General features: G+C 36.3%; 3 protein-coding genes, 1 long non-coding RNA gene and 1 pseudogene across 4 annotated transcripts; 3 read left to right on the top strand and 2 right to left on the bottom strand.

Moving 5' to 3' along the window:
- Positions 1–5,879: 5,879 nt before the first annotated feature.
- LOC110769779 (protein LIKE COV 2) lies at positions 5,880–14,090 on the top strand. The gene is made up of 7 exons (XM_088255198.1): positions 5,880–6,233; positions 7,552–7,604; positions 7,697–7,806; positions 8,649–8,816; positions 10,190–10,287; positions 12,587–12,713; positions 13,689–14,090. Exons 1-7 carry the CDS (start codon positions 6,117–6,119, stop codon positions 13,787–13,789), a joined length of 774 nt encoding a protein of 257 aa, XP_088111324.1. The 5' UTR covers positions 5,880–6,116; the 3' UTR covers positions 13,790–14,090.
- A 13,182-nt stretch (positions 14,091–27,272) lies between these two features.
- On the bottom strand, positions 27,273–28,213 carry LOC110747232 (uncharacterized). The gene is made up of 2 exons (XM_021947440.2): positions 27,842–28,213; positions 27,273–27,589 (listed from the first exon to the last, which is right to left on the bottom strand). Exons 1-2 carry the CDS (start codon positions 28,148–28,150, stop codon positions 27,407–27,409), a joined length of 492 nt encoding a protein of 163 aa, XP_021803132.2. The 5' UTR covers positions 28,151–28,213; the 3' UTR covers positions 27,273–27,406.
- Positions 28,214–33,661: 5,448 nt separating this feature from the next.
- Positions 33,662–34,401, top strand: LOC110745914 (egg cell-secreted protein 1.1 pseudogene; annotated as a pseudogene).
- Positions 34,402–61,901: 27,500 nt separating this feature from the next.
- On the top strand, positions 61,902–64,973 carry LOC110764198 (uncharacterized). The gene is made up of 5 exons (XR_015836398.1): positions 61,902–62,519; positions 62,772–62,835; positions 63,002–63,104; positions 63,197–63,240; positions 64,737–64,973. It is a non-coding gene; the product is annotated as an uncharacterized LOC110764198 (long non-coding RNA).
- A 2,648-nt stretch (positions 64,974–67,621) lies between these two features.
- On the bottom strand, positions 67,622–70,762 carry LOC110745517 (abscisic stress-ripening protein 3-like). Its single transcript, XM_088254232.1, has 2 exons — positions 70,476–70,762; positions 67,622–67,973 (listed from the first exon to the last, which is right to left on the bottom strand). The coding sequence occupies exons 1-2, from the start codon at positions 70,662–70,664 to the stop codon at positions 67,791–67,793; spliced, it is 372 nt and encodes a 123-aa protein (XP_088110358.1). The 5' UTR covers positions 70,665–70,762; the 3' UTR covers positions 67,622–67,790.
- Positions 70,763–72,089: the final 1,327 nt, after the last annotated feature.

The following is a 72,089-nucleotide window of genomic DNA, read 5'->3' as shown; positions in this document are numbered from 1 at the left end:
GATGAAGTGCACGACTACAAGGGAGAGTCTTAGGTACGTCGTGAAGCTCAGGTTACGAGTTTTTGGGAGAGGGCGAAACGTTAATAAGCTACTTCGACACAAGAATCTCCTAGTGAAGGTTGTGAAACCTTCGCCTCCTGCTGAATCACTTGTTAAGATTATCGATACCCCCACTAGTAGGCAGATAGTAGTACTTGATATGTTCCCTGTTAGGGAGAACATCACCTTTATGACAACGTGACGTAAGAGGGACAACTAGATAGTTATGGTTTGATTAAATTTAAATTTGTTTACTTTGTTGTGACGTGTACAAATTTAAGTTTTGAATTGGCCACTAATATTTTGTGTGTTGGAAATTGATGTTTCTTTACTCCTATGTTTCCTAATTACTTAAACTAAGACGCATCTTTTTTGTTTGAAAGGACATAGTTATGGTTGGAAGAGGTAGGGGCAGTTGTGGGGGAAGCGGCCAAGAAGGAGTCCCGAATAACTTACATGAGTTTTTCTACATGATGACTAAATGGGGGAATACCATGCAGAGAGGGATTGAAGGGTCGAGTAGAGTGGTGGAACAGTTTAGGAAGAATCGACAAGTTGGAGAGTATTTTTACCTACATTAGCTGCCCATATGCATAGAAGGTGACTTGTGTATCATTTATACTTAAGAAAGGGCCAAGGCACTGGTGGGAATCCGCTCGTCGTGCATATGACATCACTAAGAATCCCATGGGGTGGGATCGATTCAAGGAGACATTCTACGACAAATACTTCCCTACACCATTGAAAGGTGACAAGGAAGTTGAGTTTATCCAACTCCCTCAGGGATCAATGACAGTGTTAGAGTACGAGCGGAAATTTGAAGAGTTGATGATATTTGCGCCTTACTTGGTCGACACTAAAGAACATAAGGCTAGGAGGTTTGGGAGAGGCTTGAGGGCTAAAATAAGAAAAGCTATTGAAATTCCAGAGCTCCCAACTTATGGTGTTGTCCTAAGGAAGGGAAAAATTCTAGACAAGACAGAGAAGCCTGTCGTAGTTGCTGAAACGAAGGACAAGGGACAAAGCTCTGCACTGAAGAGACCATGGAACATGAAGGGGTATGATAATCGGAATAGAGGAGGCAAAAAGACAAAAGTTGGTGGCATAGAGAATTGGGGCATCCCAACCTGTGACACGTGTGGTAAGAATCATGGGGAACTTGCCATAAGAAGACTGGGGCATGCTTCAAGTGTGGAAAGACTGGACATTTCATACAAAACTGCCCAGATGCTAGAGAAGATCAAGGGGGAACACATAAGGATTGAAGGGTACAAGAATGAGTTTACACCCTAACTATGAACGAGGCGGAAGATGCAGCAACTGTGGTGGCAGGTACAATCCCAATATTTGGACAACTTGGAGCTACACATTCTTTTGTATCCTTTAGATTTGCTAGAAAAATTAGTGGTATGCCTATTAAGTTAGAATTAGAGTTTTATGTGGCCACCCCTTCCGAGGAGGTGTTGAATTGCAAGGAGGTGCTAAAAGGTTGTGCAATGACTAAAGCGAATAGGGAACTTGGAGTGGATTTGGTGATCATGGATATGTATGATTATGATGTTATTCTAGTAATGGATTGGTTGTCCCTCACAGCATCATGGTGAAGTGCTTTGAGAAGGAGGTTGTTTTCCAACCAACCAACGAAGTTGAGTTTTGTTTTGTTGGTGCTAGAGTGCAATCACTACCAAGGGTGATATCATCATTACAGGCGAAGAAGTTGTTGTCGAAAGGGTGTGTGGGCTTCTTAGCCAACGTGTTTAAGGCCAAGAAGGAAGAGAGTCAGATGCAGGATATTCCGGTGGTCAGGAACTATGCAAATGTGTTCCCAGATGACATACAAGGATTACTTGAATGAAAGTATTTTAGATATATGCATTTCACTGCCATTTATGTTATACTATAAATGAAGGCAATATCATTTTTCTGCTACTCATCATTGTTGTTGTTCATTTAATTTGATATTCATATTATTTTTGGCACAAATATCATTTTTGGCACGCAGATGCTGCAGAATTTCACCTTAAGCTGTCATATGCTGCCAAAACATCCATAACTTCCTCTAGAAGACTCAGAATCATGAACCGCAAAGTGCTCCAGAAACTAGACTTCCATATATTTCCAATGGTGTATGACGCATTAGTTGATTCTTCCTGACCATGTACAGTCCAATCCGTGAAGTTGACTGATCTGCAAACACAGTTTTAAGCTATCTTGACTCCAAAATGCATTAAATGAGTCCTAAAGCTTAATACACTAAAACAAACACAAAAGGGATTAAAAGCACAAGTTTAACTCAAAAACATAACGAAATCATAAGTTAAAAGGATACAAAATTGTATACAATTATGCACTGATCACTTGACCGTGATGGCTTTTCTTTTAAGTTTGGTAATTGATGTTTTAGTTTATTTAAGAATAGCTCTTTTGTTGGTTCTTGTATTTTAATAGATGGGTTATACAAGTTAAAGCTTGATAATCTTTTGTTGAAACACTTTTGACTTTGCGTCATAATGTAGAGGGATGTCTTGGCTCATCTTTCAGCTCCTTTGTGCCCAATATTCACGGTTAACGATCTAATTATTTAACTGAAATTACTATTATTCTTTGTTATTCCTTTCACATATGTCTATTGAAATCATCATCCTTTTTGTGTGAATTCAGGAGAACAAAGAAGGTATTGAATTGCTCAAGACATCTATTGAGAAGGCTGGATACACATGCAAAGTAGGTTTATTTTCAAACCAAAGTTTTTGTACAAAGACAATTTGATGATATTGCAAGAGTATATTGAGGGATAATTCTTGTTGTTTTGTCTACAGGTTGTCATTGGAATGGATGTTGCATCTGTTTTTTTTTATGGATCATATAAAACATACAATATGAAGATCCATTTAACCAAGATGATTGGGAAAACTACTCCAAGATGACAGCTGAATATGGAGAACAAGTACAAATTTTGTGGGAGATGATCTGTTAATATATTCGGATAAGATTTCCAATTAGGTTAATGTTATCGATGTGGTAGGAATAATGCTATGGATATGGTATTTTGTATGGATTTAGTTGGAATCAAGAATGGTAAACTATGTAATTACTATTGAATCTTCTAGTTTTATGAAAGAAATAATTTTTGAGTATATATATGTATGGTTTGGGTAATAGCTGTACAGAATCATTGAAGAAAAAAAACTAAATTGTAAAATCATGTCAGTTTTACAGATAATACACAATGGGTTTTTCAACAGAGTCGTCGCCTTTAGAGTTAATAGACGTCTGTTTTTTTCAAAAAATGTCGTCTTTAGATATAATAGATGACGGTTCTTTCAAACACACACACTGTCGTGTTTACAATTAATAGACCGCGGTTCTTTCAAACACACTGTCATGTTTATAATTAATAGACGATGATTGGTTTAACAAAATCGTCGTCTTTGCCTTTAATAAATGAAAGTTTATAGTAAAAGTGTCATCTTTACAATTAATAGACGACGGTGACGTAGTTTGACATTCGTGGTCGATTTAATGACGGTTTTCTAAGAAAAAAAACAACAGTTTTTCCCTGCCATCTATTTCAATTTTTGTAGTAGTGCTCGTTGACAAAAAGGTTGGGACCAAAGACATTTATTGAACATGTTGTAAGAATTGGTCTTAGTCGTAGTCCATAATAGTTAGTCTGTGGTTTGCACGTTGATAGTTTATTTTCTTTGACAATTTGAGCTTAATAATTGAATTCGTTTATAATATTTCATATTTTCCATTATATGTGTATGATAACAACAAGATATTATGAGACCTTTTACGATACTTCTGACTTATGGATTGTTTTAGGTGATTTGCTTGTGGTACATGGAGGGATTATGTCGCTTATTAATGTATAACCGCCATGACTCTCACATTTTTTGTTGTTGTGAAATTCTAGGATTGCATTAATAATTCAGCCAAAAAAGCCATTAACCACAAAGGGCCAATACAAACTAGCCACAAAGGGCCATTACAATAACGGAGCGGTCTAACATCAAAATTAAGACAATTTGGTGTGCCTCCACTAACAATCACGCAAGATCGAAGAAACTCTATCATAGGCATCCCAACTAAGATTGCAAACTTAGAATAATCAAAAAGAGATAAAGCTTGAACAAAACCAAGCCATAACAATACAAATAAAACTTTCACAAAGGAGAGATGAAAAGCTCTCACAAAAGGAGAGGTGAAAACTGCAAAGAGAACCCAAAGAATCTCTGTGACTTATTCCGAACATAAAGAAACCACTAAAAGGATGGTGGTGGAGATCCGATGCCGAGACACAACCTCCTATGATGGTTGAAGGAAAATCATAACAAAACGAAGACAAATAAGGAAAACGTTTTGTCTCTGAAAACAAGGGGAGAAGATAGGGAGGAAGAACAGTGGCTTCCTCCCCCCTCAAAGTGAAAACAACTCTAGAAGGGTTTTTTAGGAGAGAGGGTGAAAGTTTCTCCGCCATGACTCACATTAGACAACTGCTTAAATCGGTATTTATGTTGACCATTTGAAATTAGGGATTCTTTCAAATTTATTGTGCATTTAATTACTTATTTTTTAAAACATGAACCATATTTGTCGTATGGGCAAAGTGGGAGATTGTAAGAATATATATTCTTATAATATTCTATGTGGCCCATATGGTACGGTCAATGTGACATGAATTATTTGGGTTTAATAAATAATATTTGGAAACAATCCTATTGGTCAAATAAAGTGAAGTAGTTTTCTATTTTATTACCATGATAGGTGGTAATTTCTTATGGGTTTCACTAGAAAATGGATCCAAGGGAGATGTCAAATACTGAACATCAAATTTAAATTTGATGGTTGATGTGGCAATTTGACATCTTACGCAGTTTAACACTTCACCCGATATGTCAAATTAAATTATTATTTTATTATATTTTAGTGTTGATTTATTTATTACTTCTTAGAATATAATTTTTATATTTTTAATTAAAAAGAAAATAAAATACTAAAAGACAATCAATTAATTGAAAAAGAAAAAAATACTACAAGGCAATCAATTAATTGAAATATAAGTTCTTTTTTTTTGCTTTTTGAAGAAACTGAAATGAAAGAGGTGTATTATAAATGAAAATTAAATGTACGATAGGAGGAAAGGGTTGCGTGTTAAAAGAAAAATTGTACAACAGTAAAGGAAATAAGTTGAAGGAAAAAATTTGTAACAATCAAATCATTCAAGATAGAAGGAAAAAAGAAAAGAAAAAGGAAAATAATAATGAAAGTAACAGCTAGTTGTCTTCCAAAATTAATAAAATATTCATTTGATGTCTTGTTTTTGGGATGTCAAAAGTAACGGTTGGAGGTTTAGCCTTCATTACACATTAGCTCTGATAATTCGATTGGAGTGATGTGAGATGTTATTTCTAGCCGTTAAATATCTATGTTGCACTTTTGACACATCGAAGATGCTTTAACAGTGCGCATACTCATCTTATATGTACACTAATAAAAAAAAAATAAGGATCTCTGTACAAATTATCAAGATGCGTATTTTGTTTATTGAATTTCCTCATTAAGTTCTTATGACAATCATGAGATCCACAATCTTGTTTCTGATTGAGTATATACTAGACCAACTCAATATTATGGTCTACATGTGCCTTAAATTCTTTCAAAATGTATATAATTTTGCGGGAGAGACCAATACTTTAGGAAGGAAAAAAAATTGAAAAATGGAAAAGAGTCAATCCCACATGCCACATGGCATTTCTTCATTTGGTACTATAGAAGTTTTTTTTTGGTCGAGTACTATAGAAGTTGCTTTAACATCAAGTCTGCTCAACTACATCCAAACAAAAACAAATCCAAACCTGACCAAAAAAAAATACACAAATCCAAATATTCAAGAAAAAAATAGGGAAAAAACAAGCACACAAGCCAAATAGCCAACCAATTTCCCTCGAAATCATCATCACTCCCACCTAAATCGCATTCAATTCCTTCCCCCGAATTCTTAGCAAAATCTCTCTCTCTCTCTCTCTCTCTCTCTCTCTCTCTCTCAAGTGCCCTCAGCAAACTGAGACAAAATGGCCGAAGATAAAGAGTCATCGTCGGTTCCTCTGAGTCAGGCTGAGAATGGTATTCTGGATCCCGAAGATCCAGCCAAGTCTCCTCCAAGCTCCCCCAATTCCTCTACTCGTAAGGTCTGGCTCAATCTCCGCCCTCCATTCTTTTCCCTTTCAAATGCACGGATCTAAATATTAGATATTGCATGCGAGGTCTGGTTTAAATATGTCCGAGTTTAGGTAAATTAATGGTTGGCCAAATTAGGCAGTTAACGACTTTGTATTTCCTGTTCAGTGCTTATGCACTTTATTAGTATGATTTATTTTTATTTATAAAAAAAACATTTTCAATAGGAGTTTATGCACTTATTTTCACTTTTTTTTGTTTTGAAAAATGGCCAAAAAGCAACTTTTTTTCAATCCATGACTTTCTTTTACTGTCAATCCATGAAAACTTTTATCTAGGGTTTGGCAATGGGATTTTGGGGAGATATTTGGTTTTGCACCACATAATTGATTCTGTCAATCAAGGAATCACGAAGATTAGTGTTTATTTGGATCAGATGATTTACTTAATTGGACTTTAAAAATATCAATTTATTGGATTAATTAATTCCGCACACACATGGATTATTTAGGAGAAAGGGTGATTTGAAATGATATTTTCTCATGAGTATTTGGAGTCCTTCTATTTCTTGAATTATCAAATATAAACATTAGTTTTAGAACAAAAAATTTGTCAAACAATTTAGACTGTCCTTAGATCCATATCCTTCATTTATCCGATGGATTTTGATTTGGGTTTTATTCTTCTTTATTTTAATGAAATATATATACCTTTCATTAATTTTTATTATTATTTATTATTTTTAGGACCTTTCCTATTGAGAGGGGCGATAGTAAACTAAACTCACACACACTACACAGATGCTAGGACTCGAACCCAGGACCTTTCCTGGGGGGAGCACTTGCTCCAAACCACTACACTAGTGGGTACTTTGCTACCATTCTTTATTTAAACACTTCTGGTTTTGAGTATTTGAAATCTCTTATTTTCTTTAGTAATGAAATATATGTATGGAATGGATTTTTTCAACATAGAAATTTGTACTCATGAAGTCCAATAGGCAAGATCTTTTAAAAATTTAAATTTAGTTCTGTCATTTTGAATGATTCCATCCAAAAGGGCCATTAATTTTGTTATAGTTAGGAAGTTTAGTTCAAAAACATGTCGCATGAACCCAGCTTAAGGAACCTACTGTAGTTTCAATGTGGGATTCTCAACAATGGGCTCCACATGGGTTCCATGTCAGCTCCACTCAGATAATAGTGGAAATTTTTGCAATTCGAAGTTCCATCTATCATTTGCAGGGAATGCCCAATTTTTGTTATGTCAAATGTAACAATCTAAGTAGCATCTTGTTCTACGTTAATATTTGTGTCTGACCATTTTCAGGCTTGCTGCTTTGTTCTCCAAAGTTGGGTCTCAAAGAAGTTTATGACTGGATGGTAAAAAGTTTAGCCATAGCTTTTAAGTGCTCTATTTCTCAATCATTTTTTTATGATCTTCTAAGCCTATTGTTTTCTTCAATTGCTTGCAGTGTAGTTCTTTTTCCTGTTGCTGTTACGTTCTTTGTTACATGGTGGTTTATTCAGTTTGTTGATGGTTTCTTCAGTCCACTCTATGCTCAGCTTGGCATCGACATCTTCGGTATGATCTAAATGCATTACTAATGGCCTTTTTTGAGAACCCGCTCTTATTAAGTGAGGTAAACATGATAATAATGACTGCTTTCTTAAATATCTACAATTATTTTTTGGCATTTGTTAATAACTTTAGAGGTTGTAACTCATAAGAAATGATTAGCCAAAAAAAAGAAGAAAAGAAAAGGCTCGTAGGCAGTGCAAAATTGGGGCCTTTTTCTTTAACTGAACATGAATTTTCATTTTTAAGGTAGGAATGTTGCCCAAAGATAATGCAACAGGTTTTAGAAAGTGCGAAGAAGAATGAACATTTGCTTGTCCATTGCGATAGGAACTTTTAATCTTTGATTAACCCCATAGTTCAGGTGTCCGCATGTGCTTAATGAGGCTTAATGGTCAAGTGTTCAGTTACTGATGGAGCTTTAGTGTGGTAGGAACAATTGCAGCCGCATAAAACTGAAGGGTTTAAGTTGTAGTGCTAAGTTGGTAAGAGACCTTGGTAGTTGTGGGATTTGGAGAATGTAATGATGATGTGCTCAGTGCACTGCATTGACTTTCAACTTAGGGGAAAGGGTGGGGGTTTCTCTTGCTTATCACTCAACAGGCTTCAATTAGAAATATTAGCTTGTAATGACTGCCCTCCTAATGTGTCCAATGGTACAAAAGATTCTCTTTTTTTTCGAAAACTGTTGATTTTTTCAATGCAAGCATATGCTGCATCTTTTATTGAAACTTGCACAGTTTTTGTTTTAGCAGCCTTACTAAATGCATATTCTCTAAATTTTGATTTTGTACTGCCCATATTCTGCTTCAGTGTCTCTCTCTCAAGGTGCTTAGTTTATGATGCAGGACTTGGATTTGTCACATCCTTACTTTTTGTATTCTTTGTTGGCGTTTTTGTTTCATCGTGGATGGGTGCCACTGTTTTCTCGCTTGGAGAATGGATCATAAAGAAAATGCCTTTTGTTAAGCATATCTACTCTGCCTCCAAACAAATTAGTGCTGCAATTTCTCCAGGTAACAGTTATTTATTTTCTGTAAAACTCGGTCCCTGCATACATATTGTTGCAATAAGGGATTCAGATATGAACAAGAACTTGTGCAAACATACTAGTTGAGGAGCTGGAGGAAAACACATGTTTTAGTTGGCATGGGATGTCCAAATAAGCAATTATACTTGTTGAAACTCAAGTACACAGGGATTGTTCTTAATAAAGAATTATGATTTCTCAGAAAATCAACAAATTAGACTCAAAAAGAGGGTTACATTAAACATAAATCAATGCCAGCCTATATATATTAGATGATGATAATATTCCAGCAGAAAGTTGTGAATTGAAATGAGAATTGCAAGTCTTAAATATATACATCTAGGCTCAGATAGAAATCATTGATGAACCCCACACCTTTGACGATTGACACCACGTTGCAATTTAGGCTATAAAGTTTTTGTTGGGTTTGAATTTTAGCCTTCTGTTACACATTAACTTAACGAATTTTCCTTACACGGCATAGCTGGACCCCACACCTTTCATGATGGTTATGCCATGTGGACAAACAACCAATAAAAGAAAAAGAATCCAGTGTTTTTAATAAAAATTAAAAAATAAATAAATTTATTAACAAGAAAAAAAAACTCATGGTATCCACCTCCATCGCTCCTTCCCTCCCTTCTCCCTCATCCCTCCATCTCCACCCATGACAGACCAGGAGTCAAGAGATGTGGGCTTGGTGAGTTGGACCATTGTGAGACCATGCTCTCCAGAACGACTTCTCCATGTCAAGACCAGTCACTTGATGCTGAGGCAGTGTTATAAATAAAATTTTATTCAATGTAATACTGAATTTTAAGTGAATGAAAATTAATTGATATTAGTGTTATATAAGTTATTGCAGCTTATTGGCTTGAATTTTTTACACTGTTCAAGTGGAAAGTCTTTAATAGTTGATTACCCAAAATGACCCTTATAAAGAGAGGGGGGGGGGTTGTAAAATGTAATCTACTGTTTGTTGATAACGTAGTATATGCCCTTTGTCTACGTTTTTAGCATTTTAATTTGTAAGCATTTTAAATTGCCCTTGCAACTTGTTCCGAGCTTGGGGATTGAGGCGTATGCTAGGTTGACCTATTTTTCTTTTGTAACAGATTCAAGCAAATTACCCGAAGAGCTTGAAAAACAGTTTTTAAGAAAAAAAGAAAAGAAAAGAAAATGAGACATTAAATGTGTATGTAAACAGAACAACATTTTTAGTATATTCCATATTTTGCCAAGTCCATCTTGTGGATATTAGATACTCTTATGGTCTGATTTTGTTTGTTTCCTTTCAATGTAGTGATATAAACTCTGTAATTTTATAAATATTCTTCAAATTGGCAATTTTCCTTGCAGACCAAAATACCACAGCTTTTAAAGAGGTGGCAATTATCCGTCACCCACGTGTTGGCGAATATGCATTTGGGTTTATTACATCAACTGTCACCCTTCAGGTTCTCTCTTTTTATGTTTTTATGTATTTTTTTTTTTCTAATTGTTTGAATCAAAATGCTTATTGTCCTTGCTGTTGGTATTGTGTATTTCACATGCATGGCTTATTCCAGGAAAATAATTTGCTTCCAAATTTATTTGTTGGGCTGTCATTCCTGAGTCCTAAGTGAGTTATTGTTCTGTTTTTTCTTTTTCCCCTGAACTTTCATAGTGAAGGCCGCATTAATTACTTGTAGTGTTGGATTACTTTGTTGGCATACAAGACATTAAGCTTAATTGATGCAGGATATGAGTTAACTAGTACCAAGATCAATTTTAGAATTAACTCAAGCTTTTAAATTTTACCAGGCGTCAACACCCTCAACAAACAAGGAATTCACAGTAAGAAATAGACATGAAACTAGTCAACCTTATTGCCCGCATTATGTTCCTCAAAATCTAGAATTTAAAGTGATTTCAAGAATTGTGTAGATTCTTCGGGCGTGTTCAAAGTCTAATGCTAAGTCTTAAATTCCATAGGCTTCAATGAAAACAAGTTTAGAAACAAGGCAATGAAAGAAGAATGGGCTGGAATATCAACAAGGAAACAATTACTTGAAAGAATAATGGAAGTTAAACAACAAACCTCTTAATAATAAAGATAAGGACAAACTTGGCTTTGCACCAAAAACGTGGCTTCACACCAAAATTCCCATAGCAGGAAAGAAAACCAGAAAATTTCTGATAACTGAATTTATTCATCAAAGTTCATTGCCATTGCTCAAGGCACTTACATATATTTATACCCAAATACAAAGACTTTAAATTCATGCACCAAGACTTTATTACTGGATACATTTACCAAGACTTGATTACTAAATACACGTACTAAGACTTTATTACTAGAATTAAAAGACACTTAACTTTAATAAAGACTCTTTAAAAGACACAAATGAATTGAAGAGAACTTTTTAAAACTAAAGGTAAATATGAGGTCTTTGATGTAGCTCTTCTATAAAATGAAGAGCATTTAATCCAGCCATAAAGACATAACTGGATTATGATTAATCTTCTTCCATCTCTCTCTCATAGACTCTAAGGGCTCGTGTGGGACTGCTTCTCTAGAAAGCACTTCTACTCATAAGCACTTCTAGCAAAAGCGCTTTTATTGTAAAGATGTTGAAATCTTCATAAGAAATCCTAGTGCTTCCTAGAAAGGCACTTGGGAGTGCCTCCTGAAGAAGTACATAGCAGGTGCTTCTCCAGAAAGTGCTTCTATAAGCCAGAAGCGCTTCTATAAGCCAGGAGCGCTTCAAAACTTTTCTGCCAAACACAATCATAAGCGCTTTTGGTTGTCAGAAAGCACTTTTAGCCCTTCTAGAAGCACTCCCAAGCAGGCCCTAAGTGGTTTGACAATGATGTCCTTATCATTAATCATATTGAACTGTTTAATGCGTTTATGATGAATGCCAGAATAAACATATCGAAGCTTAAGAAATTGGTTAAAATCTTTTATAAAAGATTCTGAAGCGCTATCCATATAGAAGCTGTTTTGCATATGACAATTTGGTTGCCTCATCTTCATTAGAGAAGGTCATTGGCAATGTATTTTCATTTCAGCATCTGTACAAAATTCTTGGGGATGCGACCAATTATCTTCCTCTATAAACTCCCCAGCTTAACATCTTCGATTAGGCAGTAGTCAAAAACTTCAATTGATATAAGGAAAACAGCTGGTTGTGGGCTCTAGTTAAAACCTGAATTTACAATACAGAATCTTTCAAGTTTTGTTTGACTTGGAACATAACCAGGCAGCATTCCTCTTTTATCATTTTAAGAGAGATGATCTATTAAGAAATTCAATGAACAGCTGAACACCATAACAGTGGGAAAGATTCTAACCAGTGTTAGAGTCGAAGAGATAAGTACTCCTGCCTCTTACTAAATGAAAAATGGTATCTTTCTTCGATCTGAAACCAATAATTGGAGCAGTGAGAGCATGAGTTGCCTACACATAATAGGCCCTGTTGTGATAGGATTTCGGACAATTGACATAATGATTGAGAATAAAGATATTAAGTTTACCCAATTAGGTGGTTCTAGTTTTCTTCTGTTTTCTGTCTCATCATTTTTATCAATTGAAATCAAACAAATGCAGTCCAACATCACTCAAGTATCCTTTTACCTTGTATTTCCAACATAAAAATCACTTTTTGGCGTGCTTTGCGTGATGAACCACTGAATCATGTTAAGTGCATTGTGTTTATGTTTGATGCATCAATCGGTTGCTGATCTTTGGTTTTCTTGTTGGTTTTTCTGCAGAGAGATAATGAAGATGAGGAGTTGTGTAGTGTTTTTGTCCCAACAAATCATCTATACATAGGCGATATATTTCTTGTTAACTCCAAAGAGATCATAAGACCAAATCTGTCTATTCGAGAAGGCATAGGTAAGATTCTCCTTTTGGCCTGACATAGGTAGGGGTGGCAATCCATGTTTGTTGGTCGTGTTCTTGTTGTGTCATTTAGTGTTTGTGCCAAATATTCAACTCTAACCTGTCATGTTCGAGTTGACCCACTTGTGTTCTAATCCCAAAAATTGAAATTAAGTTTAGTAATTTGTTTTTTCTAAACAAAATATGTGACTTATACATCAATTATAAACTAAAATGTGTTTATTCATAATCAGCTCACTCGTGTTTGACATTAACTTGGTCCATTAATTATTCATGTTAGGGTCATGTCCTATTCATGTTTGTGTCAAGTAATAGTAAAACCCCAACCCTCATATCGGGTTTGAGTCGTTTCAACAATTTCAACCCAAACATACCTTTGGCCACATAGTTTCGAGTTTGTCTCTTTTCAACCACTTTGGGCCAGCTCCTCGGTAATTTTTGTTCTCGTAGCTATTAGGCAACCCTAACCATGTACTGTGATGATCTGGTAGACATGGATGGAGGTGTCTGCCTGCACTCAAGGTATGCTCACCTTGTTGAAAGGGTGGGTAACAGAGGCTCTTCATTATTAAAAGAATAGTAAATTAACATACGTTTTCATTGTCTGCAATAAAAACCTTCACATAATTCTATATAATTTTTTGAAATTTTTATGGTGGGCACAAAAAGTTTGATTCCATTTCCGATATATCCCTGTGTGGAAAATCTACGTTATTACATGCTAATGGATATCAAACATGCATTGACCCCATTCAAAATTTTTAGATATACTTCTGTCTACCAGTTCATAAGTAGTTGTGCTCAGTAGTACTTAAGCTGGTAGTTAGCCTAACAGCTGTACCTGGGAATTTGCATGTCTTCTGTGACTGAAGGGAATGCATCAATGTCAAAACTATTGCCACCAAAGCATTGAACTTTTTGACCTTCATTAGATTGCTGTTACATTTTTTTCCCCTGCCAATAATGCAGAGATAATTGTTTCTGGGGGTATGTCAATGCCCCAAATCATTGCTCCTCAACAAAGGATTGCCCAGCAGAATGAGAAAATTCCGTTGAACAGAATAAATTGATTGCATCAAACCGAGACGTTTCTGGTAATTTTATGATATTTCAGTATGTGCCATGATACATGAAGCATCAAAGTGTTCTCTGTTCGCTGGAATGATGAGATTAGGGTTGTTCATAGCAGTAGGCTTTTTGAGGAAATATTATGCTCTTTTCAGTTTTGTAGTTATACTCACATTGGGAAGTGCATTTGTATACCATATGATTAAATGATGTATCGTCTATGTTTATTTAGACAAAAAGGGCTGGAGTCTCAACAACATGATTCTTTACGTAATATATCTTGTAAAAAATAATTTCACTCTCTCTCTCTCTCTCTCTCTCTCTCTCTCTCTCTTCTCTCTCTCTCACAACAACCATGAAGCATCCTGGATCTTTAAAGAATTTTTCCCATTCTCAGTCGGCACTAATTGCTGCATTATTATTATTTGAGTTTAAATCTTTATAATTAATTACATATTTTAAATTAATTTTAAATGTTTTTTTTTTAGGTTTTAACATAATTTTGATGGAAAGGATCAAATTTGTTAACAGATACAAACACAGGGACTAAATTGGCCAAATTAATAACACGGGTACTAAATTGGCCGATAAGGTAAAATACAGGGATTATTTCGACATTTAAGCATTTTGTTAATGATGGTGATTGTTGCCCTTTTTTTAAATAAAAATCTGGCACGGTTTTGCGATTAAATCCTCACAATTGCCTATTTTTGGTGCCTTTTGGATGGTGGCTGGCTGTCACAAAAAACAATAATATTTTGAAAGGGTAAAGTGCTGTTTTACCCCTGGGTCATCGTCCTAGTCGAATTTTACCCCCTCAATTATATTTTCAGCCAATTAAGACCTCCAAGTCATCGGATTTTCCGTCAATTTTACTATGGTAAAATTTACTGACTTTTAGAGTTTGACATATCAAATTTTTTTGTCTCGGTGGCATACAATTGATTCTCTTACCAATTCCATACATGTCGTCAGTCTTTCTGTTAATCTTTTAATTGTTGATGTGACAACAAATGTGCCACATAGACTGACTCATATGATGTCACGTGATTCACATATATTATTAAATTAATAAATAATATTAATTAATTAATTAAATTAAAAAACTTTAAAATAAAAAATAAAAAATAAAAAATAAAAAATAAAAAATAAAAAATAAAAAATAAAAATCTCAGCTCTCTCTCTCTCCCTCTCTCCTTTTATATATGAAGAGGAGGAAGACACAATTTTCATATGATATATGTTGATCAAGGTGTCTTCTTCTTTCTTATTGTGTACAACATATCTGAGGCAAAGGACAACTAATTGAAAATAGGTTGTTCATCAAATTCATTTAGGTTTGCAATATAGAACAAGCATGCACTTTTAGCCACTTTGAAAGTCATCCAAACAATTTCATTGTACGAGATGATTCATTTACGAGCTAATTATCAATTGTTGTATGTCTTGATAACTCTTTGATCCATAAATTCACATTTTCTTAGTTTGGTATGATTTGGGTGGTTCCAACTGTAAAGGAAGTGTTAGGCTAGTAATTGGCAGTACTTGGAGCTGTTATTAGGAAACTAAAGCTTCTAAGGGACAAATTCCTTATAATTGAGACTTAATTACTTCCTTGTTTATTTTTAGTATGTTTAATTTTAAATTTAATTAATATTGTAATTGTAATAATATTTATAGACAACTTGAACGTTGTAACATTCATTTTATATTATTACAGTGGGTAAGCTCACAGTTTAAAAGTGTCAAGGTTGACCATAAGCTGACGAATTTTACAATCTCATGAGGGTTTTTATTTGTCAGGGAACGTTTTTTTGACAGACAAAAAGCGTCAAGTATGTGGGTACCCGTTATTGACACTAGTATTATGGATACAATAATGCCATTTAGACACACAAGAATGACCACATTAGTTGAACACCTTATGTGGTAGCTGATGTGGTCATGCCATGTCAATTAATGAATATTGTCATGTGAATTATACTTTTATTTATTAATTTCTCTTTTCAATAATCATTAAAAACAAAACTAAAAGTGAAATAGAAAATAAATAAATAAAAACCTAGCGTCCCTGTATCCTCGCGCTTTCTCTGCTCTTCGTCTCCAGCACACCCTTCTTCCATCAACCCATCCGCAACCTCCATTGTTATTGCACTGTGAAAGGAATAAACAACACTAAAAATTCCAAAACACAAAAAAAAAAAAAAAAAAAAAATAAATTTAATAAAATTTGCAATTTGATTTAAATTCCACATATGCAAATACCAATTATGCATCAGTTTAATCTCAATCCTAAGATTTGTTTACCACAATATACAACTTGTTCGTATTTATTTGGCAAGAACACAACAAAAATAGTGACATTGCAGTGACGTATTTATTTATAATGCATGTGTTTGGCCTCAGGCAAGATAAGGGGCTAGTTTAGCCCAAATACTAGTCTGGGCAAGAGTGAGCCCCACAGTCAGGTTTTGGAAAAAAAAAGAAGAAGGGGTGCAACTGTTCTAAATGCAATGGTCTATGAGGCTTTGCCACATGGCACTCCAAAAGCTACTTTTTTAACGGCAACTTGTTGGGTTGTTCTTTTTTTCACATTTCAATAGCTAGTTGAGCCTTGTTTGTACCTTTTTGTTTTCTCTCTCTTTTTTATATACTCCAAACCTTTTTACTTATTTATTCTTTTTATATTTCTACAAAATTTAATGAAAATGAAAAAAAATAAGTGTTTGTCTTTTTTCATTTTGCTCAAAATTGTTGTTCCAAATTATGGCTCAAAATTGTTTCCTAAAATAAATTTTTGTGTTACTTTTCTTATGCTTTGATTTTTTTTTTTTAATCTCAAATAAAATAATAATAAACTAACATAAGAAATTTTGAGTTTTAGCTCCTAGCCCCTAGCCCCTCACCATGACTAGAACCACAAAAAATTTGAGAGGCTAGATTTTGTGAATAGTGCTATCATGCCCCAGACTTGGGAATCGGTGGAAACCTCGCGCCCAGCGCATGAGAAAGTAAAAAAAAAAAAAGAAGAAGCTGAAACATGAGTTTAAAATAAACTTCTCTTATAAAAATAGATCCAAAATCTTACAACTTTACAATAAATAAATCAAGCTCTATCACTCTCATCTAATTCAGCCTCAACCGATTTAGTCCTTGTCTTACCCACTAATTCATCTGAAAAATTAAACAGGATGATGGATGAGCAACCACCGCGCAGTGAGTAGATTATGTAATATGCTAGTCAAGCAATGTCGTTTTACACACTCTAGAAAATATCGTGAAAAGATACACCAATCCAGATCATATCACATCATCCATTCATATCTCGGTTATCCTTCATAGCATGTAACCAACCACGTGACCCCTATTGGCCTCACTGCCCTATGTCCTTGTGTGGTACATCTATCCCTCAGATACTCCAACATTGAAGTTCTCATGTTCCATAAATAATACATACTTCATAAATATTCCAATCAATATATATAGTGTGAAAGATTGCACCAAATTAGACATGCTTGACCTGAAATAGAGAGATATTTGTAAATAGAACAAATCCACGATAATTCATGTTTTTCATATTTTATCACAAAATAAGAACTTTTAGAATACATTACATAAACTACTCGCCTTGATAATGAGAGCCCTTAAAATAAATTGGCAAGACAACCCATCTCTTTATGTACTATCACCCAAACCAAGCTCCAAGAGTTTCATCACCACTCTCTCTCCTTCTTTCTAATTTCTCATGTTTTGAAACTATAAGGCTATGCTCCTATTTATAGTGTTTATAGGATAAACTTCAATATTAAAAGGATAAAAACATCCAAGTTTATCCAAAAGATAAATATCATAACAAGATAAGATCATCCAAGTTTATCCAAAAGATAAATATCTTCTTTTATCCGTTTAAAATACGGGTCTTCATAGGTACCATTTGAAGGGGCTAAAACAGGACCAAGCCCTTTGTCCCTTGCATTAGACATGCTCTTATATAAGAAAAAGAACATTACTTGACCACCGTAAAGAAAAAAGAATTTAGGGTTTCATTCTGTAGCATGCTAATACAAGTCCTTAGTTCTCTATCTTTTTGGCCAGACATCATGAGACATGGGGCACCACATACGGCTTTGCCAACTGTTCGTACCACTTTGCAAAACCCAAGGGAAGGTGTCGTATAGTAGTGTAGCTCGGAAGTCCGAGTGTCGTTTTCACAGAGAGCGGTGTAAAGAAAATAACAAAGATGAAAAAGAACAATTGTGATTGAGAAGTAGATTTAAGCAAGAGTTGATTTAAAGAAAAATTAATTGATTAAAACACTGTTGAGGCCCAAAAAAGTCACGAGAAGCCCAAAGACATTTAAAGCCCGATATAAAATATAATGTTGGTCATGCATTAATCCAAGCTTTATTTTGTGAATTAATTCATTAAATAAATAATAGTGTCCATGCCATGCGAAGCCAATAATACATTTTTCATATATCAATCACTTATCAAGCTCACATGAACCCAAGTCATGTGGTTTACGGGGCTTGCATGAGGGATTGTGGTGTGGAAGGTTACGGAGGTCCACAAGGCCCACGGAAGCCCTTGGATAATGGAGACTTTGGGCTAGCTACTTGGGAGCACCAAAGTCCAAGCCCATTACTTAGAGTTCTCCAAATGTGGGTAAGCAAATGAGATATTTTCCAAGCATTTCCTTTTATCCATAGGAAAGAGTCATTTTCCAAATACCTAGCTTTACCCATTGGAAATAAGTCTTTTCCAGCACTCCCTATTACTCGTTGGAAACAAGCCTTTTCCAGCACTTCCTATTACCCGCTGGAAACAAGCCATTTCCAGCGCTTCCTTTTACCCATAGGAAATAATCAGTTTATGGTACCTAGCTTCACATGCTGGAAAATAGCATGCCCCAGCGCTCCCTTTTACCCATTGGAAATAGGCTGGTTCCAGCGCCTCTCTTTGCCTATTGGAAATAAAGGAAAACCCCCACCCTCTATAAATTAAGAGGCATTTGCTGGGCAAAATCAGTTTTCTCTTGGTGGCTGCAAGCTTCTCAACAACCATGAGAACTCATCTTCCTTCCTCATTTCAGCCGCTGCAAGCGTTCCAGCGGCCATCCCAGCCATCAACCTTCATCCTTTGGCTGCTGCAAGCATCCCAGCAGCCATCGACCAACACCTCTTGGTTGCTCAAGCACCCTAGCAACCATCAAACCATGTTCCTTCCTTCCAAGCTATAAACACCATAGCCTTCAAACCTCAAGCTTTTCCTCCCATTATCCTTCTCTTGAAACTCTTAAATTCATAAAGCCTCACCAAGCATAACTCCAAGCTTTCCCTTCCATCCAAGCTATAAACACCATAGCCATAAACAACAAATTATCAACGCCCAAACTCAAGCATATCCAACACCAAGCCAAGCACATGCATTCTCATTTGCTAAACTCATGGATCTTTAGCTCCCACACTCCAAGCTCTCATGCCAAGCTCACATAATCTCAGTTCAACATCATGTTCAACTCTTCGTCAAGCTGCCGGAAACGTCAGAGCAAAACACACAACCACTGGAAGAAAAACAAAGTACTCCCCTGGGACTTGCTTCTCCCTCGGGATACTTTGGGCCTAGTCCTCGCTAACTCAAAAAAAAGGGGCAACGAAGGCTTGATCCACCACTCTATGACGGTCCAAGAATCAACAAGCTTATACGAGCCTTCCGACGAAAAAGACCCCAACAAACACTAAGGCATTGGGGTTCCACTTTTAACATAAGCATGCAACTCTTAATAATTTGATCCACAAAATATTTTCCAATGTAGTTGTTCAAAATAATTAAAGCTCTTTTTAATTTCCTTTAGAAGTATTCTAAGCATAACTTGTACCATTGGCAACAAACTATCAAAAAATAAACTTCATCAAAATTCTATTAATCTTTAGTAATTCTCTTCGCTTTTAAAAGCATGAAAGTTTTTACTACACAATGGGAAAAACATGATTGAACCCATGAAATAGATTATCAAACATTCATCAATTAATTAAAAAAGAAAACTACAAATTCCATTTGAACAAAAACTACAAAATCACATTAAAGCTTAAGTTTGGATCAAACTAATGAAAATTACATACTCATATTAAAAGCTTTCCCCCTAGCCTTAGCTAGGGAGTTAGTTCCCCATAAAATAAAACTAAAACAGAAATTTAGAACTAGAAGAATTGGAGGAAGGAGAGAGAGCTCAAGAGAAGATTGTGAGCTTGGTGTGTGTTTTGAAGCTTGAAGACATTTCTATTTATAGGGCTAAGAAGGAGGAACATCATGATGAATTCCAACACCACCATTCTTATTCCAATACAATCCATAACTCCCTGTTCACCCGTTTTGATTTGTTTCCTGTGATGGTAGGGTAAAGTTCCCCATTAATCCAAAGACCATGGTTGGTCAATAAATTAACTTTCTTTGTGTGTCGAGCGTGCCACCGTTAGCAATTTTTCAATTCTAACAGACTTGAGAGTAAAAATAACTTGCGCCCCAAGCTATTGACTTTTGAACAAATGATTGTGAATTTGGGTGAGGAATATCTCCCAAGTAAGTTCTTTTCTATGCCTTAGACTGGTAAGGACTTCACAATTTTTCACAGTATAAAACTGGTAGTTCTGGCCAGAATGAACGATAACAGAGTGAACCGCTTTCAGGCAGAACTCCCCTTTACAGAGCTTAAAAAGGGAAAACTAGCTATAAAAAGACAAAAAGAGGGTTGTGCTTCCATTTTTGTCTGGGTAGACGCCTCTGTTCTAGGCTGGACTGGGTACGCCTGTGCTGGACTGGACTTTCAACAACTTCAACTGCTAGGCTTCAGTTGCAAATCGATACCAAAGCTTGAGTTTGGCAGAGCTTTAATCTATTTCAAGCCCTGGAAGGCTTTTGGATGGGCAGAACTGGGATTCCTCCAGTCTGAAAGGGGCAGAAGTGGCTGGACTTTGAACCGGAACTGTACTGTGGTACCTGTGCTGCTTAGTCAGGGCTCTCCATAAATTTGTCGAGGTTTTTGTATCTGTGAAAAACTCAAACTCTGCTTGCCTTGACTTTGCTGAACCAAATTTGTAACGAGAGAAATCTCGTTTTGCTATTTTGTGAACTGGGATTCAAATCAGACGCAATGTTCTAGCTGTCTTTGCTGGGAAAAAGCAGGATGATTCTACAAGCTTGTCGTGAAGCTCTTTGAGATTGAAATGTTTCAGACCTTGGGTCTGTTTGAATCTGTTTGAAGACTTTCTGGGATCAAGTGATCATCTTGAGAGTTTTGTCTTTTGACTGAGTTTTTGGTTGTGTTGATTGATTGTCTTTGACTGTTCACCTCCTCTCATTCTTATAGACAATGCTGGAGTGTGATTTTTTCTATTAAAAGAAATGGGCGGCAGATTCTCTAAAACAAGATATTTCTATTTTCTAAGTGTTTAAAAAGGGAAGTTATCCTTTTGTAGCAAGTAAACCGTCAACGGTCTGTTTTCTAAAGCCATCACTTCCTGTTTTCTTCCTTTTTACGATTTCAAGACTGCTGTGATGGTTAGTTTGATCTTCCAGATGAACAACTCTCTGTATCCCACTTATCTCTTTAGAAAATGTAGTCTGCCTATCTCTTGGAAGTGATGCCTGCCGATTTTTCTGTTTATAGAAAAGGATTTTGATCCTACTTTCCCTGTAAAAGACTGGAGAAATCCTTCTGCAAAGAATATCTTCATTAACTCCCTGTAATATCTAGTCGAAATTGTTGACTTTTCAACGTCATATAGTCACGTGGGTTCCTTCTGTTTGTCTTGTTCCTGAGCTTTCGAGAGAAACGGTAGAGCCGTTTGTTTTGGGCTTAATTTGTTTCTTCCAAGGCCCAAGCCATTTGTATAGTTTCTGGGCCTTTAATTTTGCATATTTCTCTTTGGCCCTAGTCATTTGGTGGCTGTCAAAAAAAATATGGCGTGGGGCTTTTGACTTTGGACTGGGCGCACCAAATCTAGGCCCAAACACTCCCACTTCATCTTGTCTAAGTTAGTGTGGTTGGAATCAATTCTTTTTTGTTTGCTTCCATCCCATACTTCTTTTCCTTTCTTCTTTTGGCATGGGTGTGGCACTTCATGCATTCTTTTCAATTCTTTAGCTGCTGCACCTCAAGCTTTCTTCACATGGGTTTTCAAAGGTGTTCAATTATGGCTGCCTTTTGCTGCCAACCCATGTGGGTTTTCTTTTGGTTGATGGAAAAAACGATTTTTCTGAACCAGGCTTGGTGTAGGAAGGCCTGAGGTTTCAATATATGTCCAATGGGGCTCAAATTTGGATATGTCATAATAGACACCCATTGGAACAACTTTTATGAAGAATGTATTCCCATCTGAGTAGTACAAGTATACGTTTTGGGCCTTACAAGGTGACTTCCGGAAATGGACTGGAATTGGCTTCATTTCTTTTCTTTCTTTTCTTTTTGCTTCACATGCATGCACATTGTTTCTCCTTAATAGCTCCAACATGCACCTATATAAAATCATGATATTAGAATAGAATGTAACAATTATTGCCCAATTGATAAGAGTTTGGGTGCCACTTCAAAGAGAGAGAACCAAATAGAGAATTCAAATGAATTAGCCTATATTTCAATGAAGTGCAAATGGATTCGTAAAATGCAATGGAACATTCTAATTGGTGCAAAAATCAATAAAACAAAGTACTAACACATATAGATTAGGGATAGAAATTGTAATAATTATGTGTTTATCACCAACCAGCAAGTTCTTGAAAAACAACATATCTCCAGGCTTTGCAAACTTTGCTAACGGATATACAATCAGTCAGAGGCAGTAGCTCAAAGATTATCTCAAGGACACCCCGAGGAAGCACTGCCCAATCGCCATTACTAAACTTATGCCGCTTCTGTCTTCTATTTGTCCTTTGACCATGCGTTTTTGGATGCTCCTTACCCAACATCATTGACAACGTTGTCCCAAATTTCTCTACTTGTCTACAAAAAGAAAGCTAATAATATGATATCCTATCCTTAATTATGTGAGAAAACAGCAAATTTAGTTTTAACAGTTAATCACAATAATCCAACCAACTTCATTAAACATCAACGCCCTCCCTGATTGCCACCACCACTTCCTATATTAACACACTAGCAGCTGAGGATTGAGATCAGCAATCATCTCTTCATTTATATAATTTGCATTGTATTTAATCCCTTACCTGCGCACTACAAAGCTAAATACTATAACAAGATTGGATCTGAGTGACTGTGGTCTTTGTGAAGGGGTCCAGGTATTTATATAATTTGCATTGTATTTAATCCCTTACCTGCGCACTACAAAGCTAAATACCATAACGAGATTGGATCTGAGTGATTGTGGTCTTTGTGAAGGGGATATTCCGGGTGATAATGGCTGCCTGTCCTCTTTAGTAGAATTAAAGTTTAGTGGAAACAATTTTGTTAGCCTTCCTCCAAGCATATTAGATGTCTTTCTAAGCTTAGGTTATTTCGCGTGAACATGTGCCAAAGGCTTCAACAATTGCCCCATCTCCCATCAAATAGCACACTATAGACATAAACACAGACAATTGCACTTCCTTAAAAATGATATCAGGTCTGTTAAAGTGGAACAGAAACGGAGAAATAGAAATGTCTGCTTTTACTTTGTTTTCTTCCAATTGCTTTGGATTGGTCAACAATGAAGGCTGCAATAGTTGAACACTTCGAATGCTATGGAGGTTCCTTCAGGTGCTCTCTCTCTCTAGCCATATAATCCCACCCAAACTTTTTAAAAAAAAAATCTTACGGTAAAATATCCACCTAAAGTGGGGCTCTCTGGCTTTTGCCACATGCATGGCTACCTATCCATGCCTTGGTGGACGATCTGGATTCGTTTGGATCTCTCTCTCTCTCTCTCTCTCTCTCTCTCCTGAAGTGGAGCTGTCTTGCTCTTGCCACATCACATGCATGGCTAGTTATCCAAACCTTGGTGGACGGTCTGGATTGTTTGGTGCTTTCTCTCTCTCGTCCGGTATGGAAGACATTTCTTCAACAAAGACTTTTCACTTATTAATTACACCTTGAAAACTACATATAATTCTATTTCTTGTCAACGGATGACAGTAGGTTTCTTCCCACCCCTCCCCAGTTGATATCAGAAAGAAAAATAAAAGTTGATTTACCGTTCTTCACCTGAATGACGATTGTATAAAAACACCTATCAAATAGGTAAACTTTCTCTTTCATATATCGGACAAGATTTTAACCAAAATATCAGCGGTGTGGAAATTAATACCATTTGATCGTTTGGTCATTGAAAACTAGATAGTATGATGGATTTAACATTTTTGTACAAAACTGAAGATGTACGCAATAATATATGTATTAATCCCTTATAGAAATGTCATTTGAATATCGGTTTCTTAAATTCCATGGTCGTCATTTGAAAAAGAGATATTTGTAGAAATGTCACCTGAACTTATACATCAGTTTCAATTTGTCATCTAAAAGAAAAATTTAAGCAAAATGTCACCTTAAGTTTTCAAAATCCATGATTTGTCACTTGACTTTAACATCATCCAATTTTCCATCCATTTTAAAGGTTGTTTTAGTCTTTCCAATATGTAAACTGTCTTTTTTATATAATTTAAATATAAAGCTATGTAAACCCTCTTGCTTGGAAAGACTAAAATACCCTTCAAAATTGATGGAAAATTAGATGATGTTAAAGTCAGGTGACAAATCATGAATTTTGAAAACTTAAGGTGACATTTCGCTTAAATTTTTCTTTAAGGTGACAAATTGAAACTTATGTATAAGTTTAGGTGATATTCTACAAATATCCCTTTGAAAAATTGCGAGACAATAATTTTCCACTGTCCTCCGCCTTCCCTTATCTTATGGGCTAAGGTGTTTAGTAAAATGTCACATTGATCGATTTGCAATGTGGAGGACTATAATGATGATTTTTGTAAATCTCAAAGACGATTTGTGATAAGAATGTTAAAGAGTTACATATTCACTCAAAATTATTATTTGGAGGAAAAAGGTAGGGTCATTAGAGTCAACCCCTCATTGTTCACTTGTAATGTAATCCAAGTGTGCTCACTCTGTTAGTTAAAACTACTCCTTTCATCATTGTTGAATGGAGAGGTTTGTAAGAGAGCTATTTAGTCATTTTCCCTGATTTTGATGAAGAGAATACTTTCATAAACAAAGAATGGCTATATGATAATTGTTTGGTTCTATACACAAAATCCATGTGTGGACTAATTGAATGCCCCGGAACCGTTACACATGGAAGAGACTAGAAGATGGATTTATACTATACGATATAAAAATTAATAAATAAAATATTTATTATAATATGAATATGGACTCTAATACCAGAGCAAAAGAAAAAAAATATCATGTTCAATTAATTGAGATGAAGCCTCAAATTTAAACTAATTATTTTGTCTTTGCAAGGGGCTTTTAGCTCAAGTGGTTTAGGAGGATTATGGTCAGTTTGGCATTGCTGTGTTGTGAAAATAATCTCTTTCAAATTTGCTGCATGAGAAATCAGCTGTGAAGGAAAGTAATATGGAGTTTGGTACTATATAGTAAAAGTGATGTTAGTACAGAAATCAGTTTATGAGTGTTTAGTAAATTTTTATGCAAAAGTGTTGTGGAATGTGTATAATGACTAAAAAGGACATGACGTTGAAATGGTTTATTTATTTATTTAACTCTGTGGTAAAATAAAAACACTTTCACTTTTGATCTTTGTACAATTCTTTTGTTTATGTTTCTTAACCATCACAGCTTTAAAATTATTTCAATCATGAAATAAATAAAGTACCGTATTGAAAGTTAATATTTGGATGTTAAACTCAACATATTCCATTCATAATTAATGTAATGTCAATAGTATGATGAAAAAAAAAAAATTAAACTAATTATAAACACATTCATACAATTTCTCGTGAATAATTAAACTCATTAAACTTGAGGTTATATTATTTCTCAATGCTTCCATTTCTTATTCTTCTTGACTATGTTCTTGTTGTGCATAACCTTCTTCCCAATCTTTTCATCTTGGATGTCACTTAGACAATCTCCACTTCCATCTTGCTACCACCAAAATATCTATAAAGATATAAGCACAACCATATCAATGCTAGGCTTGTAATTGTGACTCACTTGCAAACCAACTTATTACCTTTGTCAATTAGCCTCAAGAGCAATTCATGCTAGTTTATACATTTCCAAGGCTAATATAAAAATCCCAGATCTAGACAAATATCAGCCATTTTCTTAAATGATTCACCTAATATAACTAGTTGCAGAGGCAGGCTAAAGTCTCAAAGGGACACTTGCTACAGAGAGAGAGAGAGATGAATGGCAAAATTCAGAACTCAAGGAAAGCGTTTTTTCTTTGCTTTCTCAATTAAGAGTATTCACAATCATATTGTCTATTTTTTAGTTAAATTTTAGCTACAAATATATAAAAGTTATTTAGGAGCTCTATATAAAATTTAAACTCCAATCATGCTCTCTAATTTAGGGAGTCATAAATGTCATAACTCTTTTTTAATTGGTCCATCTCTATTAAAAAATAATATAAAAAATAGTTAGCATAATTAAAGGTTTGAAATACTAATTAAATAAAGGAGCATTAAATTATAAGGAGCTACTAGGGGTCCTTTCTCTCTCCTCAGATTTAGGAGCTCTTAGAGGTCTCCCTATTTTAGATAGAAAGTATAGTTGGAGTTGTATTTTTCCAATTTCTCCCTAAAATTTGTCTAAGGAGGTAGTTTAAGGAGCCCATTGTACATGCTCTAACAACAACAAATACAAGCAAAAATTCATCCCAACAAAAAGATGCATTTAACACACAACCATCTTAATTAATTTTTATACCAGTGATATTGGGAAAAAGTTAATTAATTTTTATGCATTCGAGATCCTACATTTTCCTATCTCCCACTATCCCTTGTATAAAAATTAATTAATTAGTTTATATTATATTAAATGGCACTATTATGAATATATATATATATATATACAGTTATTCTCTTATCCGGATGTCCGCACGTTATTATCGTGCGGATCCTATTGTAAACAGGCAGGAAAACAGAGAGGAGTAGTACAAAATACACGGCATCCGCACGATAATAACGTCCGGATGTCCGCATAAGAGAATTTCTATATATATATATATATATATATATATATATATATATGATGGTCTCACCATTGAAAAGCCAATGTAGACTGTTCTCTGATAGGACCAGATACTTGCTAAGCCGATTTATACTAAAGATGGGATTGACAAAATGAACCATGACCCCATGATGAAATTAAGAAGTTCACACGTAGCACAAAAAAAAATTAATTATTTTCTGTTATAGAAAAATAAAGAACAATAATATAGAAATTAACACCAAGTAAACGATTTTATTTATTATTAATAATGAGGAACAGATAGATACATAGCACACATAAGCACTCAACAATTATAACATTGTTGAGATCAAACATCACTCATAGCAGATAAGTAAAAACACAAAGGATTCTCACCCAAAAAAAAAACACAAAGGAGGATAGATATAAAATGTAGTATTTATTTGTAGATTTAGAAGAGATGGTGGTGCTTCTTTCCATGAGAGTCTTTCTCTTCTTCCTTTGTCTCTTTCTTCTCATGATGCTCATGGAAGGCAAATCCACCAGACCCAACTGCAGCTGCTGCAGCAACCTCCTCCTCTATCTTGTGCCTGTGGGCTTGCTCTGGGTCTTTCCTTTCCCTGTGCTTCTCATTCTGCACATCAGATCATGATCATTATTAAATTAAATAAGAGTTAATTAATTAGGGTCTGGTATTTTAATTGTATTATATGTCTCAGCAGGACCATTTGTTAAACGAAAATATCTTTATAAGAATTTCTGGTTGTGATCCTTCACTTTTAAGAACGATCACACTGCACAAGTACTACATTTATAAATAATAAATAACTATAGCTAAGATCATGAATAAAATCAGAAGATTGATATATAAAAGGTGGTTTCATACCAGGGCAAAAACACCAGCAGCAGCAACCCCGCCCTCGCCTAGGTGCTCAAGATTCTTGTGGTGCTTCTCCTCCTTCTTGTAGTCAATTTCAGATTCATGAGTTGCAGTGACGACATATGCAGCGGTCTCATTGTGGCGGCTGCCGCGGGGTCCATCATCGGAGTAATCAGCGCTCTTGCCAAAGCCACCAACACCGCCGGGACGTCCTTCATCAGAGTAACCAGACTGAGGGTAGTCTGAGGTTTCAATGGGTCTGTCTTCATCCTTCTTGTGGTGGAAGAGGCCACGCTGGTGCCTCTCTTCAGACATGGCGGGGTATTTCGGGAATTATATGGAAAATGGGACGATGGAAAGCAAGATTATTATGAGAAGAAGAGGATTTGTGATGGTGTGAGGCAGTTGGGTGCACGGTGGTGGATATTTATAGGGCTTCTTAGATCTAGGTTCAAAACGATTAGCTGTCATTGGGTTTAGTCCTCACTTTTTTGGTTTTAGATGTAGATCCTTTGACATTTATTACTTTTTTTGTTGTGTCGATTTTACCCTTTGAGGTGAATAAGGAAAACACATTGAAAATCTAAATTTAATGCATTATTTCCTTATAATTGAATTCCAGAATTTAAATTTTGAATTTTTTCCTTGATAATATTCATAATATATGGATAAAATACAATTTAATCAATAAAAAGTAAAGACCCACATATTATACCAATCGATCAGACAAGCACCCACATTAAATTATGTACATGACATACAGGTAAATAGTGTTATTATTAGCAACAAATAATACTTAATAATAAATTATGTTACCTATAAGTTAGGAACATAAATTAGAAGACTACTTATAAGTCAAATACAAAAATAGACAAAATAAAAATGTATGTTACCTATAAAAAAAAAGGTACATAAAATACTATTACACATTGTCGAAAATATGAAACAACATATATATACCTATGCCATAGGCAATAGGAAATATGACATAATTGATTATTACCCGATTCAAGTCATAAGGGGCAACATTGGAACAAAAAATGATTTTAAAAATAAAATAATAAAAAGATTACATCAAAAAATATTCTAAAATGAATGTAATTCTATGTGGCACAAAAGTCAAAGGACTTGGATCAAAGTCACCAAATCTGAGGATTAAACCCAACTCCTCAATAGGGATTTGGATATATATCAACTTTTCTAGTATTTTTATAAGTGTGCTGGTGCCCAACTTCTTTTCCTCAGCTCTTCACTCTTTCCTGTCACATGCTCAAATATAACCTTATGTTAAAAATGGTTTGATTTTTTTAAGGAAGGGGAAAACTTTATCGATGTCACATCTACAATTTATCATCGTAAAACAAACATTTAAGAGAAATCACATCTCAAAATTTTCAAAATTGTCATGTGTGTTGTACATGCCACATATTCTAACTTAGGAATTTTGAAAAATCAAAATAACATATCTCTTAAAATTTTCTTTGAGTGACAAATTGAAATTGGTATATAAGTACAAATGACATTATAAAATTTTCCCCTAATAGTAAATATCTTAAAGTTGGACACTCTTACTTTTGTCACGTGCCATACCTTGGTGAACGATTAGGATTTGTTGTCCTCTCTCTCTAAATCGAATGTAAAGTGATAGGTAGATACCTATCTAAAATGGGGTAATTTTTTTTTTAATATTCATATAGAAATGGAATTCATTTATAGAACTGAAATAATGTATATAGAACGACACGATACAGTGGCCTCATTAAAACCATCATAGAGAACAAATCCCAGGGTAGGAAAGAGTACCACACATACACTACTAGAATATGTGGCTTTGGGCACCATTTTTATTTGTGCTCTTAACTGCAAGAGGCACAAATAACTGTGCTCTATGTCCAAAAGCCACAATGCAGCGACCTTTAAGTTGACGGTGTTTTCTATAGGGGTTTCTATTACTATAGGACACGAATCACAAATTCGTGTCAGACAATATAAAGCACGAAAAAAAAGTATTTGTGGTTGTATTCTGACAAGCTGCCTCAGTCATTTTATGAACTGATTAGACATATGTACAAAGACAGACACAACTTTAGAATCGTGCTCAATGCTATATATTTTATTTTAAAAAAAATATTACAACCCAGTTGCTCACTCGCTTAGGCTGGATTCCGCCCCCTTTTTTTTTTTCACTGAAGCAATTTACACCCAAAATTGCAAACATGAAAAAATTTACGAATAAACAATCACATTGAATTTGAAATTTCAACAAATTAGTAGATCCAGATGCTCCGAATAGCATACAAATGCAATGATAGAATATTTTCACAAGAACCAAACAACCAAATTTTGAACCAAGGAAAATCACTAAATACATCAAACTTAAGAAACCAAAAACAACCAAATCAAATAACAATAACATTAATTGAAATTCCGTAAGAGTATCACCCACCCATTCCTAAATGAAATTCAAAATTGAAAAATACGGGTTGCTGCCCTGTAGAACATCTCAGGATTGCTTGGCCTCTAATGCCTCGGTTTTGTAATACTTGGAGCATTAGAATCGTGGCCACCGTCGCGGCAACCCCATCTCCCAGTCGCCGAGAACCCATACCCACCAAAGCTTGACATCAAGGGTCTGATTTGCATTTTCCACTTCAAGGATATGGAGATAGAGGGAAAGAGCTATCAGAAAAAAAGATGAAAGGAGATGGAGTCGGTAGATTTGGGCAATAGAGTGGATCTGATTTGGAGGCAGCAGCGAGACAGAGAGAGGGGTAGATGCGACAGAAGAACGACTGGGAGGTTCTTTAGGGGAGGGGATAGAGAACCGATGAGAAGTTCTTAACAAGTTCTTTTGGGGGGAGAAAGAAGGCTTGAATAAAGAAGAAATGATGGGTTAGATATTTTCTAGGGTTGGAAAAGTTTAGGGGAGGTGTGTGTTTTTAAACTTTGCTATCAATTAAAAATAAAACATATTTATTTTTTCTTTTGTTCTTTTTTAACTTTGAAGATAAAAAGTACACTAATAGAATATAAAGAAATAATTGGGCTGTGTAAAGAAAAAAAAATAGAAATAACAGGGCACAAATGTAGTTTTTGTGTTTTAGCGTTGTCACATCTGTCAGATAAAGACACAATTATTTGTGTCTACACAAGTAAATGATCTTACTTTTTCTAAATAATTTGTCAGATGGTATTTATCATTTACATTAAATTGACATTTGGCACAATTCTTTGTGTCCAATAAAAATTTGTGCTTTGTGTAAATTGATTTAACACAATTATTTGTGTTTTATACAAAAAGAGCAGGAATAAAACTTATTTGTGCTCAATGTTAGAGAAAAGGGCACCATACCTATATGTGTGCTCTTAAGTTTGTGGTTTTTGACCAGTTTTTTAGTAGTGATATCATGGACTACACAAGAGAGTCTGATACAGTCACGTTGGACTAGTAAAAAACCGAAGCAAAACAACATCCTGGCGATCGATCGGTTTCCAGCCAAGACTCCTCTTTCTTCTTCCTTTCGCTGCAACTCCTTGGTTCTTCTTTGCATCCAATTGTGAGCTAACTCCGACATGAATTGCTTTGGTTTAGTTCAGAATGAAGCCTGCGATAGTATAATACTTGGAATGTTATGGAGATTCCTTCGGGTTCTCTCTTCTGTTGTTTGTTATAATAATAATAATAATTATTATTATTATTGACAAGTTACTAACCTATACTGTACAGGTAATCCATAGGCCTGGCCAATTGGAACCTGTAACTCCTGGAAGGAGAATTCTATAGAGTGGTTCAATAATCAAAGTGTGGGAGATTCCTTAATTGTGGAGCTACCTCCGGATTCTTGTAGCACCTTCATGGGGATTGTAGTATGTGCTGTCTTTGAAGAAGATCACCCAAGTCTAGCTGATGACCTTTCTGAAATTGATTATTTTGTAATTGAGTGTCGCTCCGGAGAAGAACTGCTTGCGGTTACTTATTTATCAAGAGGCCATGTTGTGTCAGATCACCTTTGGTTATCTTATGCATCTGGTAAGACTTGGAAGAGGCAATGCAGTTAGATGAAGATTTTATTCGAAGCTCATGTAGGGACCACAGACAGAAGATGATATTGCTCGGGTGTAAAGAAGTGTGGGTTGCGTTTGGTGCATGAGCAAGGGGTGGAAGAACTCGCCCAAATCATGATGAACCAATCATATTTATCAGATGCACAAGGTCAACAACGTGACGAGGACAATGGAGGTCCAAGTGGAAGTGGTAGTTCTCACCAAAAATCTCTCTGCTGCAAAAGCTATGCTCTTTCCAAAGGAGCAGATGATGATGTTGGTGATGAAGTTCGCGACAGAAAAAAGATAAAAAGATCGATGTGATTGGGGCTGACCTATGATTCCTCACTTTCAAAGCTCACATCTGCTGCATTTCAATATGAGTTGCTTCTTTTGCTGATTCTACATATTTTTTTTTGGATCTGACGTACTATTGTTTGTTCGACTGCTTGTTCTTCATTCTATTGGCCTTATTGTGTTATTTGGCTTTGTTCCTTGTTTTGTTTTAGGAGCAAATCTGAATTTTTGTCAAGTGAAAGGGTTTCTAACAAAACTTGTAAAGATTTTCTCCCTCTTTTGAACAACTGCAGTTTTTACGAAATCTTTCAACAGCAACAAATGGGGGGTGCCACTTTGATTTCCTTCTTAGGCCTTGCGGCGCCCTCCTATTTTTCGTTATTGTTGAAAAAGTTTAATAAAAACTGTTATTCTTAAAAGAGAACTAAATTTTTGCTAACTTTGTTGAGAACTCCTACTAAATGACTCCACTGTTATTGAGTCCACTGTTATATATTAAATTTATAACAAAAAGAAACAGAGGAATAAACAGTGAAATTTGACTTAAACTTTAAAAATAGGAAGAAAAAAGGAATCAAATGTTTAGGTTTTTTCTTTTTGGGTTAAATCAATATAATGCCTGAAATCAAAGTCTTTGTTGATTAATCATATGTTGAAATTGGTACAGTCTTTCCTTGTTCTTATATGCATAGATTCTAAGAAAGAACATTTCTGATCAACAAGACTGCTGTTGAAGCCAGCAAATCATTCACTGTAGCCAACTCAAATTTGGGGTCTTGATGCAGCATTTTTTATCAACTCGAGCGGATCAAAAGTAGTTGTGTGCTTATTGGCCAGGTTCGTGTGAAATTTGCTCATGAGACCTGGCTTTGTTATAATGGCTTGGTTCTTATACACAACTTATTTGACTATTTGAACTGCTCTGCTCTGTTCTGTGCAAGAGGGAATAAGCCAACAAGAATTCTCAATCAGACATTGATCTTATCTGAAACAGATCAATTGCTTTGTCGGAACTCCTCCCTTGTCTGCTTCACTTCATCTCTTTGATAGTTTGTGCAATCTCTTTCAGTTATGTTGTCTTCTCTTTTTTAGCATATCTCAGTTTAAAATTATGCAACTGAATGGAATTTGGAGAGGTTCATTAACATCACAATATGTCCAACAAGAGAGAAGCCGAAGCAAACCAACTCCTGGCTCCAGCTAAGGCAGACCAACAATCACAAACTTGTCATAATTTCTTTGATCATGGTTGGAAGATCAATCGATTAATTAATTGTTAAAGTCTTAATTGCCCACTAATTTTGTAATAACACATGCACAAGTGATATTAATAATTTTGATTGAGGAGTCTCTTCACCACCCATCTCTTTTTGTAACACTAAATTCCTCTAGCTCTGGCCTCTATATATAAACCCTTGGTTCCTCCCTTCCTCACACATCACATCGATCTCTCAATCATCTACAAATCAAGGGATCAAAGTCAAAATGGCAGCTTCCAACCTCTTCCTTCTCGCTCTTCTAGCTTTCTGGACCATGCCACTATTCATATCCACCACCACTGCTCGCTCTTTGAACTATAATCCAATTGGATCGAACCCGAACCCGAACCTCAAAGACAGGTTGAATTTGGATGAAGAATCTTCCAACTGCTGGGACTCTTTGTTTCAGCTCCACGCCTGTTCTGGTGAGGTTGTCATGTTTTTTCTGAATGGTGAGACTTACTTAGGGCATGGCTGTTGCGAAGCCATTCGAACCATTGAACATCAGTGTTGGCCTGCCTTGCTTGGCACGCTAGGATTTACAACCGAGGAGACTGATGTACTCAAAGGTTATTGTGATGAAGCCGATCATATTCAATCCCTTCCGGTGAGACCACCATCACCACCCGCAGCTGATAAACCTATTAATTAACAAAACAGTTCATCATTTGGAGAAGTTGGTTCCTCGAGAATTTGCTTTTTGTATTTTGTTTTGTTTCAGGGTAAGATTCATGTATGCATGTCTTGCTATTTTAATTAATAATAAAAACTAAGGTTTTGTTTGGTCTTGCTATATTCAATTCTAGCCTCTATAATTCGAGAATGAGTGTGTTGTATGTCTTCATCACTTATAATTTGTGATGTTATTGGTGTTAGAAAAACGACACATGCAATGTGAATGTAGTTCTGAAAAGGATAGATGGAGGCCAAAACAATATAATCAGGAACACCATTCATAAAATTTAAAATAAAAATAAAAATGGAATCTGTGATACATTTGCGTATTAAGGGATGCAATGGATACCTAAAGTCTTAGTCTAAAATATTTGCTTGCAAAGGACGAGACCCTTAATTAAGCGAAGCCTCTGACTCTGTCATCTGCACAAATGGCTTTACAACTTTTAAATTTTTTCTAATTACATTTTTCGTTTCTTTTCTTATTGTAAACAAAAGTTTTTATTTATTTCTCTCTTTATAGATGAGTTCTAAACGGATCATGAGTAAACATTGTAGAGAAAGGGAAAATCCTTGATGCCTTAACCAAAGTTTGGTGCACAAGCAAGATATGGAACAACTCAACCAAATCATGATGAACCAATCCATTATCAAGAGCCCTACTACTTGTCTCTCTTCTGCAATACCTATGCTCTTTCCGAAGAGGCATACCAAGAAGAATTAAATGATGATGATAATGATGTTGTTGACGAAGCTCAGCCCAGAAAAAGAAAAAAGATCGATGTGATTGGGACTGACCTATGATTCCTCACTTTCAAAGCAAGAGGCGTCACAGCTGCTGCATTTCAATGTGAGTTGCTGCTTTTGCTGATTCTACTTTTCACTTTTTTGGATTTGACGTACTATTGTTTGTTCCACTGCTTGTGCTTCGTTCTTTTGGCCTTATGTTGCTCTAAGTTTTGTTTTTCACCTATTGCTCCTTCATTTGGTTCTCCCACTGTATTTTTATTTGGCTCTATTCCTTGTGTTTTTTCATTCTTTTGGCCTTATGTTACCACATCTTACAGCAGGGGGTGCATAGGACTTTTGATTTGGAGGGTAACCACTCTGATTTGCTACTTAGGCCTTGCCCCCTCTTATTTTTTGCTATTGTTGAAACGTTTAATAAAAACTGTTATTCTTAAAAGATGAGCTAAATTTTTGCTAACTTCGTTAAAAACTCCTCCTCAAATATCTGCACCTCAATACTTGAAAGGCCAATAACATTGCTCTCACAATTGATATTATTAGTAAGTCACCACCATCTCCGATTACTACTATCTTTGGTGTTCGGTGGTTTGTGATATTCATTGATGATTGTACTCGGTTAACTTGGCTTTATGTTATGAAGCATAAAAGTGAAGTTGGTTCTTTATTCAAGAATTCTTACTAGATGATTCAAACTCAATATTCTTGTTCGCTTAAAGTTGTTCGTTTAGATAATGGAGGGGAATTTGTTAACCACACACCCGCAGACTTCGTCATTGAAAAAGGCATTCTCCATGAAACTACTTGTCCACAGACTCCAAAAGATAATGGTGTCGCTAAACAGAAAAATCGCCATATTATTGAGACTACCCGAGCTCTCCTTATTGGGGAAGGGGGGTGGGGGGAGTGTTCCCCAAACCCTTTGGACCACAGAATTTCAGTATGCTATCTACCTTCTTAATCGTATGCCTTCACATGTTTTGGGCTTTAAAACACCACTTCAGACATTGGCTACTCATGTTCCTGTTTGTTCCCATCTTAATGTCACTTCGCACATTTTTGGTTATGTGGCGTATGTCCATCTCAATAAGTCTCACCAAACCAAGTTGGATCTGTGTGGCCTACACTGTGTCTTTGTGGTTTTTGCACCTCAACAAAAGGGTTACCAGTGTTACCATCCCTCCAGTCACTGCTTTTATGTTACCATGGATGTTACATTTATGGAGAGCAAGATATTTTTTCTATCAGACATGCCCAATCATGTCCTTCAAGGGGAGACTACAATAAAAGAAGCAGATAATTGGTTTGAGGTAGAAATAAGGGGGAAAGAAGCACAAAATAATGCGATGGAACTTGAGCCACTCAGCTTAGCCGAGCTGAGCCAAGCAGTTGTTGGAAGCAGGCTACCAATAGTCGAGCCAAGCCGAACAGTCGAGCAAAGCCGAATAGCCCAGTCGAACTGGACATCAGCGATCCCGAACTAGACAGCAGTGACCCCCCTCTCTCGGACATACCTACTCATGCTCCACTGAACATCCCTAAGGTAAGTCCTTCAGATCTCAATGCTTCTCAAAATATTGTTGAACTTATGAAAAAATTACCTGCACGAGCAAACATGGGAATACCACTAGATAGATTCTCACTAGAAGGCAAGGTGAAATATGCTATTGTTGATTATGTCTCCACATACAGATTGTCTCCTCAAGCTAAAAATTTGTCAGTCAGATGGAAAGAATTAAAATTCCGAATAGATTGGAAGAAGCGTAACTGTTTGGTTCTATACGCAAAATCCATGTGTGGACTAATTGAATGCCCCGGAACCCGTTACACATGAAAGAGACTAGGAGATGGATTTATACTATACGATATAAAAATTTATAAATAAAGTATTTATTATAATATGAATATGAACTCTAATAGCAGAGCAAAAGAAAAAAAAATATCATATTCAATTAATTGAGATGAAGCCTCAAATTTAAACTAATTATTTTATATTTGCAAGGGGCTTTTAGCTCAAGTGGTTAGGAGAAATAGGATCAGTTTGGCATTGTTGTGCTGTGAAAATAATATCTTTCAAATTTTCTACATGAGAAATCAGTTGTGAAGGAAAGTAATTTGGAGTTTGGTAAACTATATAGTAAAAGTGATGTTAGTACAAATTTAGTTTCTGAGTGTTTGGTAAATTTTTATGTAAAAGTGTTGAGTGATGTGTATAATGACTAAAAAGGACATGACGTTGAAATGGTTTTTTATTTATTTAACTATTCGGTAAAATAAAAAGAACTTTCACTTTTGATCTTTATACAATTTTTTTCTTTATGTTTCTTAACCATCACTGCTTCAAAATTATTTCAATCATGAAATAAATAAAGTACCATATTGAAAGTTAATATTTGAAAGTTAACCCAACATATTCCATTCATAAATAATATAATGCCAATTATATAATCAATAACAAAAATTAAACTAATTATAAACACATAAACATATACAATTTCTCCGTGGATGAACTCATTAAACTTGTGGTTATATTATTTCTCAATGCCTCCATTTCTTATTTTGCTCGACCATGTTCTTACTGTGCATAACCTTTGTCCAATCTCTTCATCTTGGATGTCACATAGACAATCTCCACTTCCATCTTGCTACAACCAAAACATCTATAAAGATATAAGCACAATCATATCAATGCTATGCTATCACTACTACATTTTTCTATTTGCGCGACGATAGTTTGCGCGACGAAGACAAAATCGTCGCATAAAAGATCATCGCGCGACGGATAATCATCTGCGTAGCGCAAAGAAGAGCGACGAAGAACTTTCGTCGCATAAAAGATCATCGCGCGACGGACAATCATATGCGTAGCGCAAACAAGCGCGACGAAGCAATTTCGTCGTATAAAAGATCATCGCGCGACGGACAATCATATGCGTAGCGCAAAAAATAGAGCGACCAATAAATTTCGTCGCGCCAAACAACTTTGCGCGACAGAACAAACGACCGTCGCGTAAAACAAGGGGAAAAAACCGCGAACAAACATTCTGGCGCCTAATTCTTGCGCGACGACTGAACTTGTCGCAAATGACATCTTTGCGCGACAAAACACTATCCGTCGCGCAAAGTACGATATACAAAACCATTAATCCTAAGCCTTAATTTTAATTTTGCCATCTAAATCATATATTTTTCATTGATTTTAGTGAAGATCATCATTCATACCCTTTTAATTATGGGAATGGTAGAGGAGAATCTTTTTTTATGGTTATTAACCTCCATACGAATAAATTTCAGGGTTATCAATTTCCCTACAAAGAGAACAGCGCGAAATATGTTTTTAAACTAAAAAGTGTTCATTCAACTCTAGAAAACTAATTTCAACGATCCAACCGTTAAACGTATTTGTATATACTGTGAGATTGTATACCCCAAAAATCGCAAATAACAAATATTCAGAGATCTAGAAATGGGACAAAATATTCAAATGTTATAAATCAACACGTTTGCGCGACAACTGATTGCGCGACGAGGACGTATTAGTCGCGCTAGGAACTTTTGCGCGACGATAAGTTATTCGTCGCCATATGATGTTTTGCGTGACCCAAAAATCCATACGTCGCGCAAAATAAATTGCGGGAAAACAAACAGTGTTCCAGGTGTTTCGCGCCAAAACTTTGCGCGACGAAAATAAAGTAGTCGCGCAAGGAGGCTAGCGTGGCTGCGTGCGTGTAAAACTGAACTTTTGCGCGATGGAAATTCTCTATTGCGCGACTAAATTCTTGTGCGACGAAACGATTTTGGCGTCGCGCAAAGGTGTGATGTTGGCAGCTCTTTGCGCGCCAAGCATGTCGATGTTGCGCGACGGAATTTGGCTTGTGCGACGAATAATATATTCGTCGCGCAAAGATGTGATGTCGGCAGGACTTTGCGCGTCGCTGAAATGGAATTTGCGCGACTTATTTATTTGCGCGACGAATTAAGCCTTCGTCGCGCAAAGCCGTCTTCTATAACAGATTCATTTCAGCCATTGCAGAGGCAAACTGAAAAAATCAGTTTGCCTCTGCTTCTGCCCCTCTCTCTCTCCGTTCTCTCCATTTTCTCAGGTGCAAATCAGTTCAGGACATATTGAAGAAGGTATTTTATTTGTTTTGTATTTATTTAAAATATCAATTTAATTTATTTATATATTGTTTTTGTGAAATTATATTTGTATTCTGTTGTTAAATTATGCACGGCAATGTACGAAGTTAATTGAAATTAACTTCATACATTTTTTATTGTAAAGCTTAGTTCCCGTTCGAGGTTAGTTGGACCGCGCATGGGTGGGTAAACCACGACTACGGTCCAATTAATTCTTGAATTGTCCCATATTTTGGACAGTTTGGAAATGTATAGTTGTGTCACGTAGTTTACAGCTACAGGATTAGGTTTCGATTGTGGAGATTTCGGTGTCATCTCGGTACGTTCTTCGGGTGGTACGTAGGGATTTGATATCTACGGTACACCTCAAGAACTGTAGCGAGATGCTGCCGAAATTCATCCACGTCGAAATCTAATCTCATGTAGCTGTAAATTACGTGGCATGACTATGCATTTCCGAATGGGATAGGGCCCTTACCAGAGGCATAAGGTGACGTTGTGATTTTCTAAGAATACAACATAATTGTTGTATTGTGATTGTGGTTCCAGGAATTATGAGCAGAAGGTGGATACAGAACCCTAACAGGTGCGCAGACGAATACTTGGATGGAATCGAGGAATTTATTCACTTTGCACGGTCACACAACCCGAGTGCAACTAGAATCAGATGTCCTTGTAGGAGGTGTAACAACATGTTGTGGGATACAATTGAAAATGTTCAATTTCATTTAGTAAGGAATGGAATGATTGAGACATACAGCAGGTGGAACCATCACGGGGAACAATTAGACATTGGTTCGTCTTCAAGGGCCACAAGAGTGGACAATGTTGAACCTATTGTGGATGCTAATGAACAAGTCATGGATATTATACATGATGCTTTTCCATTTGCATCAACCAGCAGCAATCAGGAAGGGGAAGATGACGTGCCTACACCAATGGATAGTGCAGAGTTTGAACAGTATGAAGAACTGTTAAGAAATGCCAACCAAGAGTTATATCCGGGGTGCGAGAGCTTTTCCGTTCTTACGGCGATTGTGGAGCTAATGCACGGAAAAATAAAGTATCGTATGTCGAACCTGTGTTTCGATTACTTTTTGGGGGTTTTCAAGAGAATGCTTCCGACGGACAATTGTTTGCCGAAAGACCACAGACATGCACATAAGATGTTGAGTGGTCTTGGATTGGGTTATGAAAAAATCCACGCTTGCAAAAACAATTGCATGTTATTCTACAAAGAGTATGAAACATTGGATACATGCACTATATGCAATGAGTCGAGGTTCAAACAGACGTCTCAGAATAGAATGACTAAGGTTCCACAAAAAGTGATGCGTTATTTGCCCCTGAAGCCAAGATTGCAGCGATTGTATATGTCGACGCATACTGCCACAGACATGAGATGGCATAAGGAAAAACGGGTAGACGACGATGTGATGCGGCATCCTGCAGATGGGGAGGCATGGAAAGAGTTCGATCGAACGTTCCCCGAGTTTGCTGCTGATCCCCGAAATGTTAGGTTGGGACTTGCCACTGATGGATTCAATCCGTACGGGGTTCTAAACCAACACCACAGCACTTGGCCGATTTTCGTATTTCCATATAATTTGCCGCCTTGGAAATGCATGAAAAAAGAGTACATGATGATGACTGTTTTGATAACTGAGGATCCTGGCAGGTCAATCGATGTGTACTTAAGGCCGTTGGTTGATGAGCTCAAGGATTTATGGACCAACGGTGTGCGTACGTACGATAAATCCACTGGGAAGATGTTCACTTTGCGGGCGGCAGTTATGTGGACTGTGAATGATTTTCCCGCATATGCAATGGTGTCGGGGTGGAGCACAAAGGGTTATATGGCATGCCCTGTATGCAAGGAAGATGTAACTTCTGGTTGGCACGCTGGAAAAGTGTGTTACCTTGGGCATCGAAGATGGTTGCCATGGGACCACGAGTGGCGGGAAAAGGATAAAGAGTTCGACGGGAACAAAGAGCGTCGCGCAAGACCTAGAGAATCGTCCGGTGATCAAATCTTGGAAAAGCTTAATGGTTTGGATTTTGCTCCGTTTGGGAAAATAGTTAGTCGGACAAGACCTGCTACACATATGAACTGGACGCACAAGTCTATGTTTTTTGAGCTTCCATATTGGTCGAAACTAAAATTGAGGCACAATCTCGACGTTATGCATGTTGAGAAAAATGTGTTTGACACATTGATAGGAACTATTCTAGATATCAAGGAGAAGACAAAGGACACGATAAAAGCTCGTCTTGATTTGGAAAGAATGGGCATACGAAGGGGTTTATGGCTGAAAAGGGGCACTGATAAAGCTATAAGAGATCTTGCATTTTTTTCAATGAAACCGAATGACAGAAAAGAGTTTCTACAGTTTGTCTCGTCTGTTAAGTTTCCTGACGGATATGTTTCTAATATCGCACGTTGCGTGAATGTTGACGGGGGTAAATTTACTGGACTCAAGAGCCATGACTGTCATGTGTTTATGCAACGCCTACTTCCTGTGGGGATTCGACACCTATTGCCGGAAGATGTAGTGAAGCCAATCATATTGTTGTCCAGATTTTTTTCCCAACTGACGGCAAAAACGTTGCGAAAGACAGACATTGATCAGTTGCGCCATGACATTGTCCAAGTCTTATGCAAGTTTGAGATGATATTTCCTCCAGCTTTCTTCACGAATATGATTCATGTGATGGTTCACTTACCAGAAGAGGCATTGCTTGCTGGTCCAGTCAACTATCGCTGGATGTATCCAATAGAAAGGTATATAATCATCATCATTCGTGTAAGCATCATTATCTCATGCTTCCTACTTGCTAATTTGCATCTTTTCATTTTATTTTGGCAGGCTACTCGGAGAGCTGAAAAAAAGCGTACGCAACAGAGCGAAGCCCGAAGGATCAATTGTAGAGGCTTGGGTTCAATATGAGGCGCTTACTTTTTGTGGAATGTATTTAAAAGCGTGGACACGGCTTTCAATCGACCTCAGCGCAATAATGACGGAGGTGTGAGAAATGAGCAACTTTCTGTTTTTGCCCAAAGTGCACGACCCTTTGGAGATCCTGTACGAGGAGAGTCGTTTTCCAAAAATGACATGGAGGTGGCGCATTGGTTCTTATTGAACAATTGTGATGAGATAATGCCATATTTAGATGAGCATGAAGAGATGATGAAGCGAGAACATCCATCGCATTTGTATTCCAAGAAACACCGTGAATTGTTTCCAAAATGGTTTTTGGAATATGTAAGTTTTAAGTGTTTTGTAATTGACATATATATTGTAGTATTTCATTTTCTCAAACTAACATGTGAATGTTGTTGTATAATATTAGGTGAATAAGTTGAAATCAGATAATTCCCCCACTTACAGTGAAGAGTTGTATAACTTGGCATTCGGCCTAATTCGAGCTGAATTATTCTCGGGTTGTCATGTTAATGGCGTAAAGTTTTTAGGGACTGCACGAGATGACAAGTTGTGTACGCAAAACAGCGGTGTCCATGTTCCAGGTGGAGGGGAAAGTACGGACATTGATTTCTATGGCAAACTCACAACTGTCGTGCAATTGCTTTACAAAGACCGATACCAAGTCATCATGTTTAAGTGTCGATGGTTTGATACAAACCCAAATAGGCAGGGAAGTGTTAAAATCGATCAAGGGTTACTATCTGTGAACATGAACAGAACTTGGTACGATGACGACCCATACATTTTGGCAAACATGGCAAAACAAATTGTCTATGTAGATGACCCTAAAGCAAGGAGCGGGTGGAAAGTTGTTCAGCAAATGGATCACAGGAACGTATATGCTATACCAGAACTAGACCCATCTGACGTCAATGTAGCTGACCAACGGTCAGAATCTGGCATGGAAAATGATGCGGAAACGCTTCGCGATACAAATGTTGTTCAGGAACCATTTCAGCTCGAAGGAGTGTCTTCAAGAGAAATACCAATTCAATCCATTACAATTGACCTCGGTGATCTTCCTAGATACGATGTAGTTATGGAGGAGGAGGAGGAGGAGGATGAGGATGAGGATGATTGGGAGACTGAAAGTGATGATAGCGAAGACAATGAAGGTTATTATAGTTCGGATGATGAATAATGCAATTTATTTGTTGCTTCATATGTTTTAGTATTGGTAATTTCTTGTAATGTAATTACGTTAGTGTAAATATATTGGCAACTCTACTTTTGTTGAATATATGTACTTGTTATATCTAATTTCCAATTATATATGTATGTGGAAAAATAAAACGAAGTTTAAAAAATTTGGATATACTTACTGAGAAGATTAATGTAAAAAGCAATGAACTCAAGTCATTCATACTTTTGTAATTAAATTATTTTACATATAATTATGGCGTAAATGCAAATTATTACGGTTACGAAATGAATCTCGTGTCTGAAAAGTTGCACGTCTTCCCAATTGGTCAGCGACATCTCAAATTGAGAAAGAATCTCAATGCTCATGTACTTGAGTTGTACTAAAAAAAAAAAACTTTTGTCTAAAACGACCGGTCGTCATTTTTGCGGGACGGAAATCTTCATCCGTAACTGTTTTTGACTTTTGGTCCGCTTAGTGTTGTTTGTTTTTCTGTGCTGAATCCAACCGTATACAGAAATCGAAATTTGAACATACGGTCAGAAAGTTATAGATTAAAAACTGAACAGAGGTCGGAATTGCAAAAAAGGGCCAAAGAATCTGTTTAAAAACGACCGGTCGTCTCTGACCGGTCTCATTTTTGCGCGACGAATACTATTATAGCGTCGCGCAAGAGGGTTTTGCGGGACGAAAACTTTCGTCGCTAAAGTTAACAAATATGCAATAATCTTTGATTAATAGAAAATAATCCTGCGCGACGAAAATATTTACCCGTCGTAAGAGGAGGTTTTGCGGGACGACGGATTTCGTCGCGGCAGTTAAAAAATATGCAACAAATTTTTGAAATAATAGAAAATAATCTTGCGCGACGACAAACTTTACACGTCGCGCAAAAGACATGTCCCTAAAAATCTCAACTTAGTGCGAAATAACAGAAAGAACGTTGTGCGACGAATACTGTCGTCGCGCAGATAACTGCGCGACCATGTATACGAACTCGTCGCAATAATCGTTTAAAAATTATTTATTATTTTCTGTTTCACTTTGCGCGACGTATATAATCGTCGCGCAACGTTTGTTTAAAAAAAAAAGTCGAAATTAAACTGTAAATATTTTTAAATGAACATCAAATTCAGTTACTATATTCATACGGGGTCAAGGTTTGTAGACGTAAAAAATCATCAAATTTGGAGTTAAATTAATCGTTCAAATTTCATTTTTCATTTGTAACCGTCGAAAATGTTGGTCCCGTTACATCATGTGTGAGTGTATATTTTTCCTAAATTTTGGCGTGTACGATCTCTGAGTATAAACCAACAACTCTACCGGTTGGATCGTTGAAACTACTTTCCTAGAATCCGTGTGTCATGAAAACACTATATTAAAAAAAAATGAATACATTTTGTATATGTTTGTTAAATAGAACATACAATTTTGTGGTATCCAGTATTGTAAATATCTTTAAATGACGATCCAATTCAATCATTGTATTCATATACAGTAAAGGATGTGCACCCGTACAAAATCATCAAAATCGGAGTTAAAAAAACCGTTAAATCGTGATTTTTAGTTTATAACCGTCGAAAATTTTGATCCCGTAACATCATCTATGAATCTTGCATTTTTTCAATTTTTGGTGTGCACGATCTCTAAGTATAAACAAACAAGTTTGACGGTTGGATCGGTGAAACACCCATCGTACAATGCGTAGCCCCATTAAAACAACATATTCACTAACATTTTATATTGTTTACTGTTTGTACTTTGCGCGACGAATATGTATGTTTCGTCGCGCAATAAGTGATAGCGCGACGTAATGAAATTGCCGTCGCTCAATGTACTTCTCAGGATTTAGGGTTCTAAAAGGGTTTAGGGTTTAGGGTTTAGGGTTTATAGTGCGCGACGATTTTGTTAATGTCGTCGCGCAAGTTCTCAAATTTTGGCGGTTGTAATCCCGCGTATTAAAAAATGCTTGCGCGATGCCATTTAGTTATCCGTTGCGCAAAGTAAGAAATTTAACATTGCGCGACCGATGTATTTTCGTCGCGCAAAGACGCAAACATTTAGGGAAAGAAACGCGCAGTTTTGGTCTGTCTTCAACCTCTCTCACTCTCTCAGTCTCGACATCAAAATCGCACCCTCCATTTCCGATTCGAACCCTAACTCGCAGCCGCTCTCTCTCCTTTCCCTCTATCTCAGCCCTCTCCATCCCTCTCTCCTCCGTCCCCACTTATCCCTCTCAGTCCCTCTCTCCCCGGACCCCTCTCATCCCTCGCATTTCGTGGCTCCTCCGGCCCGCTCTCTCTCCTCCGTCCCCACTCATCCCTCTCAGTCTCCTCCGTCCCCACTTATCCCTCTCAGTCCCTCTCTTCTCCGTCCCCTCGCATCCCTCTCAGTCCCTCTCTCCTCCGTCCCCTGTCAGTCCGTCGCCTCCTCCGTCTCCGCTCATCCCTGTTAGACAGCGGCCCCCCACTCTTTGTCTCGCTCGCCACCGCCGAACTGCCGTGCTCTCCGGTCTCCCTCGAAAACCAGTTGGTAAATTTCCCAACGCTCCCCGATATATATTTTTTCAATTTTTAAGTTTTATTTCAGAAATTTTCGGATTAAGTTTGGAATTGTTTTGCTGTTTCAATTTGTATATTTATTTTGTAATTATTTAAATTGCTGCTTAGTCTGATGGTTGGTTAGGATTTGTATTGGATTTGTATTGCGGCATGTGAGTCTGATGGTTGGTTAGGATGTGAGTGTTTAAATTGCTGTTTCAATTTTGTTTTTTTATTGGATTTGTATTTTTTTTTTCAGATTTGTTTTTGTATTGAAATTGCATTGTGGTGTACGATTTGTGAATTTGTAGGTGTATTGTTGTTAGATTTCAGATTTGATTGGAGCATTTGCTGCTGTTTTTTGTATTTTTATTAATTTTCGGGGGCTTTAAACTATGTGCTACTAACCAAACTATTTCAAAATTGGGCAGCAATTTGATTTTTCTTTATTATGTGCTTCTGATTTTTGTAATATCATACATGTTTCTATTTTGTTTGCTTTAAAAAATGTGCTTCTGTTTTTTGCCATATAAAGAATACATGTTTCTGTTTGTTTTTTAAATATTGAATTTGTTGTTCTTTAGGCTTTGAGGTTTTTTTTTTTACAAAATAATAATTTTACCCAAGGATGTTTTTTTAATTGTAAGACCTTATCAGATGTCACAACTTATCAGACGTCGTAAGACGGTGATGACTTCACCTAGTTCAGCTCCCCCGACTGCGGTGTCAGCTCCCACTGGTGTAGCACAGTCGCAGGACATGCCAGTTTCTCCCCACGTCTCCCGGGCCCCGGTGTCATCAGAGTCATCAGTGGCGCAACCAGTTAGTGCCAGGCGGCGTCACCGGCCTCCCAGCACGACCGACACCACGTCGCCATCTGCTGCTAGTGCGTCGGGGTCACAACCAGGTAAAGATTTTCCTTCAACTCTATTTGTTTTAGACCAAGAATGTTAGTAGGATTGGTTATTTAATGTTAATTTTATATTTCTTTGCAGCCAAGAAGAACACCCGAGGACCCTGTCGCCAGTTGATGACGGCCAAAGTCACCCGGGTGAACAACAGTCGTATCAACATCGCATACGACGCGCGACATCGGGCTGCACCAACGGCTGACCAGCACAGCTCGTTGGCCCATGACATTGGATCCGTCGTTCGGACTTATTGCCCGATCAAATGGAAGTCCTGGAGGGTCATGCCTGATCAGGTGCGGATGGAGATGTTAGGACACCTGTCGGTATGTATTTTATACATTTTCATTGTTTTTCCCTTCAAATTTTATTTCTAATATTTAATGTATGTAATGAATTTATTTTAGACAAACTACAATTTGGAGAACGTCGGCGAAGAGTTGTTAGCCTACATCAACAGACTCTTTGCTGACAGGTACAAGCAGTGGAAGAGCGACCTGCATCACCATTTTCAGGCATATGATGATACGCAGGTTGCTCTTCAAGAGGGTTGCCCGAAGGAGCTTGAGGGCCGGGAGGATAGTTGGCAGTGGCTCTGCGGTCATTTTCAAGAGGCCGATTATGTGGTATTTTTATATATTAAATTGAAACTTATTACATGTTTCTTACTAATGTGTATTTAATTTTTTATAAATTCACTTTCAACTAATACTTTTTATTTTTTGTATAACAGAAGAAGGCCAAAGCAAATAAGGGCAATAGGCAGAGGAAGACTCTTCTCCACCATTCAGGTTCCAGGCCCTTCTCTTATAGGATGGAGGCGCGGCGCCAGGTAATAATACAGTCGTTTTTATTTATTTTTTAATATGTCATTAATATTAATTTGTTTTTTTCGTCCTAACATTTTTTTTTTCTGCTCAATTTAAGGGGGGGTCCAAATTCCCAGAGATTGACGTATTTGGCGACGTTTATGTTCGACCTGGGAATGAGTTGGCGGAGTCCCTTCATGTAAGTAGCCTTTAATTTAAATTATTATGTAAGCGTTCAAGTTTTTATAGTTATTATATGAATGTTTTAATTCATATTTTATGTTATGTTCAACAGACGACTATGATTGAGAGGAGCCAGTTGGTTCTTCAGGAGTCCGCCTCCCAGCTTCCTCCCGATACGCCGCTCGAGTCCGTGGTTCCTCCATCGGATGCAGGGTTTCAAATCCTGACTGAAACCTTGGATCAGAGTCTCGGGAGGCGCTCAGGGACATATTGTCGAGGGATGGGGAATGCCAGGCAGCGGCCACCTAGACCCCGTGAATCATCAGAGTCAAATGAAGAGGTGACTGCTTTGAAGACAGAGGTGGCGGACCTCAAGAGTCATTTGTCTCATATTCTACAGTCCCTCGCTCACTCCGGCATTTCAATCCCGCCTTTTACTCCCCCGTCGACCTCCGAGCATGGCAACCACACCTCTCCCCCTGTCAACAATGTCCAGACCTCCGAGCTGCATTTGCCAGACGACAATGTAGATCTTGGAGGGTTGTTTGATTAGATTTTAACATTCTTAATTATATTTTAAATATTTCTATTGTACTAAATACATTATGTTATCACATTTTACATATTTCTCTTTATTACCTTTTTCTAATTGCAATTTCATTTCATTAAAAAAAAAAAACCAAATTTTTTTTTTTTACCAAAATAATTCAATTTAATTTTAAATTAAAAATAATATATTTATTTTTTACGCGACGATAGTTTCCGTTGCGCAAAATTTTAAAAAAAAATACACAACCGTAAAATTAAATTTTAAAGAATTTATTTTTTTTGCGCGACGAAATAATTTGTCTCTCTAAGTCAATGCGACAAAAATATATCGTCGTGCAAATATTTTAAACACGAATCTACTCGTCGCAAAATACCTGCGCCACGAATGTTACTCGTCGCGCAGTGTCCTTACAACGACTATATTTCGTCGCGCAAATATTTTAGACACGGATATACTCTCGTCCCTCTGCTTTAGCGCGACGACAGTTTCCGTCGCGCAAATTGTTTTTGAACATACACAACCGTAAAAATAAATTTTAAAGAATTTATTTTATTTTGTGCGACCAAACTATTTCGTTGCGCAAATATTTTAATCATGAACACACTCGTCGCACAGTACCTGCGCCACGCATGGTAGTCGTCGCGCAGTGTCCTTACAACGACTATATTTCGTCGCGCAAATCTTTTCGACACGAATATGCTCTCGTCCCTGTACTTTTAGTGCGACGCTTATGATTCCTCGCGCTATGTTAATGCAACGAATGTATATTCGTCGAGCAAAACTTTGACCGACGAAATATCTCATCGTCCCGCGAAATAACGTGCAACGAAGGTTTACCGTCGCTCATTTTGCGCGACAATTTTAATATTTTCGTCGCGCAAAGTGTATCTTTACGATCTTTGCGCGACAAATTTTGCGCGACGAATATACTGTCGCATTACTATTTGTGCTACACAAATGTACTTTGCGCGACCAAAATTCCTTCGTCGCGCAAATAGAAAAATCTAGTAGTGTATGTAACTGTGACTGACTTGCAAACCAACTTATTACCTATGTCAATTTGCCTCAACAGAGAAATTCATGCTAAGTTTATACATTTCCAAGGCTAATATAAAAATTCCAATATCTAGACAAATATCAGCCATTTTCTTAAATGATTCACCTAATATAACTAGTTGCAGAGGCAGGCCAGAGTCTCAAAGAGACACTGGCTACACAGAGAGAGAGAGAGATTAATAGAAAAACTCAGAACTCAAGGAAAGCCTTTTTTCTTTGCTTTCTCAATTAAGAGCATTCACAATCATGCTCTCTATTTTTTAGTTAAATTTTAGCTAAAAATATATAAAAGTTATTTTAGAAGCTCTCTACAAAATTTAAACTCCAATCATGCTCTCTAGTTTAGGAAGTCATAAATGCTATAACTTTTTTTTAACTGGCCCATCTATATTTAAAAAGAGTGCTATTATTTCCACACACCTGTCCTATTTTCCCACCCACCTTATTTTCAAAATTTTAAAGACAAATTTACCATTTTGTTAAATTACTTCTAAGGACTTTAGGAAAAAAAAAACATATATTAGTTTTTTTTTTTAAAGAAAAAAAAAAGGTACGCAAAGGAAACTTGCAAGATAGGAGAAAACAATTGCATATGCAAACCTGCACACAACTGCAACATCAAGGAAGCAATGCGATGAACTCATCATTCATCAACTTATGGCAATTCCCCTTTAGAATAAAATTTAAAAAACGAAAAGAAAAAAAAAAAAAAAAAACCCTCCCACCCCAACCCCGATGGCAATTCCCCTTCATGGCCGCCTCTGCCGCCTCCCTCTTTGTTTCTATTCCTGTCCCCATCTCTCTTTCATGTACAAAGAACAATCTTATTTAACATTTGTTGTTCATTTTCAAATTATGCCTTTTTCTTCATTAACATCAACAACGTAATCTTAATCTCAATCCTTCATTCTTTTCATATGGGTCGTCTTCATCTTCCTCAAAATTAAAAGAATAAAAAAATCAAAAAAATAAAACATCGTACAGAAACCACCAGCCATCACAAAACCCAGCACTACCTTCCCTGGTCGATGCCTCCCACCACGAATCCTTCAATTATATGAGCGGATGTGATTTGCAAATAAGACTTCTTGGTGGGATATGGATTGTAGGTCCAACTAAACCCCAATATATATTCCTTGTTTTCTAAAGAGAGAGAGAGAGAGAAGAAGAAGAAGAGAAACAAAGAGGAAGAGGGAGGGGTGGTGGGCGGTGGTTGATGGTTCTTTTTCTTTTCGATTTTTATTTTTTAATTGTTTGAATTAATAATTTAGGGATAATGATGGGTGGAAAGATAGGATTGTATTTTTTCAAATTTATATGATAGGTGAAAAGATAAGGTGGGTGGGAAAATAGGACAGGAAAGTAGAAATAGCAGCACTCTTAAAAATTAATTAGCATTAATTAAAGGTTTGAAATACTCATTAAATAAAGAAGCATTAAATTATAGGGAGCCACTAGGAGTCTTTTCTCTCTCCTCAGATTTAGGAGCTCCTAGAAGTCTTCCTATTTTAGGAGGTGAATAGAGAGCATAGTTGGAGTTGTATTTTTCCAATTCCTCCCTAAAATTTGTCTAAGGATGTGGTTTAAGGAGCCCATTGTGGATGCTCTAACAACAAAAAAGAAAAGCACAAATTCATCCCAACAAAAAGATGCATTTAACACACAAGCATATTAATTAATTTTTATACCAGAGATATTGGGAAAAAGTTAATTAATTTTTATGCATTCGAGATCCTACGTTCCCCAATCTCCCAATATCTCTTGTATAAAAATTAATTAATTAGTTTATATTTATATTAAATGGCACTATTATGAATATATATATATATATGATGGTCTCACCATTGAAAAGCCAATGTAGACCAGATACTTTGTTAAGTCAATTTATACTAAAGATGGGATTGACAAAATGAACCATGACCCCATGATGGAAATTAAGAAGTTAACACGTAGCACAAAAAAAATAATTATTTTCTGTCATAGAAAAATAAAGAACAATATATAATATAGAAATTAACACCAAGTAAACGATATTATTTATTATTAATAATGAGAAATAGATAGATACATAGCGTGCTAAAGGGAAACACGATGGCTCACTCATATAAGAAGTACACATAAGCACTCAACAATTATAACATTGTTGAGATCAAACATCACTCATAGCAGATTTAGAAGAGATGATGGTGCTTCTTTCCATGAGACTCTTCCTCTTTTTCCTTTGTCTCTTTCTTCTCATGATGCTCATGGAAGGCATACCCACCAGACCCAACTGCAGCTGCTGCAGCAATCTCCTCTTCTATCTTGTGCCTGTGGGCTTGCTCTGGGTCTTTCTTTTCCTTGTGCTTCTCATGCTGCACATCAGATCATGATCATTATTAAATTAAATAAGAGTTAATTAATTAGGGTCTGGTATTTTAATTGTATTATATGTCTCAGCTGGACCATTGTTAAATGAAAATATCTTTATAATTTTGTGAAATTATTTCTGGGACAGATCTTAATTACATTAGTCTCAGAAAAGACCTGGAAATTAACAAACATTTGGTGGCCTCACATAACATAATCCTTACATACAACCGTTGTATACAATGATCTGCTTACGAGGCATAATAATTAGTTATTGAGAGATGCCTTGAAAATGTAAGAATATTTCTGTTTCCCTCTTTTCGGCCGGGTAGGCCGACGGAAGGAGTTTTTGGTCCTTCTTCTCTTGAGATGCGTAGGCGTGCCACCACCAAGCCACTTGATGGCTTGGATGGAAAAATCGTGTGAATGTGTTTGCGCTTCTGACTTTTAATCAAACGATTGATCGGCCAAGCAAGGAACCTCCTCTAAATGATTATTACCCAATTCAAGTCATAAGGGGCAACATTGGAACAAAAAATGATTTTAAAAATAAAATAATAAAAAGATTACATTAAAAAAATATTAAAAAATGAATGTAATTCTATGTGGCACAAAAGTCAAAGGACTTGGATCAAAGTCATCAAATCTGAGGATTAAACCCAACTCCTCAATAGGAATTTGGATCTATATAAACTTTTTTAGTATTTATAAGTGTGCTGGTGCCCAACTTCTTTTCCTCAACTCTTCACTCTCTCCTGTCACATGCTCAAATATAACCTTTTAGGTTAAAAATGGTTTGATTTTTTTAAGGAAGGGGAAAACTTTATCAATGTCACATCTACAATTTATTATTGTAAAACAAACATTTAAGAGAAATCACATCTCAAAATTTTCCAATTTGTCATGCGTGTTGTACATGCCACATACTCTAAATTAGGAATTTTGAAAAATCAAAATAACATCTCTCTTAAAATTTTCTTTGAGTGACAAATTGAAATTAGTATATTAGTACAAATGACATTTCTAAAAATTTCCCCTAATAGTAAATATCTTAAAGTTGGACACTCTTGCTTTTGCCACGTGCCATACCTTGGTGAACGATTAGGATTTGTTGTCCTCTCTCTCTAAATCGAATGTAAAGAGATAGGTAGATACCCATCTAAAGTGGGGTAATTTTGTTATATATTTTTTTATATAGAAATGGAATTATTTATAGAACCGAAATAGCTTATATAGAACGACATGATAGTAAAACAAGACCATCCTGGCGATCGAATCGGTTTCTGGCCAAGACTCCTCATTCTTCTTCCTTTCGCTGCAACTCCTTGGTTCGTATTTGCATCCAATTGTGAGCTAACTCCAACACGAATCGCTTTGGTTAAGTTCAGAATGAAGCCTGCGATAGTATAATACTTGGAATGTTATGGAGATTCCTTCGGGTTCTCTCTTTTGTTGTTTGTTATAATAATAATAATAATAATTAACAAGTTCGTGCAATCTCTTTCAGTTATGTTGTCTTCTCATTTTTAGCATATCTCAGTTTCAAATTATGCAACTGAATGGAATTTGGAGAGGTTCATTAAGAACAGTAGCCAAAAAGAGAGAAGCCGAAGCAAACCAACTCCTGGCTCCAGCTAAGGCAGACCAACAATCACGAACTTGTCATAATTTCTTTGATCATGGTTGGAAGATCAATCGATTAATTAATTGTTAAAGTCTTAATTGCCCACTCATTTTGTAATAACACATGCACAAGTGATATTAATAATTTTGATTGAGGAGCCTCTTCACCACCCATCTCTTTTTGTAACACTAAATTCCTCTAGCTCTGGCCTCTATATATAAACCCTTGGTTCCTTCCTTCCTCACACATCACATCGATCTCTCAATCATCTACAAATCAAGGGATCAAAGTCAAAATGGCAGCTTTCAACCTCTTCCTTCTCGCTCTTCTAGCTTTGTGGACCATGCCACTATTCATATCCACCACCACTGCTCGCTCTTTGAACTATAATCCAATTGGATCGAACCCGAACCCAAACCCGAACCTCGAAGCCAGGTTGAATTTGGATGAAGAATCTTCCAACTGCTGGGACTCTTTGTTTCAGCTCCACGCCTGTTCTGGTGAGGTTGTCATGTTTTTTCTGAATGGTGAGACTTACTTAGGGCATGGCTGTTGCGTAGCCATTCGAACCATTGAGCATCAGTGTTGGCCTGCCTTGCTTGGCACGCTAGGATTTACAACTGAGGAGACTGATGTACTCAAAGGTTATTGTGATGAAGCCGATCATATTCAATCCCCTCCGGTGAGACCACCATCACCACCCGCAGCTGATAAACCTATTAATTAACAAAACAGTTTATCATTTGGAGAAGTTGGTTCCTCGAGAATTTGCTTTTTGTATTTTGTTTTGTTTCAGGGTAAGATTCATGTATGCATGTCTTGCTATTTTAATTAATAATAAAAAGTAAGGTTTTGTTTGGTTTTGCAATGAGTGTGTTGTATGTCTTCATCACTTATAATTTGTGATGCTGTTGGTGTTAGAAAAACGACACATGCAATGTGAATGTAGTTCTGAAAAGGATAGATGGAGGCCAAAACAATATAATCAAGAACACCATTCATAAAATTTAAAATAAAAATAAAAATGGAATCTGTGATACATTTGCGTATTAAGGTATGCAATGGATGCCTAAAGTCTTAGTCCAAAATATTTGCTTGCAAAGGACGAGACTCTTAATTAAGCAAAGCCTCTCTTTGACTCTGTCATCTGCACAAATGGCTTTACAACTTTTAAATTTTTTCTAATTACATTTTTCGTTTCTTTTCTTATTGTAAACAAAAGTTTTTATTTATTTCTCTCTTTATTGGTGAGTTCTAAACGGATCATAAGTAAACATTGTAGAGAAAGGGAAAATCCTTGATGCCTTAACCAAAGTTTGGTGCACAAGCAAGATATGGAACAACTCAACCAAATCATGATGAACCAATCCATTATCAAGAGCCCTACTACTTGTCTCTCTTCTGCAATACCTATGCTCTTTCCGAAGAGGCATACCAAGAAGAATTAAATGATGATGATAATGATGTTGTTGACGAAGCTCAGCCCAGAAAAAGAAAAAAGATCGATGTGATTGGGACTGACCTATGATTCCTCACTTTCAAAGCAAGAGGCGTCACAGCTGCTGCATTTCAATGTGAGTTGCTGCTTTTGCTGATTCTACTTTTCATTTTGTTGGATTTGACGTACTATTGTTTGTTTCACTGCTTGTGCTTCGTTCTTTTGGCCTTATGTTGCTCCTTCATTTGGTTCTCCCACTGTATTTTACTGTATTTTTATTTGGCTCTATTCCTTGTTTTTTTTCATTCTTTTGGCCTTATGTTACCACATCTTACAGCAGGGGTTGCATAGGACTTTTGATTTGGAGGGTAACCACTCTGATTTGCTACTTAGGCCTTGCCCCCTCTTATTTTTTGCTATTGTTGAAAAGTTTAATAAAAACTGTTATTCTTAAAAGATGAGCTAAATTTTTGCTAACTTCATTAAAAACTCCTCCTCAAATATCTGCACCTCAATACTTGAAAGGCCAATAACATTGCTCTCACAATTGATATTAGTAGTAAGTCACCACCATCTCCGATTACTACTATCTTTGGTGTTCGGTGGTTTGTGATATTCATTGATGATTGTACTCGGTTAATTTGGCTTTACGTTATGAAGCATAAAAGTGAAGTTGGTTCTTTATTCAAGAATTCTTACTAGATGATTCAAACTCAATATTCTTGTTCGCTTAAAGTTGTTCGTTTAGATAATGGAGGGGAATTTGTTAACCACACACCCGCAGACTTCTTCATTGAAAAAGGCATTCTCCATGAAACCACTTGTCCACAGACTCCAAAAGATAATGGTGTGGCTGAACAGAAAAATCGCCATATTATTGAGACTACCCGAGCTCTCCTTATTGGGGAAAAGGGGAGGGGGGTGGGTGTGGGTGTGGGTGGTTGGGAGTGTTCCCCAAACCCTTTGGACCACAGCATTTCAGTATGCTATCTACCTTCTTAATCGTATGCCTTCACGTGTGGGCTTTAAAATACCACTTCAGACATTGGCTGCTCATGTTCCTGTTTGTTCCCATCTTAATGTCACTCCGCGCATTTTTGGTTATGTGGCGTATGTCCATCTCAATAAGTCTCACCAAACCAAGTTGGATCTGTGTGGCCTACACTGTGTCTTTGTGGGTTTTGCACCTCAACAAAAGGGTTACCAGTGTTACCATCCCTCCAGTCACTGCTTTTATGTTACCATGGATGTTACATTTATGGAGAGCGAGATGTTTTTTCTGTCAGACGTGCCCAATCATGTCCTTCAAGGGGAGAATACAATAAAAGAAGCACATAATTAGTTTGAGATAGAAATAAGGGGCAAAGAAGCACAAAATAATGCGCTGGAACTCGAGCTGCTCAGCTTAGCCGAGCTGAGCTGAGCAGTTGTTGGAAGCAGGCTGCCAATAGTCAAGCCAAGCCAAATAGTCGAGCCAAGCCGAACAATCGAGCAGAGCCGAATAGCCCAGTCGAACTGGACATTAGCGATCCCGAACTAGACAGCAGTGACCCCCCTCTCTCGGACATACCTACTCATGCTCCATTGAACATCCCTAAGGTAAGTCCTTCAGATCTCAGTGCTTCTCAAAATATTGTTGAAATTATGAAAAAATTACCTGCACGAGCAAACATGGGAATACCACCAGACAAATTCTCACTAGAAGGCAAGGTGAAATATGCCATTGTTGATTATGTCTCCACATACAGATTGTCTCCTCAAGCTAAAACATTTGTCAGTTAGATGGAAAGAATTAAAATTTCTAATAGATTGGAAGAAGCTTTGCAAGACCCCAACATGGGTGGAACCAATGAATGTGGAGTCACTAATAAATAGATACATATATTAGTATTTAAATAATAAAATAATTATAAATATCGATATGGGTTTCCGTCGAGTTAGGGATATTGTTACCCATTCTTTTAACCAAATGCTTCAATATGAATCAGATTGGAATAATTAAAAAAAAAAATATTTATTTAACCAAACCTACCTAAACTGTCGGTACTGTACAGTTAGTACGCAGATAATTCGGATGAGATGCCTACCGCTACCCCCAACTATCAAAGAAATGGGCTTAGCCCTAAACCCAATCTAGGACTTGTCTTCCTCATGAATCAACCCAAATACAGAAGAAAAGTGAGCAAGTAGAATTCTATAGTGAGGGCCTAAGACCCTTAGATGAGACCCTATCTCTTAATCGTTAGATCAAATTGGTTAGTTTGATCAAACGGTTAAGATATAGGGCCTTATAAGGCCTTCAGAATGACTCAAGCGAGCAAAGCGCTGGAGCTAATCTGAAACGAGAGAAAACGATGAGCGACGGTATGATGGTTTGGTTTGGGTTTAGGTTCAAATAAAGTTATTACCTATTTTTTCAACAAGTAATAAACATGGTTAGTATATACATAATTGTAAAAATAAATAAAAATTGAAATGAATCTGTAAAAATAACAAAACGACTATGGCCAAGCAAGCAAGCATGGATATTTCATGCATATTGAAGAATCAGCCATGCCATGCCACTGCAAATTATTTTTTGGGCCGAAATTGATTATTTGGCCCATATCGCTGCCACTTCATGACCCCAATAATCAAGGGAGCTAATGTTGAGGCCCAAAAAGTCACTAGAAGCCCAAAGACATTTAAAGCCCAATATAACATATAAGGTTGGTTATGTGTTAATCCAAGCTGTATTTTGGGAATTAATTCATTAAATAAAGATGGAAATAGTGTACATGCCATGTCAAACCGATAATACATTTTTCTTATGCCAATCACCTACCAAGCTCACATGAACCCAACTCATGTGGTTTACGGGGCTTGCACGAGGGATTGTAATGTGGGTTTTTATTTGTCAGGGAAATTTTTTTGACAGACAAAAAGCATCAAGAATGTGGGTATCCGTTATTGATACTGGTATTATGGATACAATAATGCCATTTAGACACACAAGAATAACCACATTAGCTAAACACCTTATGTGGCAGCTGATGTGGTCATGCCATGTCAATTAATGAATATTGCCATGTGGATTCTACTTTTATTTATTAATTTCTCTTTTCAATAATCATTAAAAACAAAACTAAAAGTGAAATAAAAAATAAAAAAATGAAAACCTAGCGTCCCTGTATCCTCAAGCTTTCTTTGCTCTTCGTCTCCAGTACACCCTTCCTCCATCAACCCATCCGCAACCTCCATTGTTATTGCACTGTGAAAGGAATAAAATTTGCAATTTGATTTAAATTCCACATATGCAATACCAATTATGTATCAATTTAATCTCAATCTTAAGATTTGTTTACCGCAATATACAACTTGTTCATATTTATTTGGCAAGAGCACAACAAAAATAGTGACACTGCAGTGACGTATTTATTTCTAATGCATGCGTTTGGCCTAAGGCAAGATAAGGGGCTAATTTAGCCCAAATGCTAGTCTGGGCAAGAGTGGGCCCCCACATTCAGCTTTTGAAAAAAAAAGGGGTGCAGCTTTTCTAAATGTAATGGCCTATGAGGCTTTGCCACATGGTGCTCCAAAAGCTACTTTTTCAACGGTAACTTGTTGGGTTGTTCTTTTTTCTTTTTTCTTTCTTTCACATTTCAACAGCTAGTTGAGCCTTGTTTGTACCTTTTTTTTTCTCTCTCTTTTTTATATACTCCAAACCTTTTTACTTATTTATTCTTTTTATATTTCTACAAAATTTAATGAAAATGAAAAAAAATAAATGTTTGTCATTTTTCATTTTGCTAAAAATTGTTGTTCCAAATTATGGCTTAAAATTGTTTCCTAAAATAAATTTTGGTGTTGCTTTTCTTATGCTTTGATTTTTTTTATCTCAAATAAAATAATAATAAACTAACATAAGAAATTTTGAGTTTAGCCCCTCACCACCATGACTAGAACCACAAAAAATTTGAGAGGCTAGATTTTGTGAATAGTACCATTTGAAGGGGCTAAAACAGGACCTAGCCCTTTGTGGCTTGCCCTTGCATTAGACATGCTCTTATATGAGAAAAAGAACATTACCTGACCACCGTAAAGAAAAAAGAATTTAGGGTTTCATTTTGGCCAGACATCATGAGACATGGGGCATCACGTACGGCTTTGCCAACCAGCAAGTTCGTGAGAAACAACATATCTCCAGGCTTTGCAAACTCTGCTAACAGATATACAATCAGTGTCAGAGGCAGTAGCTCAAAGATTATCTCAAGGACACCCCGAGGAAGCACTGCCCAACATCATTGACAACGTTGTCCCAAATTTCTCTACTTGTCTACAAAAAGAAAGCTAATAATATGATATCCTATCCTTAATTATGTGAGAAAACAGCAAATTTAGTTTTAACAGTTAATCACAATAATCCAACCAACTTCATTAAACATCAACGCCCTCCCTGATTGCCACCACCACTTCCTATATTAACACTAGCAGCTGAGGATTGAGATCAGCAATCATCTCTTCATTTATATAATTTGCATTGTATTTAATCCCTTACATGCGCACTACAAAGCTAAATACTATAACAAGAGTGGTCTTTGTGAAGGGGATATTCCGGGTGATATTGGCTGCCTGTCCTCTTTAGTAGAATTAAAGTTTAGTGGAAACAATTTTGTTAGCCTTCCAGCAAGCATTAGATGTCTTTCTAAGCTTAGGTTATTTCGCGTGAACATGTGTCAAAGGCTTCAACAATTGCCCCATCTTCCATCAAATAGCACACTAGACATAAACACAGACAATTGCACTTACTTAAAAATGATATCAGGTCTGCTAAAGTGGAACAGAAACGGAGAAATAGAAATGTAAGCTTTTACTTTGTTTTCTGCCAATTGCTTTGGATTGGTCAACAATGAAGGCTGCAATAGTTTAACACTTCGAATGCTATGGAGGTTCCTTCAGGTGCTCTCTCTCTCTAGCCATATAATCCCACCCAAACTTTTTGTAAAAAAAAAAAATTACGGTAAAATATCCACCTAAAGTAGGGCTCTCTTGCTTTCGCCACATGCATGGCTACCTATCCATGCCTTGGTGGACGGTCTGGATTCGTTTGGATCTCTCTCTCTCCTGAAGTGGAGCTGTCTTGATCTTGCCACATCACATGCATCGCTAGTTAACTAAACCTTGGTGGACGGTCTGGATTGTTTGGTGCTCTCTCTCTCTCTCTCTCTCGCTCTCGGCCGGTATGGAAGACATTTCCTCAACAAAGACTTTTCACTTACTTATTACACCTTGAAAACTACATATATATATTTCTATTTCTTGTCGACGGATGACAGTAGGTTTCTTCCCACCCCTCCCCAGTTGATATCAGAAAGAAAAATAAAAGTTGATTTACCGTTCTTCACCTGAATGAAGATTGTATAAAAACACCTATCAAATAGGTATTGAACTTTCTCTTTCATATATCAGACAAGATTTTAACCAAAATATCAGCGGTGTGGAAATTAATACCATTTGACCGTTTGGTCATTGAAAACTAGACAGTATATATGATGATTTTTGTAAATCTCAAAGACGATTTGTGATAAGAATGTTAAAACTTCACTTACATATTCACTCAAAATTATTATTCGGAGGAAAAAGGTCATTAGAGTCAACCCCTCATTGTTCACTTGTAATGTAATCCAAGTGTGCTCACTCTGTTAGTTAAAACTACTCCCTTCATCATTGTTGAATGGAGAGGTTTGTAAGAGAGCTATTTAGTCATTTTCCCTGATTTTGATGAAGGGAATACTTTTCATAAACAAAAAATGGCTATATGATAATTGATGCCTACCGTACGTTTTGGCTTAAAAGGCACGAAGAAGTGTAACTGTTTGGTTCTATACGCAAAATCCATGTGTGGACTAATTGAATGCCCCGGAACCCGTTACACATGAAAGAGACTAGGAGATGGATTTATACTATACGATATAAAAATTTATAAATAAAGTATTTATTATAATATGAATATGGACTCTAATAGCAGAGCAAAAGAAAAAACAATATCATATTCAATTAATTGAGATGAAGCCTCAAATTTAAACTAATTATTTTATATTTGCAAGGGGCTTTTAGCTCGAGTGGTTAGGAGAAATAGGATCAGTTTGGCATTGTTGTGCTGTGAAAATAATATCTTTCAAATTTTCTACATGAGAAATCAGTTGTGAAGGAAAGTAATTTGGAGTTTGGTAAACTATATAGTAAAAGTGATGTTAGTACAAATTTAGTTTCTGAGTGTTTGGTAAATTTTTATGTAAAAGTGTTGAGTGATGTGTATAATGACTAAAAAGGACATGACGTTGAAATGGTTTTTTATTTATTTAACTATTCGGTAAAATAAAAAGAACTTTCACTTTTGATCTTTATACAATTTTTTTCTTTATGTTTCTTAACCATCACTGCTTCAAAATTATTTCAATCATGAAATAAATAAAGTACCATATTGAAAGTTAATATTTGAAAGTTAACCCAACATATTCCATTCATAATTAATATAATGCCAATTATATAATCAATAACAAAAATTAAACTAATTATAAACACATAAACATATACAATTTCTCCGTGGATGAGCTCATTAAACTTGCGGTTATATTATTTCTCAATGCCTCCATTTCTTATTCTGCTCGACCATGTTCTTACTGTGCATAACCTTTGTCCAATCTCTTCATCTTGGATGTCACATAGACAATCTCCACTTCCATCTTGCTACAACCAAAACATCTATAAAGATATAAGCACAATCATATCAATGCTATGCTATATAACTGTGACTGACTTGCAAACGAACTTATTACCTATGTCAATTTGCCTCAACAGAGAAATTCATGCTAAGTTTATACATTTCCAAGGCTAATATAAAAATTCCAATATCTAGACAAATATCAGCCATTTTCTTAAATGATTCACCTAATATAACTAGTTGCAGAGGCAGGCCAGAGTCTCAAAGAGACACTGGCTACACAGAGAGAGAGAGAGAGATTAATAGAAAAACTCAGAACTCAAGGAAAGCCTTTTTTCTTTGCTTTCTCAATTAAGAGCATTCACAATCACTATGTCAAATTTCACTTACAGCAACACTAGATAGGCATCGGTAGAGAGTGAAATCGATGCTATTAGCAGATTAGGCATCAATTTCGAAATAACGATACTAAACAGGTATAAAGGCATCAGCGCGCATTTTTGTTTATTTATGACGATGACTTTATTCCCCTTTAGCATCATCTACAAAAATATAGATGCCTAAAGTGATTAGTTTTTATTTTATTTTTAAGAGGGTCATTTTTTGGTAATATACCTCTGATGCCTAAAGTCTGAGTCAACGCCCTAACCCAAAATTTTTACTCTCCCTCGCAAACTCTCTCTGAAACTTCAGCTCCCTCTCAAACTCTAGCCCCAATTCTTCTAACTCCCTCTCAATTTTTTCACTCACTCTGAAACTAACCCAAAATTTTCACGCTCTCCCTCGCAAACTCTGCCTGAAACTTCATTTCCCTCTGAAACTCTTGCCCCAATTACTTCCAGCTCCCTCTCAATTTTTTCACTCCCTCTCAAACCGTCACCCTAAAACTCCATCTCCTGGAAAAATCTCTCCTCACCCTCTCAATTTTTTTCAGTCCCTCTGAAACTCTCTCTTTCTTCTCTCTCCTTCATCACTGCCCCATTCTTGCGAAAATCCTCCCCCTTTCCCTCTTAGAATGTTCATATTCCCAGAATACTCTACCCCTAATTTTTCGTGTAGCAGCCAGAGTCCTCTCTGACCCTAAACTCACTCACTCTCTCTCTAACCCAAAACCCTTTCTGGCTCTATATCTGATTCCAAATCCCTTTTATTCTCTTTAACCCCAAACGAGCTCATTCTTTCTCATCTAGACATCCTCTTCGTTCCCAAACCCTCTCACGACTGCAATCGCAAGGTAACCCTAACTCTCTTTATCGCTCTTTTATTTTCCAATTTAGCCTTGCAGAACCTCACGGCTGCACCCTCAATTGGTTTTACTAAATTTTGTAGAACCTCATTGGCTATGAAGTTTCAAATTCTTTCAATTATTTCAATTTATGTTCTACCAGATACTACAAAGTTTCAAATTCTTTCAAAAGTTTAATTTATATTTAGATTTTTTATTATTCATTTTGCAGAATCTAATGGTGCTTTGGTTTGTTTTTAGAAGAGGTGCCATGTGATTGGTTGAAGTTAGAGAAAAAGCTGGGTGAGAGGACGGTGGGAAAGAGGTAAAAGTCCGCTTCTTATACCCTTTTAGAAAAAAAGAAATTGTTGGCTAGTATGTTCAATCTGAAGATTCTTCTAATTGAATTTGATTTAAGAACTGCAATTATCTGCTCTAATTTCTTTTTCATGTTTCATTATTGTTTTACTTCTGATTTTTTTCACTACAAGAGTGTGCGGTAGATAGCAGGTGTTCGACTGATCGTGTGGATCTGCCTGAAAATGGTGCCGCCCAAGTGTTCGATGAAAGGTCTGAACACAGCGTTTGAGGCAGGTGCTTTGTTTTGATTATGATTCAGAATTTTTTTCCTTTCTCATTTTAATTTTCCGTTTATATTTTTTTAATCCTCTTCCTCTGCTGCCAAGGATCAACGCCACTACCCCATGACCACTAACTGCTCCACATTTTGGTAAGAATTCTTTATTTTTCAATTCAATTTTAATTTGTTTTGGTGTTTGGGGTCAAATCTATCTTGGTATTTGGCAGAAATTTAGGTTTTTAAAACTAACTAAATGAGAATTTCAATTCTGTATATGTTTCATATTATTTGCTGTTTAGTTTGTAGTTTTAGATTTGATTTTTGGTTCATGTTTATTTATGATGAGTTGTACGCTGAAGATCAGCAAGTAGTTGGTTGAGTCCCTCTTTATTTGGTTACAGGTCTGGTTTCTTATGAAAAAACATCTTGCAATTTGAAGATGACACAAACAGGGAAACACAGCTTCATTATCAATCTGATTTCTGTGTAGTGTGTTTCCTTAAACATAAGTGAGGCTACTTTCTAAGGTTAAGTACAGAAGGTTTAGCTTCCAAAGTTAATTTCACCTAAACCTAAAAGAAATATTAAAAGACTCGTCAAACATCAAAAACTCATTGAATATTTTGGCATCGTACTATTTTGGCATTCAACTAACACATCTTTGTTCTGATTTGGTAAATTGACTCATTGTAATTGTTTTTGTGCCAAATTGCAGATCATATAGCCCTTATACTTGCGCATTCTAATCTTTTATGTACTGAATATGTGTTTTTCGTTGATCAAATTTCCTAGTCTTTGTTTTTGTCATATGTTTTTAAATTGTATTTTTTTGTGAACACCTTCAGTCTTGTTTTTCTCTTTCGAAGTTTTTGTTAAAATTTGTCCAGATGGTTGATGGGAGGCTGAATTTTGTTGAAGTTGCCCAGACTCAAAAACAGGAAGAGGATACCAAATCTAGATAATGACCTAATTTTTTCTCTATGTTGTTCAAGATGGGTTAACTTCTTAAGATTGAACATATATTATATTACTATTGTATGCTCATCATTGCTTTGGTACTTCAAGTTTGAGAAATCTGAATACAGCTTCCTCTTGTAATGTCATTTTTCCCATTAAAAAAGAGAAGAAATGATTCTATTATACTTCAGCAAGTAAAGGTATTTTGAAAAATAACCAAAGGTTTTGGCATATCTTTGCTTTTATTGTTTCTTTTATTGGATAGTAATTACCTTGTTATCTAATTAGATTGGTTGACAAATTCAGTTTTTTTGGTAGTTAGGTTTGTGTTAATATGAACCTTTTGTAATTTTTTTTCACAGCAATGTGCCTCTGTTTTTTTGGTAGTTAGGTCTGTGTCAATTGAGAAAAAATGCTAGCTGTGCATGTCCAACTCTCTACCCCATCACATGATCATTTAATTGCTAGTTTAAACATGAAGTGGGATCCAATTAATGACTTCTTGTTATCTAATTAGATTGATTGACAAATTAGATTTTCTTGTTCACCAATATGATTTCGTAAATTTGCATATTGGTTCATTTGAAGTGACAACATATCTTATGCAAATTTAGTACTTTGCACTTTTTAAGCTGATGTTCATATTTTGTGTTTACATTCTATGTGTTTTTTTTTTTTTTCCAATATAGAGCTAGAAGGAAGGACACGTACACCCAAATGGAATTGGATGAGGTGCGAGAAGAATTGGCAAGTCAAGTCCTAGAATGGCTTTTTGATTAAGCTAAACATTCCTTCATTTTACATGTCTTTCTAGCTAGTATTTTGCTTATGCATAGACAAGTATGGATAATTTGTGGTGTAGGGCTGGTAAATTTGTGATTTGGATGTGACAAGTATGGATCATTCAAGTATTTTGCTTATATATATATATATATATAGTTATTCTCTTATCCGGATGTCCGCACATTATTATCGTGCGGATCCTATTGTAAACAGGCAGGAAAACAGAGAGAGGTAATACACAATACACGGCGTCCGCACGATAATAACGTCCGGATGTCAGCATAAGAGAATTTCTGTATATATATATATATATATATATATATATATATATATATATATATATAGACAATTAAGGATATATTTAAATTACTGTTGATATAATGTTTATTTTTATGAGCAATGACAACAACATGATTTGGAAATGAGGTCTTTCTTAAATATTATTATAGTAACTAAGTAAAGTGTGATGTGAAACAAGCAAAATACCTACCCTTTCCTTACATAAATGATGCTTATTGTTTATAACAATTTCAGTTTTCCAGAAATAACTGAAGTTGAAAGATAAAAACAACAACCAGATATCTATTATCACTGATGCCTAAAACGAGAAGTAGCATCAACATTTATGTAACCACCAGCACTATTGGAGGCTTTTCACGTCTGCAAAATAAAAAAAAGCGATGATGTATAACATAATTCACAACACCATTATTTGTTTCTATGATGTTGTAATTGATAATATGCATCAGCATAGTAGATATAACTGATGCTGTTAGACCTCTTTAGCCTCATCCCTTTTAAAACTACTGATGATGTTAGATCTCTTTAGCCTCCTACCTTTTGAAACTACTGATGCTGTTTCGGGTTTAGGCGTCAGAAGTCAACCTTTTTTTGGCACTCGGAAATCATTTAGGCATCGGAGTTTACCAGATATCCGATGTAGTAAGTGATAAACAGCGACGGAGAATATCCGTTGCCTATTACATAGGAATAGACAACAGGCTTGAATACCACGGTATTTATGTGTAATAGGCAACGGATTTTATCTGTTGCTAAAGCCCTTTTTTGGCATAGTGAATCATGCTCTCTATTTTTTAGTTAAATTTTAGCTAAAAATATATAAAAGTTATTTTAGAAGCTCTCTACAAAATTTAAACTCCAATCATGCTCTCTAGTTTAGGAAGTCATAAATGCTATAACTTTTTTTTAATTGGCCCATCTATATTAAAAAAGAGTGCTACTATTTCCACACACCTGTCCTATTTTCCCACCCACCTTATTTTCAAAATTTTAAAGACAAATTTTCCATTTTGTTAAATTACTTCTAAGGACTTTAGGAAAAAAAAAAAGGGACGCAAAGGAAACTTGCAAGATAGGAGAAAACAATCGCATATGCAAACCTCCACACAACTGCAACATCAAGGAAGCAATGCGATGAACTCATCATTCATCAACTTATGGCAATTCCCCTTTAGAATAAAATTTAAAAAACGAAAAAAAAAAAAAAAAAAAGAACCCTCCCACCCACCCCAACCCCGATGGCAATTCCCCTTCATGGCCGCCTCTGCCGCCTCCCTCTTTGTTTCTATTCCTGTCCCCATCTCTCTTTCATGTACAAAGAACAATCTTATTTAACATTTGTTGTTCATTTTCAAATTATGCCTTTTTCTTCATTAACATCAACAACGTAATCTTAATCTCAATCCTTCATTCTTTTCATATGGGTCGTCTTCATCTTCCTCAAAATTAAAAGAATAAAAAAATCAAAAAAATAAAAGATCGTACAGAAACCACCAGCCATCACAAACCCAGCACTACCTTCCCTGGTCGACGCCTCCCACCACGAATCCTTCAATTATATGAGCGGATGGGATTTGCAAATAAGACTTCTTGGTGGGATATGGATTGCAGGTCCAACTAAACCCAATATATATTCCTTGTTTTCTAAAGAGAGAGAGAGAGAGAGAAGAAGAGGAAGAGAAACAAAGAGGAAGAGGGAGGGGTGGTGGGCGGTGGTTGATGGTTCTTTTTCTTTTCGATTTTTATTTTTTAATTGTTTGAATTAATAATTTAAGGATAATGATGGGTGGAAAGATAGGATTGTATTTTTTCAAATTTATATGATAGGTGATGGGAAAATAGGACAGGAAAGTAGAAATAGCAGCACTCTTAAAAATTAATTAGCATTAATTAAAGGTTTGAAATACTCATTAAATAAAGAAGCATTAAATTATAGGGAGCCACTAGGAGTCTTTTCTCTCTCCTCAGATTTAGGAGCTCCTAGAAGTCTTCCTATTTTAGGAGGTGAATAGAGAGCATAGTTGGAGTTGTATTTTTCCAATTCCTCCCTAAAATTTGTCTAAGGAGGTGGTTTAAGGAGCCCATTGTGGATGCTCTAACAACAAAAAAGAAAAGCACAAATTCATCCCAACAAAAAGATGCATTTAACACACAAGCATATTAATTAATTTTTATACCAGAGATATTGGGAAAAAGTTAATTAATTTTTATGCATTCGAGATCCTACGTTCCCCAATCTCCCAATATCTCTTGTATAAAAATTAATTAATTAGTTTATATTTATATTAAATGGCACTATTATGAATATATATATATATATGATGGTCTCACCATTGAAAAGCCAATGTAGACCAGATACTTTGTTAAGTCAATTTATACTAAAGATGGGATTGACAAAATGAACCATGACCCCATGATGGAAATTAAGAAGTTAACACGTAGCACAAAAAAAATAATTATTTTCTGTCATAGAAAAATAAAGAACAATATATAATATAGAAATTAACACCAAGTAAACGATATTATTTATTATTAATAATGAGAAATAGATAGATACATAGCGTGCTAAAGGGAAACACGATGGCTCACTCATATAAGAAGTACACATAAGCACTCAACAATTATAACATTGTTGAGATCAAACATCACTCATAGCAGATTTAGAAGAGATGATGGTGCTTCTTTCCATGAGACTCTTCCTCTTTTTCCTTTGTCTCTTTCTTCTCATGATGCTCATGGAAGGCATACCCACCAGACCCAACTGCAGCTGCTGCAGCAATCTCCTCTTCTATCTTGTGCCTGTGGGCTTGCTCTGGGTCTTTCTTTTCCTTGTGCTTCTCATGCTGCACATCAGATCATGATCATTATTAAATTAAATAAGAGTTAATTAATTAGGGTCTGGTATTTTAATTGTATTATATGTCTCAGCTGGACCATTGTTAAATGAAAATATCTTTATAATTTTGTGAAATTATTTCTGGGACAGATCTTAATTACATTAGTCTCAGAAAAGACCTGGAAATTAACAAACATTTGGTGGCCTCACATAACATAATCCTTACATACAACCGTTGTATACAATGATCTGCTTACGAGGCATAATAATTAGTTATTGAGAGATGCCTTGAAAATGTAAGAATATTTCTGTTTCCCTCTTTTCGGCCGGGTAGGCCGACGGAAGGAGTTTTTGGTCCTTCTTCTCTTGAGATGCGTAGGCGTGCCACCACCAAGCCACTTGATGGCTTGGATGGAAAAATCGTGTGAATGTGTTTGCGCTTCTGACTTTTAATCAAACGATTGATCGGCCAAGCAAGGAACCTCCTCTTGGCCTAGGTTCTTTTTCTTCCTTGAGGTCAAGGATGATTGAGCTTTGTATGAATATTTTTAGGATTTTTGTGATAAGTGTAATGAATGTAAAGGCAATAAAAGAAATGACAGAAATGTAAGTGCGATAAACGAAATGACAGAAATGTAAATGCGATAAAATAGATTAAAGCGATAAAGACTTGAATTAAATTCGAATGTAAAGACAATTGAAATTAAATTGCAAGAAAGTAAGCTTATACTAGGAAAGCAAAGAACTTGGATAATCTGAAGAACTTGAAAGATAAAATCCTAGACTATGAATTGAAAAGTACAGGATAAAGAGATAGATTTTGTGTGTTGAGTCGGAGATCCTTCTTTCTTCATCTGATGTTCTATTTATAGAGCTCCTCAGCTCATGGGTTTGGCCATTGAACTAACTCCACCTTGGAAATCCTCCCGATATTAATGCCTTCCGGAGCTCGAGGCGTGAACTACCCGATGTCTCGGAAATCTTCCCAATGTTAATGTTTTCCTGAGCTCTAGGCACGAGCTACCCGATGTCTTGGAAATCCTCCCGATGTCAATGCTTTCTTGTCTTTGAACTCCGCCACTTGTAGGAAAACATCTGCTGGAAACATCTGCTGGAAACATCTGCTAGAAACATCTGCTGGAAACATCTGCTAGAAAACATCTTCTGGAACTTCTGAACTTAGTTTCCTAGGCTGAGCTTTGGACTTGATTTGACACTTGGTGAGAAGTTGCGCACTTGGAGCTTCTAACTTGGTTAAGGCTATCACCAACGTTAAGTGACATGTGAACTCCAAATATTTGGATGTCGTCCGCGTGGGTTCCCCACTCGACCGGACCTCTTAGCCTTTTATTTAATATTGCATGAATGTTGGTCTGGCGTTGGTAGCATTTGGCATTAGGCTGTGATTAATTATATATATATAACAAGACAAAGAACTTTTCGGCCAACACCTTGGCCAACTCTTTAGCCAACACTTTGGCCAACTTTTTCTATACTTTGGCCAACCTCTTTGGCCAACCTTCTCTAGCCTTTGGAAAACATCTTTGGCCTTTGGAAAACATCTTTGGCCTTTGGCCAACATCTTTGGCCAACCTAGCCTTTGGAAACATCTTTGGCCTTTGGCCAACATCTTTGGCCTTTGGAAAACATCTTTGGCCTTTGGCCAACATCTTTGCAGCCACTACTTGGCCATTTTGCAACCACTATTTGGATCCAGCACGTTGCAACCAACATTTTGCAACCCACAACTTGCATCCCACATGTTGCAACCCACATTTTGCATTCCACATGTTGCAACCCATCACTTTGCAACCCACATTTTGCATTCCTTTGCAACCCACATTTTGCATTCCACATGTTGCAACCCATCACTTTGCAACCCACAACTTTCATCCCACATGTTGCAACCCATCACTTTGCAACCCACATTTTGCATTCCACATGTTGCAACCCATCACTTTGCAACCCACAACTTGCAGCCAACATTCCAAGCTTTCCCACGTGACTTGCTGCTTCCTCACTCTTCTTCAAGACCCAAAACCGAGGGTACTGTTCAGAAATCCAGAAGTCATATTTCGGAAGCTCGAATCAGAAAACTTCCTTCATGAAAGTTGTTCGTCTACCTGAGGACTAAAATCTGTGAAATTTGTAGATGTTTCTGAATTTTCCAGATGCCTCAAAACGGGTTTGCATCTTTTGTGTTCAGCCATGGCCGCTGGGTCTCTGCAGATTCGGTTTCTGCATTTGGTTTCAATATGTGATTCTCGGATGGTTGTGATTGCTTCACAAAACTTGCTCGAAATTGTGTTGGCTATAACATATCCAAAATTGAAGATCATCCAACCGTTGTAGTTCCCCCTGCCTTTATTTTTCTGAAGTATGGACTTGGAGACCACTTGACTTAGCTTGGATTTGGAGACCACATCCAAACAATTTCTGGTTGTGATCCTTGACTTTTAAGAACGATGAATAAAATTAGAAGATTGATATATAAAAGGTGGTTTCATACCAGGGCAAAAACACCAGCAGCAGCAACCCCGCCCTCGCCAAGGTGCTCAAGATGCTTGTGGTGCTTCTCCTCCTTCTTGTAGTAAATTTCAGATTCATGAGTTGCAGTGACGCCATATGCAGCTTCAATGGGTCTGTCTTCATCCTTCTTGTGGTGGAAGAGGCCATGCTGGTGCCTCTCTTCAGACATGGCGGGGTATTTCGGGAATTATATGGAAAATGGGATGATGGAAAGCAAGATTATTATGAGAAGAAGAGGTTTTGTGATGGTGTGAGGCAGTTGGGTGCATGGTGGTGGGTATTTATAGGGTTTCTGAGATCTAGGTCCAAAACGATTAGCTGTCATAGGGTTTAGTCGTCGCGTTTTTGGTTTTAGATGTAGGTCCTTTGACATTTTTTTGTTGTTGTCGATTTTACCCTTTGAGGTAAATATGGAAAACACATTGAAAATCTAAATTTAATGCATTATTTCCTTGTAATTGAATTCCAGAATTTAAATTTTGAATTTTTTCCTTGATAATTTTCCTAATATATGGATAAAATACAATTTAATCAATGAAAAGTAAAGACTCATATATTATACCAATCGATCAAACAAGCACCCACATTAAATTATCTATCTGACATACAGGTAAATAGTGTTATTATTAGCAATGAAAAATACTTAGTGATAAATCATGTTACCTATAAGTTAGGAACATAAATTAGAAGACTACCTATAAGTCAAATACAAAAATAGACAAAATAAAATTGTATGTTATCTATATAAAAATAAAAAAAAAGTTACATAAAATACTATTACACATTGTTGAAAATATGAAAAAACATATATATACCTATGTAATAGGCAATAGGCAAAAGACAATATGCCATAAATGATTATTACCCAATTCAAGTCATAAGGGGCAACATTGGAACAAAAAATGATTTTAAAAATAAAATAATAAAAAGATTACATTAAAAAAATATTAAAAAATGAATGTAATTCTATGTGGCACAAAAGTCAAAGGACTTGGATCAAAGTCATCAAATCTGAGGATTAAACCCAACTCCTCAATAGGAATTTGGATCTATATCAACTTTTTTAGTATTTATAAGTGTGCTGGTGCCCAACTTCTTTTCCTCAACTCTTCACTCTCTCCTGTCACATGCTCAAATATAACCTTTTAGGTTAAAAATGGTTTGATTTTTTTAAGGAAGGGGAAAACTTTATCAATGTCACATCTACAATTTATTATTGTAAAACAAACATTTAAGAGAAATCACATCTCAAAATTTTCAAATTTGTCATGCGTGTTGTACATGCCACATACTCTAAATTAGGAATTTTGAAAAATCAAAATAACATCTCTCTTAAAATTTTCTTTGAGTGACAAATTGAAATTAGTATATTAGTACAAATGACATTTCTAAAAATTTCCCCTAATAGTAAATATCTTAAAGTTGGACACTCTTGCTTTTGCCACGTGCCATACCTTGGTGAACGATTAGGATTTGTTGTCCTCTCTCTCTAAATCGAATGTAAAGAGATAGGTAGATACCCATCTAAAGTGGGGTAATTTTGTTATATATTTTTTTATATAGAAATGGAATTATTTATAGAACCGAAATAGCT

Source organism: Prunus avium, chromosome 6, assembly GCF_965620075.1.
Source record: "Prunus avium chromosome 6, drPruAviu1.hap1.1, whole genome shotgun sequence".
NCBI lineage: Eukaryota > Viridiplantae > Streptophyta > Magnoliopsida > Rosales > Rosaceae > Prunus > Prunus avium.
The sequence above is the reverse complement of the archived record's forward strand: the minus strand, read 5'-3'. Positions and strand labels throughout refer to the sequence as shown.

What these genes read in the sequence shown, in the direction of transcription:
- LOC110769779 (XM_088255198.1), top strand. Translation starts at nt 6,117, where the DNA reads ATGGCCGAAGATAAAGAGTCATCGTCGGTTCCTCTGAGTCAGGCTGAG. An exon ending in CCAATTCCTCTACTCGTAAG is followed by an intron (nt 6,234 to 7,551) that starts GTCTGGCTCAAT and finishes GACCATTTTCAG; the next exon opens with GCTTGCTGCTTTGTTCTCCA. An exon ending in CATCAACTGTCACCCTTCAG is followed by an intron (nt 10,288 to 12,586) that starts GTTCTCTCTTTT and finishes GTTTTTCTGCAG; the next exon opens with AGAGATAATGAAGATGAGGA.
- LOC110747232 (XM_021947440.2), bottom strand. Translation starts at nt 28,150, where the DNA reads ATGTCTGAAGAGAGGCACCAGCGTGGCCTCTTCCACCACAAGAAGGAT. An exon ending in CTGCTGGTGTTTTTGCCCTG is followed by an intron (nt 27,590 to 27,841) that starts GTATGAAACCAC and finishes TCTGATGTGCAG; the next exon opens with AATGAGAAGCACAGGGAAAG.
- LOC110745517 (XM_088254232.1), bottom strand. Translation starts at nt 70,664, where the DNA reads ATGTCTGAAGAGAGGCACCAGCATGGCCTCTTCCACCACAAGAAGGAT. An exon ending in CTGCTGGTGTTTTTGCCCTG is followed by an intron (nt 67,974 to 70,475) that starts GTATGAAACCAC and finishes TCTGATGTGCAG; the next exon opens with CATGAGAAGCACAAGGAAAA.